General features: G+C 45.2%; 1 protein-coding gene across 1 annotated transcript; it reads left to right on the top strand.

Annotated features, from left to right (window-relative positions):
• The first annotated feature begins 23,405 nt into the window (after positions 1-23,405).
• LOC120937429 (vomeronasal type-2 receptor 26-like) lies at positions 23,406-71,390 on the top strand. Its single transcript, XM_040351043.1, has 5 exons — positions 23,406-23,527; positions 34,527-34,815; positions 41,011-41,793; positions 63,406-63,529; positions 70,429-71,390. The coding sequence occupies exons 1-5, from the start codon at positions 23,406-23,408 to the stop codon at positions 71,319-71,321; spliced, it is 2,211 nt and encodes a 736-aa protein (XP_040206977.1). The 3' UTR covers positions 71,322-71,390.
• The last annotated feature ends 699 nt before the right edge of the window (positions 71,391-72,089 follow it).

The following is a 72,089-nucleotide window of genomic DNA, read 5'->3' as shown; positions in this document are numbered from 1 at the left end:
CCTGGCAAACTGTGTCCCAACCCTAGGGTTGAAACAAGAGGGGGGGGGGTATGTGACAGGAAGTCAGGTAAATCTGTGGGTGTTGTCACTGATGGGACATACATTTCTGCCTTGTTTAGATGATACACAGATGGTTATCGGGCGTCGGCTACAAACGTAGCCAGAGAAAGGCTAAAGGCCGTTGAAAAACTTCAGCTGTTCATAATGAGGCAATTAAGCCCTCTATAAGTAGTCCAAAGGATTACCACTAATTGGCTGCATCACTCCTAAGGCTGTGTGAGTAGGAGAGCAGTGCCAGAAGGTCTTCTGTGGAGGTGAGGAGAGGATTGATTTTTCTGTGTGATAAAAATCAAAAGACTATTGTTTTGTGCTGTATGACCAGCACTGTCTACCCAGCAGTAGGCTGTGTTAGACTTCATAGAAAAATAAACCAGAAACTTTGTTTTCAACCGTCTTCGACTGCCAGTCTGTATAAATTCAGTGTGTGGTGCTAAATGGCATAAAAACAATTCATATATGTACACATGGGTCACATAAAAAAACTTGGCTTATTCTCAAGTATATATTGTACATGACAATAAATTGGGCACAGCCTGGAGATGCCACAATCACTCCTTCAATTTAAAATTCCCAGTACTTTGGGAGTTGTCCCCAAATCATTTCCATTACTTCTTTTTTTTGTTATTTAGGGACACTGGGCTTGGATGTGACAGACAAGATCTGCAAAAAGAAAGCAGGGATAAAACAAATTGTACATAGAGGAACAAAGAGGATACTAAGAAGTTATAAACCCCATGGAGGATGCCATTATTGTTAATATAGAAGTCCTGTTTGTTTTATTGGTTTACTGTATTGGATATGTGGGTAGTATAAGGCCTCGTACACACGATAGGATAGCCAGAGGACAATGGTCTGAAGGACCGTTTTCATCGGTCAAAACCGATCGTGTGTGGTTAAAAAAATAGGAACTTGCTTTAAAATTGAACCGATGGGGGGCGTGGCCTGCTGCGGACTCGGATGGAAGCTTGAGTCCTTAGCTCCGCTCCGCTGCTTGGATCCGTAGCAACTCGCGGCAACTAACCGACCCGCACTTCGCCCGCACAAGCAGAGAAACAGCTCAGGACCTCCCCGGGCATGCCCCAGAAGCGGTATAAACCGCCAGCTCCCCGCCGTCTGACGGATTATTTCTCGAGCGCGGCCATGCAAAAAAATCAAGATGGCGCCGAGGCCGGGAACAGGAGAAGCACTCCGCCCCGCTCCAGCAATGAGATGCATAGCATCTCCACGGTGGATCCCCGCGCTTTACCTCCCGGAGAGGATCTGAGGGAGGACATGGACACCATGCCTTTACCCAACAACCCTCCCTTACTGCACACCGCAGAAAGAGGTAAGAGACTGGCATCATCCCCTGCGCACTCCCCCATCAAGGAACCCCTGCCTAAGAGGCAGCTATGGGCTAATGCCCCTAATGCTGTGTCAGACACTGACATCGTTCCAGCTTTAGCGTCCATCCCTGTGTCAGACAATCCTGTATCGGAAGCTATGTTGAAATCAATGCTGTTAACCTTGCAAAAAGATCTACATAGGGATTTGCAATTATCTATGTCTCAGTTGCATGACAGGGTGGATTGCCTAGAAGAAAGAGCTGATGCATTGGAAGATACTATGCATGACCATGCTACAGCGCATAACGAACTGTTAGATGCACATGATCACCACACATCAGAAATTCGCCACATAAAATTGAAATTAGCAGACTTGGAGGACCGCTCAAGGCGCAATAACATCAAATTTAGAGGTGTGCCCGAGACGGTTAAGCCTAATGAGATTACCCAATATTTGCAGCAATTGTTCTCTACCTTACTTCCTCATTTAAACGATAGAGATCTAACAATTGATCGGGCCCATAGAATCTCAAAACCTGCACACCTCCCTCCAGACACCCCGAGAGATATTCTGGCAAGAATACACTATTTTCATGTGAAAGACCAAATTCTCCAAGCTGCCAGAACCACCAGACCTCTACCGGCACCGTACGCCAATGTTCTGATGTTCAGTGATCTATCGAAAGCAACTATGGAGATGCGCAAAGCATTCAATCCGATCACTTCCATTCTCCAGGAACGTAAAATTATCTACAAATGGGGCTTCCCCACCAAATTGCTGGTCACCTACAAGCAACAATCCATACCCATCCTTACGCCTAAGGAAGGGTATAAAATCCTGACCAATTGGGGGTTCCTTCCTCTTCCAAATGATGCTGCAGGGCACTTGAGATCCCAACCTCGTCCACCAACACCACGCAATAGGGCTCCGGATAAGGACTGAGTACACTTATTACTTTAACCGTCGGTTCCTTAAATACACTGGATCCGGCAAGGGCGTATATTCACCTTGATTCCACCCCTACAGGTTGTTGTGTGCTGTGCACATCTGTTACTGTTCTAGTTCTATATCTGTTATACTGTGTTACACCTTTTATTTAGTTACAGAAGTTTCTGGTTGAATTTTCCATGACTAACTGCTTATTTACCCCTACTATATAAATAGGCATTCAGATTTGATTCCAGTGTTAATCTATCTTGTCTGATATCTCCGGTGTGGTCTCGCTCCATCCGTACTCCTACCCAGGTAATATCTACTATTATGGCCATCACAATTGTCTCACTCAACGCCAAGGGATTGAACTCCCCTTTTAAGCGTAATATGTTGTGGAAGGAGGCCCTGGCACAAAAAGCTGATGTGTTTTGCGTGCAAGAGACGCACTTTTCCCAACATAATCCTCCTAAATGCTCACATAAGCGTTATCCACACTGTTTCTTTGCCAATGCACCCAAAAAGAAAAGAGGAGTCATGATTGCGATCAGCTCCTCGGTCACCTTCACGTTGCATCACTGTGAAGCAGATATGGATGGTAGATATCTGATTGTTTCTGCGACAATTGAAAATCGTCGCATCACATTAGTAAACTTATATGCGCCCAACACAGCGCAAAAATCCTTTTATACCAAATTGATTTCCAAACTGACCCCATACAGGTCTGATCCAGTGGTGTTATGTGGAGACTTCAATGATATTATTGACACAAATCTTGACACTTCCAACCCTCTTAAAAGAAGACCCTCCGCACTATCCTCTTTATTACATAATGAGGACCTATTTGATCCTTGGAGGTGCCTTCACGGTGAGGAGCGAGACTACTCCTTCTACTCCCATGCCCAGCAATCTTACTCTCGTATCGATTTGTTTCTTGTAGATAAATACCTACTCCAATCAGTTACAGAGGCAAACATAGGCGTAATCTCATGGTCTGATCACGCCCCTGTATCTATTAAATTATTCCCCCATTCCCACTCTCCAAGACATACTGTATGGAGATTGAATACGTCTCTTCTCACTAACCCCACCCATGCAGACGCAATTCGATCCGAGACTGAGAGCTACTTTGAGAGGAATGTGCAGTCAGGTGTTGATCAATCTATTCTTTGGCATGCGCACAAGGCTACTCTAAGAGGTTTATTCATAAAAATGGGTGCCCAGGATAAAAGAAAACACTCAGCCACTACAGAGTCCCTTTTGAAACGGATTTATGATCTTGATAAAATTAACAAACAATGTCCATCCCCCAAATTGTCCCTTGAGTTAAAGACCCTCAGATCCCAGCTTAGTGAACATCTTCACAACAAATTTGACTACTACATTAAACGTTTGAAACTCCAAATATATACCTCAGCCAATAAACCAGGAGCATTCATGGCCAAACAGGTTAAAAGACAACTAGCTCAGAAAAAAATACATTTCCTTACAAACCCCCAGGGTAAACGTTTAACCAACCCGTTGGATATAGCAAACGAATTTAGTGCCTTTTACACCAAATTATATAACCTTATAGACTCAGATACGGTAGTTCCACCCAAACAAGAGGATATTGAAGCCTTTCTCTCATCTATTCAACTTCCCTCCATCTCCTCTACCCAGCTAGAAGCCCTGTCGTCGCCTTTTACCCCCGCCGAGATTATAAGAGCCATTAAACAATTGCCCCTACATAAAGCCCCAGGTCCAGACGGGTTCTCTAATGAATACTACAAACATTTCCAAGACCTGATCGCTCCCCATCTTTGTAACACTTTCAATTATTACGCAACTTCCGGCAAGATTCCAAAAGAAGCCTTGGAGGCCCTAGTAGTTACTTTACCAAAACCGGGCAAAGCCCCTGATTCCCCGGCCAATTATCGCCCAATCTCACTCCTGAACACAGACACTAAGCTATATGCCAAACTATTAGCTCAGCGTCTCTCTCAGGTTATTCCCCAGATAGTCCACCCCGACCAGGTAGGTTTTGTGCCTGGCAGACAGGCCTCTGATGGCACTAGACGCCTCATTAATTTAATACAATGGGTGGAGCACTGTCGAGCGCCTTCTCTCTTCCTTTCATTGGATGCAGAGAAGGCGTTCGACAGGGTCCATTGGGCATACATGGAAGCAGTCCTTCGCAAATTTGGCTTAGCCGGAACGTTCCTAACGGCCATCATGAACCTTTATTCCTCTCCCAGTGCGAGAGTCTGGACCTCAGGCATTAAATCCGATCCCTTTATAATTACCAATGGCACAAGGCAGGGTTGTCCTCTCTCTCCCTTGATCTTTGCCCTGGTGATGGAACCTCTTGCACACTCCATCAGATCGGCTCCGTCAGTAACGGGCATCAAGATTGGGGAAATAGAACACAAACTGGGCTTATACGCCGATGATGTTATCATTACTTTAACCAATCCAGAATCTTCCCTCTTGGCTGTTCAACAAATCCTAGAACGCTTTAGCTCAATTTCTCTCTACAAGATCAATCATAGTAAATCCATCCTATTAGACCTAGGTATCGACCCACATGTCAAACGAAAAATTTCGGAAGAAACCTCCTTTATTTGGTCCTCTAGTTTCTCACTTCCATATTTAGGAATTCACCTAACCTTTCCAAGCAAATCTTTATTAAAAGTGAATTATGAAAACCTAAGAGAGAAGCTTCTGCACATATCCAAAGACTTGAGCCATTTTCCTGTCTCTTGGGCAGGCAGAATTGCTCAAACGAAAATGTATTTGCTCCCTCACATACTTTATATGTTTCGCACGATTCCTTTACCTATGTTGCCCCAACAGTTAAAAGATCTGCAAGGTATAATAAACACGTTCATTTGGCAACGTAAGAAACCCAGGCTGAGGTCACTACTTCTCCTCACTCCGGTACGCCATGGAGGTATGGGAGCACCAAATATACAAGCATACTACAGAGCAGTGATTCTAGACCAACTCAGGGAATGGTGGTTACCCATTTCCAATAAACTATGGACTCAGATTGAAACAGTAGCCCTCAACGTGGACACTAAACTACTTCTTGCAGCCACTTTACTGAACTTCAAACCCCCTCACCAGTATTTGGGCTCAACAACAGCTGCTCTACGGGTCTGGTCAGCAGCTACACAGCATTCAACAGGCCTTCCTAGGTCTATCCTTCATCGTTTGCCCATCAAATCGATTGAAATTCTTTCACCTGATTTATCCCTTACTGCCTGGTCCAGTAAAGGACTCAACAACCTTGGGCTGCTATTCTCTGCCTCCGGGCTACATACGTTCTCTCACCTGCAACAACAATATGGCATCTCCTCTAAGACTTTCTTCCTGTATCTTAGAATCAGATCAATATTGTCTAAAATCAACATACAGGATGAAGACTCTTTACCTGTTTCTCTTCTGAAATTCTATGAGACCCCCAACCCCTCAGTCAAGGGAATCTCTCTGGCATACAACTTGTTATCTACACCCACCACAGATCTACCCTCTTCCTCGATCACCTTCTGGTCATCACTCACGGATAATCCACCTATGCCCGATGCTTGGCATAGGGCCGTAAGTTTGCCCCTTCGCATTTCACATTGTACTTCCCACTGGGAATCGATTCAAAAACTGTTTCACAAATGGTATTTTACCCCAGCAAGACTAGCGACTATCTACCCTACAACCTCATCTCTATGCTGGAGAGGATGTAGCGAAGTGGGAACCTTACAACATATTTGGTGGGATTGCCCCCACATTAAAGTCTATTGGAAGGAAGTGTCCACTTTTATTCTGAAGGTATGCAATATGTCCTCTTCCCTTCTTCCACTGGATCTTCTACTAGGGCTCTCGATCCCTACCTGGCCTGGACATGTCAAACTACTGGCCTCTCACATATTAATAGCTGCACGTCTTGCTCTTGCAAAGAAGTGGAAATCACTGCATCCACCCACACTGTCGGACCTGATCATTCTGTTAAATAATCATTTCCGAATGGAATTCTTTTTCGCCAAAGCTAAAATGACCACCCCGTCTTTCTATAAAAACTGGGCACTATGGATCAAGGATCATAGAAGTTTAACACTTTAATCCACTGGAGCTTCTCAAGAACTACTCCTTTTATCCTTAGTCTGTTTCATATTCAGTTTAGAACCTGTTTAGGTAATAATGTCTATATCCTTCAAATAACATGTGCAGTAATGTCATTTTTCACTGTTCTATTGTTTCTCGTACTGCCACGCTTATCTATTCTGATGTGCAAATACTTATTTGTTCCCATCCCCTCTTCGCAAAAACCAAGAGATATATCTGGGATGGTGATTGGCCATGTTGCATATGAGCCCTTGACACAATTAGCTCCCAAATTGGGGTGTCGGGGTTAGTAAGCAATACCTCCATCACACAAACTGTTCGCTGTTTAAAGTACAGTATAACTCTGTCAGGCTACTGTAACTTATCTGACGATTTCTCTTTTTTTTCTTTTTGTTTAACATAACATATGTAAGTTTAATAACAAATATCATTGATGCTATTGTTTTCTATGTGAAAATCTTAATAAACATTATTGTTTAAAAAAAAAATTGAACCGATGGATGCCTAACCGATAGGTCAAAACTGATCGTTAGTATGCAACAATCCGCGCATGCTCAGAATCAAGTCGACGCATGCTTGGAAGCATTGAACTTTTTTTTTTTCAGCACGTCGTTGTGTTTTACGTCACCGCGTTCTGACACGATCGGTTATTTATCATATGGTTAACCTAAGGCCCCGTACACACGACCGAACATGTCTGCTGAAAGTTTCAGCAGACATGTTTGGTCGTGTGTAGGCCCGAGCGGACAGGATTCCAGCGTACATTTGCCTGCCGGGCCTTTTTCCAGCGGGCAAATATTTCTGAACATGTTTTAAAACATGCCCGCTGGAATCCTGCCCGTCGGACATGTTCGGTCGTCTGTACAGACCTACCGTACATGTCTGAGCGGCCGCCATCCCTCACATGCGTCGAATGACTTTGACGCATGCGTGGAAGCATTGAACTGGCAGGGCCGCGCATGTCGCCGCGTCATCATCGCGGTGACGGCGCAGCCTCGTCGCCGTGTATCGAGTACGCGCGGATTTCTTTATGATGGTGTGTACAGCCATCATACAGAAATCCCTGTGCAGACATGTACGCTGAAAATGGTCCGGCGGACCGTTTTCATTGTACATGTTTGCTCGTCTGTACGAGGCCTACGACAATGGTCCTTCAGACCGTTGTCCTCTGGCTATCCTATCGTGTGTACGAGGCCTAAGTCTTTTTTGATGTGCACCTTGGTCATCCATTAGGTGTCACCAAAAGCCTCCGAGCTTTGTAAGATGAAATGATCGTTTCTCCTCTACTGGGGGCAATTGCAGCATTTGTTAGATCTCTTCATAGTAGTTCCTAATTTTAATCTCTCCATTATGTGTCCATTATGTCAACTAAAGTTATTCAATATTTATATCCAATGTTTAAATGGAAGCTTTGGGACGGTATTATTTAACTTTAATTTGTGACTAATTTGCAAATACTCAAGATGCACAATTTGTGTCGCACTACGAGTTAGCATTTTTGCCGACCAGCCGCCGTCATTATACTGTGGCAGGTCGCAAAGATCCCGCGAACCGTCGTAGCTGTACGTCGGCTCCTTCAAGCAAGATAGCAGGCGCTGGCGTGCTGCCGGAGGGGCATGCACCCGCTGCACTACGGGGGTGCCAAAGCTTGTTCTGTGAGCTGAGGAGAGACAGATGGTGAGCTCCTAATAGCTAGGAACCACGACCTGTCATCTCCTATAGTCCGTCCCCTCCCCCCACAGTTATAACACAGTCAGGGAACACAGTTAACCCCCTGATTGCCCCCTAGTGTTAACCCCTTCCCTGCCAGTGACATTTATACAGTAATCAGTGCATTTGCTGTATAATTGTCAATTGTCCCAAAAATGTGTCAAAAGTGTCCGATATGTCTGCCATAATGGAAAAAATGCACTAGTTATTCACAAACAAACGTGAAAAACAAAACAAAAGCCCAAAAATGAATTAATATTTAAATATTAAATATATAAAGAATCTGTGAAAAAGTGTCTAAGAAGTCCAAAAGTGACTAAACACAACACTGGATCATATAAAGCACCCCCACAGTAGTCCTTATCACTGTGAACAATAGGTCATAAATGTAACAGTGGATGATGTTCCAAGGGTAGCACTATACAAAATGACGATCCTTTCTGCAAGTTGGTTATCGGTGACTTCAAACAGATTAGCACCAAATAAGAAGTGTCAAGAAGTTAAAGAAAGGGATCCTCCAGCTCTTCTATCAAATCTACTTACCGACTTCAATGGATCTCTTGTCAGGAGATCACAACAGCCTGTGGCTATTTGCCCCCGCCCAGGGTCTCTCAGTGGTGAACAGAACAGCAAAGAGTCTCCTATCTCCTCCACGTTAGGGCTCCTCAGTATGTCTCCCGAGTGGAAAATCCCCATAGAAATATAAAAACTGCCATAGTGTAGTACTTTCAAGTATTTATTCAAAAGAAACACAGATGTACACACGATCGGTTCGTCTGATAAAAACGGTCCGATGGACCGTTTTCATCGGACAAACCGATCGTGTGTGCCCCATCATTTTTTTTCCCACCGGTGCAATTTTTTTTAACCTGTTTTAAAATGTTATGATGGTTAAAAGACCGATAGAAAAAAACGATCGTCTGTGTTGAAATCCATCGGTCAAAAATCCATGCATGCTCAGAATCAAGTCGACGCATGCTTGGAAGCATTGAACTTCATTTTTCTCTGCACAACGTAGTGTTTGGCCCCGTACACACGGCCAGTTTCCTCGGCAGAATTCAGCTTCCGACCGAGTTTCTGGCTGAATTCTGCCGAGAAACCCGGCCGTGTGTACACTTTCGGCCGAGGAAGCCGACGAGGACCTCGGCGAGGAAATAGAGAACATGTTCTCTATTTCCTCGTTGTTCTATGGGAGCTCTCGGCCCGCCGAGCTCCTCGGCGGCTTCAGGGCTGAACTGGCCGAGGAACTCGATGTGTTTGGCACGTCGAGTTCCTCGGCCGTGTGTACGGGGCCTTTTACGTCACCGCGTTTTACACGATCGGATTTTTAACTGATGGTGTGTAGGCAAGACTGATGAAAGTCAGCTTCATCGGATATCTGATGAAAAAATCCATCAGACCGTTTTCATCGGATGAACCAATCGCGTGTACAGGGCATAACTCTTTGAAACATGCACTAGTCAGCCCCATAGTTAAAAATCCCTCACTGGACCCATCCAATCTTGACAACCTACGCCCCATATCCTGGCTCCCCTTTTTATCCAAACTCCTTGAACGTCTAGTCTACAACTGACTGAGCGTCCACCTTGCCGATAATAACCTTCTTGATCCCCTTCAGTCTGAATTTCGTCCTCAACATTACACAAAAACTGCTCTCCTAAAACTAATAAACGATATACTAATGAGCAAAACTAAGGGACACTATTCTGTACTCATACTCCTGGTCCTCTCTGATGCCTTCGATACGGTTGACCACCCACTCCTCAATCTCCGCACCTTTGGTCTCCATGACTGTACTCTTCGCTGGTTCTCTACCTACTTATCCAACCGCACCTTCAGCGTTACTTACAACTCTACTTCCTCCTCTCCTCTTCCATTCACTGTTAGGGTCCCCCAAGGTTCTGTTCTTGGACCTCTCCTATTTTCAATATACACCTCCTTCCTGGGTCAGCTGATAGCCTCCCTTGGCTTCCAATACCATCTCTTTACACTGACGACACTCAAATCTTTTTCTCTGCCCCTCAGCTCACTCCTTCATTCTCCTCACGTATCACTAATCTACTATCAGATATATCAGTTTGGATGTCGCACCACTTCCTCAAACTCAATCTATCCAAAACTGAACTTATCATTTTTCCTCCCCCACTTGCCTCTTCCCCTGATTCTCTGTCAAAATTGATGGCACAACTATCAGCCCATCCCCACATGCCAAGGTCCTAGGAGTAGTCCTGGACTCTGAACTCTCCTTTAAGCCTCACGTTCAATCACTGTCCAAATCTTGCCGCCTCAACCTCCGCAACATCTCCAAAATAGACCCCTTTCTAACCAATGACACCACAAAACTCTTAATTCACTCCCTGGTCATCTCTCGCCTCAATTACTGCAACTCCCTCCTCATTGGCTTACCTTTACATAGGATATCCCCCTTCAGTCCATCATGAATGATGCGGCCAGACTCATCCACCTTACCAACCGCTCTGTCTCTGCTACTCCTCTCTGTCATTCCCTCCACTGGCTTCCACTCACCCAACAAATTAAATTCAAAATACTAACAATTACCTACAAAGCCGTCCACAACTCTGCCCCCAGCTACATAACTGACCTATAGGTAGATTCAGGTAGAATGCCGCAACTTTGTGGCGGCGTAGCTTAAGGAATTTAAGCTATGCCGCCGTAAGTTAGTGAGGCAAGTACATGATTCACAATGTACTTGCCTGCTAAGTTACGTCGGCATAGCCTGAATCGGCGGGCGTAAGGGCGCCTAATTCAAATGTGTTGGGGGGGCGTGTTTAACCACTTCCCACCCGGCCTATAGCCAATTTACGTCCGGGAAGTGGTTTTGAAATCCTGACTGGACGTTCCAGAACGTCCTGCAGGATTTCATGCCGCGTGCTAAAAAAAAGGCTAAGAAAAAAAAAAAGTCTTAAAAAAAAAAGCATTTAAAAAAAAAAAAAAGATGCCAATCAGTGCCCACAAATGGGCACTGACTGGCAACATGAGAATCAGTGCTGCCCCACAGTGTCCATCAGTGCCACCCCAGTGTCCATCAGTGCCACTCCACAGTGTCCATCAGTGCCACCCCACAGTGTCCATCAGTGCCCAGTGCCCACCTATCAGTGCCCATCTGTGCCACCCATAAGTATCCATCAGTGCCACCCATAAGTGCCGCCCATGAGTGCCCAGTGCCGCCCATGAGTGCCCATCAGTGCCGCCTATGTGTGCCCATCAGTGCCGCCTATGTGTGCCCATCAGTGCCGCCTATGAGTGCCCATCAGTGCCGCATACCAGCGCCGCCAATCAGTGCCACCTCATCTGTGCCCATCAGTACTACCTCATCGATGTCCATCAGTGCCATCTCATCGGTGCCCATCAGTGCTGCCATATCAGTGCCCGTAATTGAAAGAGAAAACTTACTTATTTACAAAATAATTAACAGAAAAAAATAAAAACTTAATTTTTTTTTCAACATTTTCAGTCTTTTTTTTGTTGTTGCGCAAAAAAAAATCGCAGAGGTGATCAAATACCACCAAAAGAAAGCTCTATTTGTGGGGAAAAAAGGACGCCAATTTTGTTTGGGTACAGTGTAGCATGACCGCGCAATTGCCATTCAAAGTGCAACAGTGCTGAAAGCTGAAAATTGGCTTGGGCGGGAAGGTGCGTAAGTGCCTGGTATGGAAGTGGTTAATGTTAATGAGGCTTGACCTCACGTTTTTTATGTTTTTTTCAAACTGCGCATGCGCCGGGCGCCTACGTTTCCCAGTGTGCATTGCGGCTAAGCATTGCGGACGACTTCTCGACTGATCTTAGATATGTTTAAGCGTATCTCTGTTTGAGCATACGCTTAAACATAAGTCGGCGTAGATTCTGAGTTAGGTCGACTTATCTACTGATAAGTCGGCCTAACTCTTTCTAAATCTACCTACTAGTCTCTAAATACCAACCTAATTGTTCTCTTCGTTCTTCTCAAGACCTCCTGCTCTCTAGCTCTCTCATAACCTGCTTCCATGCTCGTCTCCAGGACTTTTCCAGAGCCTCTCCAAGCCTATGGAACTCCTTACCCCAATCTGTCCGTCTATCTCCTTCTCTATTGGCTTTTAGAGGATCCCTGAAAACCCTCCTCTTTAGAGAAGCCTATCCTACACACACTTAATAACTGTATCTTCATTTTTGTCCATCTGATCATCCCCCACAGCTACTACCCTTTGTTCCACTTGACCCTCCCTTCTAGACTGTAAGCTCTAACGAGCAGGGCCCTCTAATCTCTCCTGTATTGAATTGTATTCTGACTGTACTGTCTTCCCTGATGTAAAGCGCTGTGCAAACTGTTGGTGCTATATAAATCCTGTAAAATAATAATAATAATAATAATAATAATAGTGGGTTATTTCCTCTGTCGTTTGTGAGTACATACTTGTGAGCACATACTTACATACCCGAACACACACATTTCTATTTAGGTTATGTTTAGCAGTATACTAACAAATAAATATTTTTTTTGTTATTGCCATGATTTCTATTTATCACGATCACTAATATCACAATTATTGTTAATATATTAATATATTGGGCCAGATCCACATACATTTGGATCGGCGCAGCGTATCAGAGATACACTACGCCGCCGTACCTTACCTGGCGTATATTCGAATCCTCAGCGAGTTTGCGCCGTAAGTTACGGCGGCGTAGTGTATTTCTGGTGGCGGATTTGAAATTGGGCGTGTTGGGGGCGGGTTTCATTTAAATGAAGCGCGTCCCCGCGCCGAATGAACTGCGCATGCGTCGTCCAGAAATTTTTTGCTTTGCGTGAAATGACGTTGCAACAACGTAATTTTTTTTAACTTAGACGTGAGTTACGTCCATCCCTATTCACAGACGACTTACGCCAAAAAAAAATCAAATTTTGACGCGGGAACGACGGCCATACTTAACATGGCAAGTCTATCTATACGCCGCAAAATACCAGCTTTAACTATACGCCGGAAAAAGCCGACTACAGACGACGTTAGAAAATGCGCCGGCCGCGCGTACGTTCGTGGATCGTCGTAAATCGCTAATTTGCATACCCGACGCGGAAAACTATGTGAACGCCACCCAGCGGACGCCGAAGTATTGCATCTTAGATCCGAAAGCGTACGAAGACGTACACCTGTCGGATCTAACCCAGAAGCCGTCGTATCTTGTTTTGAGGATTCAAAACAACGATATGACGCTGGAAATTTAAAAGTACGCCGGCGTATCAGTAGATACGCCGGCGTACTTCGTCTGTGGATCTGGCCCATTGACTCTAGATTATTACTTTAATTAATATACACATTGTACTCACTCATATATGGAGCGAGTGCCCTTTATGTTCATGTAGAAGGTAAAACTATTTTATATATGTGGATACATATATATGTTTATTTTTTTATACATGTTTACACATAGATCCTTTTCACATATAATCACATGTATATATATATATATATATATATATATATATATATATATATATATATATATATATATATATATATATATATATATATATATATATATATAGATTGGTTAGGAGAACCAATAAGGTCCACCCACCCATTTAGATAAATAAATATTTTCACACATATTTATTTCAATTTATGAATTCATTTATGTATTCACTATTTATTCATACAGTAATTTTATTTATTAATACATTTTTGGGTTTATATCTATATAATTATTTATTTTACACATATTTTTGCACACAGATTTATTCATGAGCACTTGTTTACAATAACATATGTTGGTTGGTGTCTTGATTGTGTCAGGTGTTTAATTGAATTCAATTGATTAACCAATTAATTTGGTATTTTTCTGGTCACATGGTCAACAAAAATAAGTATTTCTTCGTAATTCATTCTTGTGATTGCTAGCTATGATTAAGCACTGTTTGATAATGTGAAATGCGTCAGATCTTTTGTCCGTTCTGCTGTGGCATGTATTTTTGATCCTATTTTTTGAATAAAAAGCAAAATAGTTTGGAGTGCGACTGTCCAGAACTTCTTTCTATTTCATTGCTATATGCATTGCCAGCACCTGTGGCTTCTAAACTGGAGGAGAGGTTCTATCTTTGTTTGACCTGCCTGGAGCGGTGATATTCCTTTCCCAAGCAAGTCTTTAACAGAAAAGCAGGAGATAGTCTCTGTGATGTTGACCAAGGTGAAGGCAGAGATCATCTGAGCTGGACGGCAGGACTGAAGAGCTGGAAATCATCAACAGGTGAGTCACTGTCAGGGAAGGCATGGCAATAGGAATCACATGGCAGACACGCACATTCTTGGCGCATCGGCCTGTCACCAACATTGGCGCCAGAGGAGCTATTTAAACTGAGTGCACCAAAGACTCCTTGCTGTTTGGTCTGCAGCTTCTGTGTGTCCTGAAACATATTATCTGTGCTGACTTCTGATCCTTGACCCGGCTTGCTCTCACTAACCTTGTCTGCTTGATACCCTGACTTTGGCTTGTTTTGGACTTCTCCTCTGCCTGCTGCTCTGCCTGATCCACCAGTATGTCTCTGACCCGGCCTGCCTGACTCTGCACCTGTTCCTTCAGCCTGCTGAAGTTCTGCTCTGCAAATTGCACCAGTCCCTGCTTTCATCTGCGATCTTGTCTGCCACCATTCTGGTCTACCCAGCCTACCGGTTTGCCTGTTGCATCTCCAGCTACGAGCTTCCAGCCACACCGACACTGGACTGACCCTAGGCACTCCTGCGTCACCGTGTTTCTGTGGCTGCTGTCTCAACCTCAGGGGCCCGCAAGCCGGTGCGGCAAGAGAGGCTCTCCTCTACACGTCAGGCTCATGATCCAGGTACGTGACAGTCACTGTGAGGAGATAGGAGCTGCCAATTAGTCGACAGCTCAGAGAAGGAAGGGCTGAGCCCAGCCCCGACACTGTACTGGCATTCCAAGATGACAATTTCCAACTTAGGCCAAATGGCTGTATCAACCAGGCAGTAAAACTCTGGAAATATATTATATTAAACCATGTTATCTTCCAACAACTGTCTTAATAATAATGCTGACTGGTTGATTAAAATAATGGTACGTGCACCTAAGGGGACAGACAGCAATGAAAACCCATGTGTACAGTATAGACAATAGTTCAATGTTATAGTGCCTTGTCCTTGTTAGAGAGTTGCTCCCCAACAAGTAAATTATTATTTTTTTTGTTTGTTTGTTTTTGTTCTGTTTTTGTTTTTTGTTGTGCCGGTTTGATAAATAGGAAGGACGATGAAGATTATCTATACCGTCAGTATATCTAGAAAAGGAAAAAATTTGGAACTGAAATGCTCTGTAAATTCCTTCTATTGCAGAATCGATTTGAGATATGTTATATATGTGATACGTATGCAATTGAAGTGTGTTTGTTTGTATAAAGTCGATTAAGAAACAATAAAATATAGAATAAAAAAAAAAAAAGTAAATTGGTGGTGAAATTTTTAAACAACTGCAAAGACTACAGCAATGATCTACCAATCCTGTACAATGGGGTGCTAAGGGGTTCAGTAAATCGGTATAGATACAGATGCTTAATTAGTATGCCCCCCAAAACTCGTGCAGCATCATAGGAACTCATTTTACTGATTTACCCATTTTTATTGGGTAAATATTAAGTGAGTTTGGGGTTCAAAAACCCAACAAATCAGAGTGAATATATAATAATGGGTGTCTCATTCATCCCTGTTGGACATTCACTTTCCATCCTCTGATGTCCAAATGTCTTAAAAATTAATCCTTTTAATTCTGAATTACTGAAAATGTACTGAATATGAATAAAAATAATAGAAAAACTTTATTAGATCAGTTACATTATCTGATATGGATTTCATATTTTCAGACTGATGTTACTATTCTTCTCTTAGTTCTGTAGTGTAAATCGGTGTCAGGCGATGTGTATAAAGCTCCGGTGATTGTGTCTCCTCCTGAGCAGATCTGCCGGTGACTGAGAGGTTCTGCCGTGTGCCATGAATTGTTCTCCTCTCTTCTGTGTCTGTTACCTGCTGATCTTCGTCCTTTTCATCACATACTATGGAGTACTATGGACCCGGAGCTCAGGACCTCTTTGTAGACTTTCTATGGTAATGCCAATATTTGAGTATGAATATTACCTGGAGGGAGATGTCATTATCGGAGGATTGATCTCTGCTCACCTTTTCACTCGAAGTCGGGCTAATATTGAATATGGAAGTATTAGTGGGCCTGGTTTTCCTGTTAGCTTTTATTTGTGTGAATTGTAAGTTTCTTTTTATCACCTTTGCTCTTTCAGTATAACTCAACAAAAGAGAAAATATGATGATTTGTCTTAATTTTCATCGTAATATTGTATGAACATTTACAAGTTTATATTTTTTATGTTTAAAGATTTTTATTGACAATTTCTATGATAACAGCAGGACATCAGCCAATGACATATGAAAGTACAGAGCCAAGACAGTCCAGATCAACAAAAATTGTGAAACATTTTCAAATATGCCATGCGAACATGGCTAAATAACTCAGCCAAACTATGGCACAAATATTACCAAACTAGGCTGTGTGAACGCCATAGGAGTACCCAGACTTAAAGAAGAGAGGAAAAAAAAAAGGACTACCGCGCAGGCCCCATGACCCTCGGCCCCCCAGGCGCCCCTAAAGGGGTCACGCTGCGACCCGGGAGCCAGGGCCACGGGGTCCGGCGCAGCCGTGTTTGTCCGCGCTCAACCTACACGGTAAAGAAGTCTGCCTACTGCTGAGCAAACAGCAAATATTAGAGCCTGGTGCAAAACCGCTATAATAAGCCTAACAGAACCTCCTAACACCAAGAGAGGTGTGAGAGGAGAAGGAGAGAGAGAAACGTGGGACGGGGGAAAGGAGAAGAAGGTCAGAGAGAGTTAGTCAGGGAAGGATTGGAGTGATCCCGCCTCCAGGCTGGACCCCAGGTAGTAGAGACACATTGCAGTAGGTAGCCCAGGGTTCCCATGTGGATCTAAATATTTCAGAATGGTCTGCACATTTAGTGACGATTTGTTCTTGTGACATAATCCAGGAGACTTTCCTCCGAAATGCCAGGAAGGGAACTGAAGGTTTCTTCCATGACTTGGCTATGGTCATTTTGGCCCCCAATAAAATGAAAAATGATAAGTTCTGAGATTGTTTAGAAAGGCCCGGGATACAATGGTTTAGAAGCGCCACATTAGGCTGAGGAGGCACTACTGTCCCCAGCAAGGACCCGATGGTGCGAAAAACCTTCTTCCAGAAGGATCTAATGCGGGGACAGGACCACCACGTGTGGAACATGGAACCCTCCAGCTCGCATCCCCTAAAACATTGTGGAGAAGCCCCCGGAAACATTCTTGCCAGCCTGGAAGGAACATAATGCCACCTAATCATAAGTTTAAGACTTGCTTCTATGAGACTGATATTAAGAATACCTTTGTAAGCCTGATTTGATGCGCGGTACCATACCGCCGTGCTCCATGAGGCGTTCAAGTCCTCCTCCCAGGCCCGTGCATAAGATGGCTTATCCATCCTAGATGACAGGGCTACATATATCAAGGAGATTCCACCCCTCTGATCCATCGTGTTCGAACACCAGTGTTCGTAGGGAGTTATAGTTGGGGGCACCAACTTATCCTTCCAAACCAAGTGGAGAAAGTGGGAAATTTGGGAAAACCTAAAGAGTTCTTCGTTGGGCATGTCTAGTGTTTTCCTGCAGTGTGAAAGGAAAAGCGGGCCCGCTGGGGAAAGAAAGTGCCCTATCCTGTACAGGCCTTTATCCGTCCACCACCAAAATGCCCTGATATCCATCCCTGGAGGGAAGTCGGGATTATGAAAGAAATGTGTTAGGGGTTTCAGAGGGGAAATCAGGGTGCTAAGGGAATACAGTTTGGAGCAGAGGGCAACAGAGTGAGAGAGTGTGGGAGACAAAATGGCTGGTCTGCATTTTGGGTCACACCCCAAAAGGTAATCGATGGTGTTTAACGGGATAGCTTGTCGCTCCATTGCGAGCCAATCAGGTTTAGGCCCCTTAGAGAAAACCGTCGACAGTTGTGTCAGTTGAGCCGCTTGATAGTACCCCCATAGGTTAGGAAGCCCCAGACCCCCCTGCGTTTTCAGGCGAAAGAGTGTACCCGAGGGACATCTGTACCCCTTTTTCCCCACACAAAACGGACAATCTCCGATTGGAATTTGCTGAGGAATTGTTTCTTCAACGGGATTGGGAGCGCGCGGAATAAATACAGTAGACGCGGGAGAAGGGTCATTTTTACTGCATGTATTCTGCCCAACCAGGATAAACCACATTTCGCCCACCGCTCAATGTCCCCTTTACATCTAAGGATCATAGGAGGGTAGTTTGCTTTGAAAATATTGTTTATTCCAGGCGTTTCCCAGGTACGAAATTTGCGAGGGAGCCCACTTGAAGTTAAAATTACTGGAGAGCTGTTTAAATAGATCAGGGGGGACGGAGATATTCATAGCTAAAGATTTGTTCAAATTGACTCGCAATCCAGAAATGTCACTGAAAACCCTTAGTGTCTTAAGAATGATTGGGGTGGAGAGAAGGGGAGATGTGACAAAGAGCAGGAGGTCATCAGCGTATAGTGCGCATTTGTGTTCCTGTGGCCCACAAGTCACCCCTTTAATGTCAGGATTCGTTCTCAGAGCTATTGCCAACGTCTCTATGGCCACCGCGAAGAGAAGAGGGGAGAGTGGACACCCCTGTCTGGTTCCCCGGCCTATTGAGAAGGAATCCGAGTATCTGCCCATTAGGCGAACTTGTGCAGAGGGGCTTGAGTAAAGTGACCTAATAAGGCTAAGGAAGTTAGGACCGAATCCCCACCTCCCCAGAACACCCGACAAGTATTTCCAATCTATGGAGTCAAAGGCCTTGTGTAGGTCTATAGATAGCAACAAACCCTTCTGTGGCGATCCCCCATCCCATCGTGATTTAAGTAGGGAGATAACATCGATGGCTCTTCTGATCTGATCCGTTCCCTGTCTCCCAGGGATGAAGCCCACCTGATCTTTGTGAACATATGAGGAGATAAAACTCGATAATCTGTTCGCCTAGATTTTTGTCATAATCTTAACATCGTTGTTAATCAGGGAAATGGGGCGATAATTACATACCTCGCTAGGGTCCTTATCCAGTTTTGGGATGACCGAGATATAGGCAGAATTTAGGTCTGCCCCCAGAAGGGCTCCATCCCTGAGAGAGTTGAACAGTCGCGTCAAGTGAGGGGCCAGACATGCGCCAAATTTCTTATAGTAACCGGTGGAGAAGCCGTCCGGTCCTGGGGAGGAACCTAGCTAAAGGACCTTAATGGTTGCCAATACTTCCTCCTGAGTGAAGGGGCTCTCCAGGAGATCCCTATGGTCCTCAGACAGGGACGGTAACGGGAGATCGTCCAAAAAACTCTCCTGTGTTGGGCTGGAGGGAGAACGGGCAGGTCTGTATAGGTCCGAGTAGAACCGTAAAAAAGCGTCCATAATTTTAGCCGGATTCTGTGTTAGTTCCCCTGTGGCCGCCCGGATTTTAGGGAAGGCTAGTGAGCGCTGTCTGGGGGTCAGCTTGGTGGCCAGACGTGAGCCTATCTTGTCAGTTTGGGAGTAAAATTTAGCCCCGGTCCACCTAAGATGTTGTTCTGCCGCAGTTGTCAGGGATAGGTTAAGAAGGGCACAAGCTTTGTCTAGCTGAGCGAGGGAATCGGTCGTGGGCTGGCGTTTATGCTTCTTCGCCAATGTACGAAATTCCTCCGTGAGTTTATGTGTGTCTGCCCTATGTTCCGCCCTAAGTTTTGCAGCTAACTGAATCAGTTTCCCCCTGATGACCGTCTTGTGTGCCGCCCAGACTGTGGCTGGGGACACCTCGCTCGTCGCGTTGATAAGGAAATATTCCTTAATGGCCTCCTCTAGTAAGGAACATTGTATCGGGTCACTCAACAGTGACTCTCTCAGGCGCCAGCGAGGCGGGTTCCTAGATCCTGTGGGCCTCTGAGTCGTCAAGGTGACCATGGCGTGGTCAGAAAGGGGGGAATTTACGATCCTGGCATTACAAATCAGAGGTATTGTGGTGGCGTGGGCGAAGATGTGGTCTATCCTGGAATAGGAGTTGTGGGGGGCAGAAAAGTGTGTGAAGTCCTTCGTACGTGGGTTGGCTTCTCGCCAGACATCTATTAATCCTACAGTGTGAAGGGGTGGGCTATTTTGGAACTCTGTTTGGAAGGGCGCTTAGGTCTAGGTTTACCGTCCGCCGATTTATCAAGTGAGAAGTCGAAAGCTGTGTTAGAGTCCCCACCAATGAAGACCGTACCGTACCCGTACACACCATAGAATCCATCCGCAGATAAATCCCAGCAAATGGGTTTCAGCGGATAGATCCTATGGTGTGTACACGCCAGCGGATCTTTTTCCGCGGATATATCTCCCCTGGGATGGATTCCAGCAGATCGGATATTTGCTGACATGCAGAACATATCCATCTGCTGGAGTCCATCCCAACAGATGGATCCGCTGGTCTGTACAGACTCACCGGATCCATCCGTCCGAAGGGATCCCCCGCATGCGTCGTAATGATTCGACGCATGCGTGGAATTCCTTATATGACAGCGTCGCGAGCGCCGCGTGACACGTCATCGCCAGAGGATTTCGGCGCGGATTTCAATGCGATGGTGAGTACACTCCATCGCAGAGAAATCTGCTGAAATCCTCGAGAGGATTTATCCGCGGAAACGGTCCGCTGGACCATATCCGCGGATAAATCCTCCCGTGTGTATGGGGCCTGAAAGTGAGGTTGCAGCTTGCGTAGTAGGGATTCAAAGAAAGCTCTTTGTCCCTTGTTAGGAGTATAATAGGAAACAAAAGTGTATAGTTCCCCGTCTATGTGTCCAGAGACCAGGATATAGCGTCCCTGCGGGTCAACTATCGAGTCCACCAGAGAGAGGTTGATATGTCTAGCAAAACAGATGGCCACCCCCTTCGTTTTGTTATCTGCCGATGAGAGATAAAATTGGGGATACCGCTGATGGAGGAATGTGGGTCTGTAGGTGGATGGGAAGTGCGTCTCCTGTATCAAGAGAACATCCGCGTGCATAGAGTGGTAGAGTTGGAGCAGTTTCCTGCGTTTGACGGGAGAATTAAGGCCCTGGGTGTTATGGGAAATGATCTTGAGGGTAGGTGGAGGCGAATGTGTGTCAGTCATGGATCAGAGGGGAGAAATCTATACCCGGCAAATGCAGCCTACCTTGGCATCGCTGAGAGTATTCCCTGTCAGAGTCAAGCAACCGGAGCGGTCTGGACCCGGGACCTGGGGCGAAAGACCGGAAGCCGCCATGGAACCTATGATCACTCCAAGGGATATGAGAAGAAAGCAGAAAGAAAGAAATGAAAAAGAGAGAGAGAGGAGAGAAGAAACAACATTAAGATTAAACAACTGTGGCAAAGCAAATACAAGCATACAAATAAGAAATAGTGTATACCCTGTACCTGGGGGTCCCCCGACCCCTCCCCCCCCTTGAGGTGAAGTGGACAAGCCTACCCCCACCCCAAAATCGTTAGAGAGCCGGAAATTCCCTAAAACCGGGAGACCGGAAACGGATCTGGCTGCACCAAAGGTGCTCCTGATCCAGTGGAGGTGCACTGGGTCCACCACGGCCCCGTCACAAAACTATAACTCAAGGCTATCCAAGAGCCTATGATGCTCAGAAAATGAACGCCCCAACTGAGTGGGGAAAACCCCCAAAGAGCGACTAAAAAGTAAAAATAAAGTTAACTCACTAGGAATCCCAAAAAGGGCCTGCCCCCCCCCCCCCCCCAGACTACAAGGGCAGATGGGCTAGGGGGACAAGCAGATCCCTCCCCGGGAATTAACCGTGAATAGCGATATAGAACCGGGGATGGCACCCCCCATCACGCAGCCTCAGGCCACGTCAAGATGATTACTAAATCTGCTATGTCAAGGAGAAAAATTGACCTCCCGGTGGAGCCTAACATCCAACCCCCGGACTAGGCAGGGGCTGCATAACAGTGAGAGTAATTCAAATCAGGCATATCGCATGACAATAAGGTTCCCCCATGAGCGCAGGGGCTCCGGATACCCTCCCCCCCAGCAGTTCAAGTCAATTGCCCTACTTCAAAATGGAAAAAGCACATCAACCAGAGAGAGAGAAGAAAAAAAAAAAGGGGAAACAACAAAAAAAAAGCAGTACAAAAGACTTTGAGGCTGAAAAAAAGGGTGCATGAACTGTAAACTGTTCCCTCATGGGCAATCGTTGTGAAAGAGGGAGAGGGTGGTCCCCCATGTCACTCAGGGAAGGGAATCTCCTCCAGAGCCAGGACCCTGGCACGATAAGAAGGACTTCAGAGCTCGATCCTCAGGTCTGAAAATTTTCTTTGGAACGCTTGTGGTTCTGTTTCAGCCAGGTTTTTTGAAGCGGGCTTGCAGGTGGAGGCCTCTTTGCGGAAGCGGGAGTCCCCCTGTTGGTCTGTGAGGCTGGAGGGTCCAGGGCGATCAGTCCTAGTTCTATCAGCAGGCGTTCCCCCTCAGCAAAAGAGGAGAATCCAAAGCTTTTATTTCTGTAAGAAAAGTTCAAACGGAGCGGGAAAGACCACCTGTAAGTAATTTCTTTTTCCATGAGGACCTGCAGCAATGGTTTGAGGGTGCGCCGCTTTTGCACCGTATATGGTGATAGATCAGCAAAAATTTGAATTCTGTGGCCGTTCAAAGTGAGATTGTCAGAGCGCCTAGCCCTTTTCATCACCTCCTCTTTGACCGCATAGTAGTGCGGTTTTACAATGATGTCTCTGGGCAGTCCATCCGATCGGGGAGCTTGCAAGGCCCTGTGTGCCCTGTCTAGCTCAAGACGGTGCTCGGCAATATCCGGAATAAGGCTTTTTATGAGTGATTTCTCAGCCACATGAACCTCCTTGTCGGATTCCGGGAGCCCCCGAACCCTAAAATTATAGCGTCTCGATCGGTTCTCGAGGTCGTCGATCTTGGCAAAGGCTGTTTCCAATTGATCCTGTACCTCTTGCAACCTAGCAGAATTCTGATTAATCCGAACCACCGCTTGATCAGCCTTCTGTTCCATAGTGTCCATCCTCATCCCTAAATGCAGTAAATCTGCATGGATGGATGATGTAATTTGTGCTGCGTTCAGTGCCAGGCTCTTGGACAGCATTTGAGAGAAAGCAGCCATCATAGTGGGAAAGTCTGTGGGGATGGGGCCTCCTCCTGCACCTCACTGACAGAAAGCAGCAGGCCTGTATGTGGATCTAGCATGGGGGTAGTGGGGAATCCAGCCCCCATCCTGCCCAGCAGTGATTCGGTGGAGAAAGGAGAGGCTGCTGCAGCTAAGGGGGGGAATCCAGTACCTGGAGATTGCGGGGAGGAAAGGTCCTGGTCAGCTATGGAGTCCTCCGTCTGCTCCGTTTCAAGCAGGCCTCGTGGAGCCGCCATCTTGGCATAGCTGAGGGGGCCGGGAGACGCCGCCATCTGGCCTGTTAAGTCCCTCCTGACTGGCGGTAATGACATCCGCGGGTTCGGGGGTGCCTCCCCTACCCGATGGTCCCGGTGAGAGAGCTGTGGGGGCGTTCAATCAGCTCTGGTGAGCAGCGTTAGGCCGTGGTGGAGCGGAGCTTCAGACGCCGGTGGCCATCTTGGAAGCTGCCGCGCATGCGCCTCCACAAGTTTATATTTTTATATAACCCTTTTCATATATTAACATGTATCATTTTATATTAACTCTTCTCTAAAACATGCATGCTATTGGTACAGGCAAAATTCTAATTGCTGGGGGGGGGGGCATGACACATTTGCATCATTACCGTAGCTTAGGCAGTACAGTGGCTCAGTGGTTAGTACTCCTGCCTTGCAGCACTCAATTTCACAGGGTTACACAGTTCTAAGTCTTGACATGTTTGCAGAATATTTAGTAGGTGCAACATTATCTTTTTATATTTGATCGAAATTTGGTATTGTTTGTATATTTTGTTTGCATTTGACATTTGAAATTTGCATTTGATAAATGGTTGCTCAAAGATCTTGGGACATAAAAAAATTGCAACAACCACCATTTTATTTTCCAGGGTCTCTGCTTTTAGAAAATATATAACTTTTGGGGTTTTCAGAGTGCTTTTATAGTAAGAAGAAAAGCTGATTCAAACATGTATGTGAGAAATGTGAAAACGATCCCGGAAGGACAAGGGGTTAAGCTGTCTCTATTATACTTGGATAAAGTATTCACCCATTCTGCAAAAAGAGGATAGAAAGGACATTGCTCTTAGTTGTAAGTTACTCATGTAGCACTACACCCGGAGGAGCTGCTGGTTAATTTTTGGTGGCATTTTACCTCTATTTCCTCGCCATCTAGGGTATCAGATGAGAGTTGGGAAAAAGTACAATGTCCACACTTTAGACTTCTTTTTCTTTGATTTATTTGCTGAACTTGGTAAAAGAATAAAATAAGTAGTTGAAGAGGTGGAAGGGTAAAAGGTAATAGGTTCAGGTGTATAACTTCTGTCTGGAAACACTCCTGCTTCCAGCAACACTGCTTTTGTCTCCACTCTAGCCAGAGCGGGTATTGTGCACCCAGATAGGCCTCTCTCACTAGCCTAGCAACCGGGATGGAGCATGGAAATTGGTAAAGTCTCTGCCACAGACCTTCCCACAGATGGAGGTATGTTTAGTCCAAAATCCTCTCAACACAGGATTCAGCACCCAGATCTCTCACAATTAACTTCTTGCAAACTTAGTACTGACAGGCGACCATCATTCAGTAATGGTGCGTCCTTCAATGAAGTTCAAGGCCCCTCCTGAGATACCAGCCTTGTGCTCGGTGCTCTCCAAGATAGGTTCTTCATCGAGTGGCTTCCTCCCTCAGGGCGGACAGCACAGGAAAACTCTGAAAACGTAGACCCAGTCTGACTACCGGGCCTACTCAATAGATCACAACCCCGGAACAACGTGGTCCCAGAGCCAGGAACACATGAACACACACCCCCAGCCAGGAGGGCCACTCACGGTGGGTGGTGGGACGACAGACCAGTGATCGACGACCCCAGTCCAATGGCATCTGTCCCTTAAGTACTCCTCCCTGGCATGCACAGCGGGACGATTAACCCCCACTGATTGACTGCCGAAGGGGGACACCCAAAACACCTTGACCTAACTGCTGCCACCCTTGGCCTGGGGTGGTAACGGCACCCCAGACAACAATAGTGGTCACTCACAGTACAGCCATGGCTGGAGCAGAGGCCCAAAATTTGGAAAAAATCATACAGTCTGAGTCAACTAACTCTCAGTCTACCGTCTAAATGAAAAGCAGCGCCGGCTACAAAGTAGCAGGCTGCTACACTCACATTCCTCATAGTACCCATATAACCATCAACAGACCTAGTCTCACTTACTGCTAGAATGGTGTAGGTTGAGCCTTCTCCTTACATGTCTCACACTTTGCACAATGTGACCAATCCCCACCATGATGCCCCAACACGGTTCAATGTTATGAGGTCACATGCAAGGTGTGCACACCTAATGACATCAGACTAATAGGATGGAGAAATGCACCTGACCACTCGTCAAGTGCAAGGCTTTGTCCACTCAGGGCACAGCGCACTGTCGAGGCCTGATTGGACAAAGTCATGATGACTTTGCCCAATTATGGCTCAATTCTCATAGTCCTACCCCACACTCTAAAAGGTTCCTTCCCACAGAAAGCTTTCACAGTGGGGGTTATTTACCAAAGGTAAATTCACTTTGCACTACAAGTGCAAACTACAAGTGCAAAGTGCACTTGAAATTGCACTGAAAGTGCACTTGGGAGTGCAGTCGCTATAAATCTGAGGGGAAGATCTGAAATGAGTGCAAACACTGTTGGTTTTATTATCTAATCATGTGCAAGCTAAAATGCTGTTTTTTATTTTCTTTGCATTTTCTTACGTCCTCGGATCTCTGCTGGCATTGTTATAGAGCTAAGGGTATGTACTTGCATATCTGGTGGGACTGTGAGTTAATCAGACCATTTTGGTCAATGATATTTCAAGTGCATAATTAGATGATGAGTATGATGAGTCTATCTCTCCATCCCCACCAGGGCCGGACTTACCATTGGGCTTGACTGGGCTCAAGCCCAGGGGCCCCGCCCAAAAGGGGGCCCCCTTTAAAAAAAAAAAAAAAGGGCCCCGGACGGCAACCCCCCTTTTTTAAATTTATTTTTTGTAAAAAAAAAAATTATATATATATATATTTATTATTATTAAAGGGCCCAGGGGTCTCCAGGGCCCCTGGATGGCAACCCACCTTTTTTATTTTTTTATAAAAAAAAATATATTTTTTATATATATATATATATATATATATATTTTTTTTTTATTATTAAAGGGCTCAGAGGTCCCCAGGGCCCCATGTGGCAACCCCCCCTTTTTTTATTTTTTTTATAAATGTTTATTTTTTTATTTTTTTATTTTTTATTAAAAGGCCCAGAGGTCCCCAGGGCCCCGGATGACAACCTCCCTTTTTTTTTATGTATTTTTTATAAATGTTTATTTTTTTATTAAAGGGCCCAGAGGTTTATTTTTTCTTTTTATTAAAAGGCCCAGAGGTCCCCAGGGCCCCGGATGGCAACCTCCCTTTTTTTATGTATTTTTTATAAATGTTTATTTTTTTATTAAAGGGCCCAGAGGTTTATGTTTTATTTTTATTAAAAGGCCCAGAGGTCCCCAGGGCCCCGGATGGCTACCCCCCTTTATTTATATATATTTGTTTTCTTCATTATTTCTTCTTTTTTTTGTAAAGGCCCCCCCCCCCCCCCCGCTTCTCAATTTGCGGGAGCCCCCCCGCTTCTCAATTTCAGGTGGCAGCACCCCCCCCTAGGTTCTCTGCTTCAGGGGGCCCATGCCTTAAGCTGTGCAAGGGGCCCCAAAATTCCTGATGGCGGCCCTGCGTATACCTCCCAACACGCACGGATCAATTCGCTCAACAACTTCGATCCCCCCCAATTCTCGGCTCCAGGGGGCCCCTTCAACACTCAAGCCCAGGGGCCCCCACCACCCTAAGTCCTGCCCTGATCCCCACCATTGCATTATTGTTCATTTTACCAGGTTTTGTTAAGTCTCGAAAGACAAGTACATTTTTTTCTTGCTCTCTGCTGCTAGACAGCTCATCTCTAGATTTTGGAAGTCCACATCCGTACACCCCCTATTCTACTGAATGACACCATGCAGATGGAGGAAATGGAGGCCAGAGAGTCTAAGGCCTTGTACACACGATCAGACAAAACTGATGAAAACGGACTGAAGTTCAGTTTCATCAGTCCAAACCGACCGTGTGTGGGCCCCATCGATCAGTTGTCCTTCGGTCCAAAAAAAGAGAACTTGCTTTAAAATTGAACCGATGGACGCCTAACCGATAGGTCAAAACTGGTCGTTAGTACGCACGACCATCATTTCAAAATCCACGCATGCTCAGATTAAATGAGGGGACGGGAGCACTCGTTCTTGTAAAACTAGCGTTCGTTTTGGAGATAGCACATTCATCATGGCTCCCAGTTGATGGTGGCTTCACATGTGGACTCTCTGATCAGAAGTGCATTCTTTGATCAAAAGTGCGAGTTAAAAACCAGGAGTTTGAAACAGGAGGTAAGACAGGAGTCTTCATTATTTTTTTCAATCACTGATCCAGAACAAGCTTGCAGCTAATAAAGTTGGAACTCTTGCTATATAGATTCAGCAGTGCAGCAGACGCTCTCATCTTAGTCTGCTCACCCCAGGGATAGTGAGAGCAGGACGCTCTCAAATGAGTCGGCTCTCCCCAGGGATAGTGCAGCCAGGCAGGGTCCACCACACCCCCCTAGCCAATTCATCCAGGGTTGCACCGATCGCCATTAAGGGGTCAGGAAGGATTTTTTTCCCCCGATCTCTGCAGATTGGCACAGCACGCCTGGGGTTTTTCGCCTTCCTCTGGACCAATCGGGGAGAGAAGACTCAACGAGTGACGGCTCACTTGGACAGTCTTCCACCCATCACGTCCGGCGTCTCGCGGCTCTTCCCGCATCCGCGCCAGACCAGGCCGCCGCAATTAGGAAAGACTGACGACAATGTGACTGGCGACAATGGCTAATCTGCGATACTCTGCGCACTCTATTCGGGGTCTGAGACAATTCGCAACAGCATTACCAGCCGTCACCAAAAAGGCCTTAAAAATAGAGCAACTTTTGAGATTCGATCGACGATCGACCATCAAAAATTTTAACTATTTAACCCAGCTCGAGCACATATCATGTGCTTTGATCAACACAAGATCGGCAGTAAAACACTGATTAGAAATCCACGATTTCTTACTACAAAACGATCTAGACTGCCTCTTTATTACAGAAAGCTGGCTCTCAGACGACTGCAACACCATTCTCGGAGAATTGGTGCCAGAAAACTATCGCATTATAACGGAAAACAGAATAGGGCAAAGAGGAGGAGGCCTGGCGGTGATCCACAAGAATCGCATTACAATCACTAAGCCAGCCCTTCAAAATCCTCTTCCATTCATGGAAACCCTTACTCTTCAACTTCAAACTTCCCCCCAGGAGACTGTTCACATTCTCCTCTGCTATAGGCCACCTGGGCCAAAATCGCAGTTTTTGCCATCATTAACGGAGTTTATATCCACTTATACCCTTAACAGCAAACACCTTTTGCTGCTCGGGGACTTTAATCTGTGGGCCAACTCCGCACAGGATCCCATTGCGGACGCCTGCATTGATCACCTGGAGGGATTAGGGCTACAGCAACTTATATGCGGGCCAACACATGCTTCAGGTCACACACTCGACCTAATTTTCAGACAAAATCTGAAAATAAGCATTTTAGAAAATGAACCATTGCCATGGACAGACCACCATGCAATTAATTTCATAATCTCCAAAATTCCCCCAGTGATAAAAGCACCCAAGCCGGTGACAATACACTGGGCTAGATCTCAGAAGAAGCTCCATTCGGAACTCTTCAAATCTACCTTGGGAAACAGAATCAAAACAATCCATCCACATCAAACAGCCGCAGATACACTGGATGCCATAAACGCAGCCCTGCTACAGTCAGCCGATTTAGTAGCACCGAAACGCAAAGCCTGCATCCGAAAAAGAAAGTCCGGCTGGTTCAACAACCAGCTGTCGCTTCTGAAGCAAGAGCGCAGAAGGGCGGAAGCCGCCTGGAAAAGAAGTCCTGTAGAGGATAACCTCATCATCTACAAGGCAATAACAACACGATATCATAAAGAAATCTTCAAAGCCAAGAAACATAATTTTTCTATGGCGATTAACAGCGCCCTAAACCGCCCCCGCGAACTCTTCAAGATGGTCACCCAGACCATGAACCCAGGATGTCTTGAAGTCCCCAACTCAGACACCCAAGAGTTCTGCAATGAACTATCGGATTTCTTCATCAACAAAATTGAAAGAATCCGGGAAAGCATCATGCAAAACAATACCCCCCTCAACCCCACCGTCAATCAACCACAAAACACCCACAGAAACGCTCTACAATCAACAAAGTTCACTCTGGAACCGATCTCCATCGATACCACAAAAAATATCATTGGTGCTTTGCGGAACAGCACATCGCCCAATGATATCATCCCCACCAAACTGCTGAAGGAATGTGCCGACATCCTGGCACCACCCATCACACAGCTTATAAACCAGTCATTTAAGGAAGGCACAGTGCCATCCCTGTTGAAAGAGGGCACAATCCAGCCCATCTTGAAAAAACCTAACCTGGATCCCAAGGACCCAACTCACCGCCGTCCCATAACAGGCCTAAATGTTCTCTCCAAGATAATGGAGAAAGTAGTGGTACAACAGCTGCAACAGCATCTAGATACCCACAATCTACTGGATCCATTACAATCAGGCTTCCGTCCCGGACACGGGACAGAAACGGCCTTACTCAAAATATGGAACGATGCCCTCGAGGCCGCAGACGAAGGAGAATCTTGTCTCCTGGTTCTGCTGGACCTAAGCGCAGCCTTTGACACGGTAGACCACAAACTGTTACTGATGCGACTAGCCAAGGTAGCAGAAGTCGCAGAAGGTGATTTACCATGGTTTTCTTCCTTTCTTGAAAACCGATCACAAACAGTTAAATTGGGTTGTTTCACGTCGGAAAAGCGCACGGTGTCATGTGGAGTCCCCCAAGGATCCCCCCTGTCACCGGTGCTTTTCAACATCTATCTTCGCCCTCTCTTTGATATTATCAGTAGCCAAGAACTACTCTATCACTCTTATGCAGACGATACGCAACTGTATTTTCGCATCTGCAACAAAAAGGATCATCATCTCAGTTTAGAGAAATGTCTCTCTTTGATAGAAAACTGGATGACTAAGAGTTATCTTAAACTCAACAGTTCAAAAACAGAACTCCTTATGTTTCACGCCAGCCGAAAGAGTCAACTGGCAACAACCTGGACACCCCCGCCCATTCTGGGCCAAATCATCACCCCTAGCTCCAAAGTCAAAAGTCTCGGGGTCATCTTCGACACCTTCATGACAATGGACGCACAAATAGGGTCAGTAGTCAGCGGAGCGCACCATCTGTTGCGCCTACTACGCAGACTTATTCCATTTATCCCCAAAGAAGACGTAGCAGTCGTGGTGGGAACAATCGTGAATTCCAGACTGGACTATGCTAACGCCCTTTACCTCGGACTCCCAAAGTACCAAATCTCCCGTCTGCAAGTCGTTCAGAATACGGCCGCCAGACTGGTGACTGGGAAAAAAAAATGGGAATCAATCTCACCTTCGTTGAGAACCCTTCACTGGCTGCCAGTAAAAGACAGAATTGCATTTAAAGCACTCTGCCTGACACATAAGTGCATCCATGGGAAGGCTCCGCAATATCTTTGCGACAAGATAGAACCTCACAATTTGAATCGCGTTCTGCGATCCACCGACCAAAATCTGGTCAGGGTACCAAAAACCAAATACAAGTCCAAAGGAGAAAGAAGGTTTGCTTTTCAGGGTCCTAGACTATGGAACGCTTTACCAACCAGCATTCGGTTGGAGGAAAACCACCTGACTTTCAGAAGACGAATCAAAACTCTGCTCTTTTGATGTCATGAGACACGAACAACTAGCGCCCAGAAGCGATTCAGTTCGCATGCGCCGCGCTTTATAAGTTTTTCATTCATCATGCTGTAACAGACAGAAAAGCGCAAATCGTCTTTTACTAACACAAAATCAGCTAAAGCAGCCCCAAGGGTGGCGCCATTGGATTTGAACTTCCCCTTTATAGTGCCGTCGTATGTGGTTTAGGTGTCCGCGTTCTGACACGATTAGTTCTTAAACTGATGGTGTGTAGGCACATCAGACCATCAGTCAGCTTCATCGGTTAACCGGACCGTTCTCGTCGGATGGAATGATCGTGTGTACGCGGCCGAAGGCTGGGTTCACACTAGTGCGAATAGGATGCAGGATTCCCCACATCCAATTCGCAGGTCAGGAGACTGTGAGCGGCTCTCAATGAAACAGGTTCACACAGCTCCAGGGGGGCTGTGGAATGGTTTGCAGAAGAGTTCTGTGCGTCTACTGGGCCATTTCTGGACCGAATCCAGCCAAAAATGTGGGCCTGATTCGTCCCTGAAACAGAGAACAGGAACAAACTGGACCCCTTTTGTGATCCAATCTTCAAAGCAGTGTGAACCCAGCCTAACCTTTGGGATACGTTTACCACATTGTGGTATATTTGGAGGCATCATTCTGCTGCTGACAAATTGCAGAATAGACTTGATCTGCTTCCCATTTGTTTTTTCCTGGGTTTGTTCAGCTAAACATTCTTATCCCATAAACTTCAGATACCATAGTTCTTTGATGTTAGTTTATTAGAACAAGCCAGGTGAAACTACAAAATGACAGAAATAGACATCAATAAGTACACTATTGCATACAATACAGCATACATAGCAGAAACAACGATATACAATAACGTATTACCTGTTACCTTTCCACCTCTTCAATGTGATAGTAAAAACATATTTTTTAAGTTCTCTTAAGGGGTGATGGCGATAGATTGAGAAATACATGTCCTGCTCCCTGCGGTGTCCTCTCAGAGCATGGTGGCTGTTTTTTCACTTCCTGTGAAGATTCTACCCAGAATTCCCTGCTTACTAACAACGCCCTAACTAAACACAGTGGCCCAGATTCAAGAAGCACTTGCGCCCGCGCAACCATAGTTGTGCGGCGCAAGTGTTTACTTGCTCCGGTGTAACGAGTGCTCCTGATTCAGGAACCTCGTTACACCGAATGCAGCCTAGGATGTGACAAACATAAGCCTCCTTATGCCTTCACATCCCAGGCTGCATTCTTGCGTTGGCCGCTAGGGGGCGCGGCCTTTGTGATCGGCGTGTAGTATGCAAATTGCATACTACCACCGATTCACAAAAGTTGCGCGGGCCCTGCGTACGCAAGGTACGGAGTTTCCGTACGGCGCCTTTAGCATAAGGTTGCTCCTGCTAATAGCAGGCGCAGCCAATGCTAAAGTATAGCTGCGCCTCCCGCTCGCGACGTTTAAATTTCACGTCGTTTACGTAAGTGAACCGTGAATGGCGCTGGACGCCATTCACGTTCACTTACAAGCAAATGACGTCCTTGCGACGTCATTTGCCGCAATGCACGTCGGGAAAGTTTCCCGACGGAGCATGCGTTGTTCGCTCGGCGCGGGAGCGCGCCTAATTTAAATGATTCCCGCCCCCGGCGGGATCATTTACATTAGGCAGCCTTGCGCCCGGCTGCTTAGCATATTGCCCGCGCAATTTACGGAGCAACTGCTCCGTGAATCGCGGGCAAAGCGCAATATTTGCGTGGGCGCAGAGAAAAAAATTTGCTCTTTGCCCACGCAAATATTGCGCGATTCTACTTGAATCTGGGCCAGTGAATTAAATAACAGAACTGAAGCAATACCAAAAAAAAACACTAGATGGAGCCTGCACTCCACAAATGATTGTCTTATGTAAATTACAACACTTTACATGTTATTTTTTACAACACAGATACAGATAATCAGAATAGAAGTCTGGTGGACAGAACAGGTTTCCCTCCCTCAGGACTGCCCTGGAGGGGGCTACTGCTATTCACCTTATGGACACTACCGGGGATATCTCCTGCAGTTTAGGACACCCTGTTTTTCCTCTATTTTTTTATATCATTCCTTGTTTTGTATTTTTTCTGTTCAAATGACAAAGAACCCCGAAAAACTGCATCTCCCCCTTAAGTACCCCCTTCCAGAATGCACAGGGGGGCACCACTCCCACTGGGCTGCTGCCGAGAAGGGTCACCTAACACACTATGGTCTGCTAGAGTTCCAACATGGGCCTGAAGTGGTAACGCAACCTACAGGCAACAAGGAAACGTCTACCCAGCACAACCATAACCAGAGGCTAATTTAAATAGAATTAACAGAGTCTGAGCCCAGCTACGGGCTCAGTCACCCCTAAATTTACAATAGCGCCCGACTCGTTGGGAGACCAACGCTACAGTGGTATTTGATCACCTCTGCGTTTTTTATTTTTTGCGCTATAAACAAAGATAAAGCGACAATTTTGAAAAATAACTATATTTTTTACTTTTTGCTATAATAAATGTCCCCAAAAAATATTTATTTTTTTTTCCTCGGTTTAGGCCGATATGTATTCTTCTACATATTTTTGGTAAAAAATACGCGTTTATTGATTGGTTTGCGCAAAAGTTATAGCATTCACAAAATAGGGGATAGTTTTATTGCATTTTTATTAATATTGTTTTACTAGTAATGGCGGCGATCAGCGAACTTTATCGTGGCTGCGATATTGCGGCAGATACATCGGACACTTTTGATACTATTTTGGGACCATTCACATTTGTACAGCGATTAGTGCTATAAAAATGCACTGATTACTGTATAAATGTGACTGGCAGTGAATGGGCTAACCACTAGGGGGCTAGGAAGGGATTAAGTGTGTCCTACGGAGTTATTCTAACTGTTAGGGGGCATGGCTACGAGTGACACATCACCGATCACTGCTCCCGATGAGAGGGAGCAGACGATCAGTGTCATTGTCACTAGGCAGAACAGGGAGATGCCTTGTTTACACAGGCATCCCGCCATTCTGCAGGTCTGTGACACGATCGGGGGTCACAGGCAGACATCGAGTCATGGAGCTTGCGGCAGGGGCACGCGCCCACACGGCACAAAATCCAAAGTGACGTAAATATACATCACTTTTCCCAGCCATCCAATTCTGCCGATGTATATTGGCGTGACACGGCCCTTAAGTGGTTAAAATAAAATTTGAATAATAATTAAAAAAAAATCAACCAAAACTGTAATCTCAGAATGAATAATTTTGTGTAGTTTTAAAACCTCTCATTATCCTGCAGTGTTGACTTTGAAGAGTACAGATGCATCATGGCGATGATGTTTGCTGTCAATGAGATTAATCTGGACCCCGATCTTCTGCCCAATATTACCCTGGGCTATCATATATTTAGTACTTGTAATGATCCAAAGAAAACGTTGGGATATGCCGCAAAGATATTGTCTGGAATAAATGAAGCTCCCAACTATTACTGTAAGAGACATGGAGAAGTGGCCGGTTTTATTGGTGACACTACTTTTCTTTCAAATCAAGCGCTGGCCCAGTTACTTAGTCTGTATCGGTATACACAGGTAAGTGATCACTTCAATATATATAATCTATGTAATATGGCGTGTACAATAGATGGCTCAGTACAGTCTAGGATTTTTTTTAGCCTTATGTACACGGAACGTTTTTACAACCTCTCCTGAAACGTCAGTTTTGCCGCCTTTACATGCCACGTTTAGCGGTCTTTAGTCGTGTTTGGCCGCGTTTAGAAGCGTTTGGCACTTGAAATGCTTCTAAGCTCAGCATCTAAACTCATTTTAATGTTTTCCAAAAAAAGGCTCTAAACTCAACTGCCTATAAACGTCTATAAACGGCCATGTGTACATGTATTGATAAGATAACATAGAGGAGAGATCGGGGATCCTGTGTACATGTACTGATGCGGCCCCCCCTCTCCTGAACCGCACCAGGCCACATGCCCTCAACATGGGGAGGATGTCCCCATGTTGATGGGGACAAGGGCCTCATCCCCACAACCCTTGCCCGGTGGTTGTGGGGGTCTGCGGGCGGGGGGCTTATCAGAATCTGGAAGACCCCTTTAACAAGATCTATTCGTCCAGAGCACAGCAGGCGAGCTCCTCTCTCCGCTGGACACAGCCCAGCGGAATGACGCACTGGAGCTGTGACATTACTTATATAGGGGAAGCAGCCACCCGTCACATGACCCCGCCCCCTATGACACACCCTCGTACGTCACTGGGAAAGCCCGGACAGGATCTGGGGGTCCCCTTTGTTAAAGGGGTCTTCCAGATTCTGATAAGCCCCCCGCCCGCAGACCCCCACAACCACCGGGCAAGGGTTGTGGGGATGAGGCCCTTGTCCCCATCAACATGGGGACATCCTCCCCATGTTGAGGGCATGTGGCCTGGTGCGGTTAAGGAGAGGGGGGCCGCACTCTGTCCCCCCCTCTTTTCTGCGGCCGACCAGGTTAACGTGCTCGGATAAGGGTCTGGTGTGGATTTTTGGGGGAACTCCACGCCATTTTTTTTTAAATTTGGGGTGGAGTTCCCCTTAAAATCCACACCAGACCTGAAGGGTCTGGTATGGATATTTGGGTGGAACCCCACGTCATTTTTTTTTTTAAATTGACGGCGGGGTTCCCCTTAATATCCATATCAGACCTGAAGGGCCTGTTAATGGAATTTGGGGGGACCCCCACCTGTTTTATTTTTATTTTTTATGAATGAATCATCTCTGAATTGCCAGAGCCGACAATTCATTAGAGCCGCAAAGCCGGTTTTAAATGCCTTTTTTTCTTTCAGAAATGACACTTTGTGCAGGGACAGTTCTATGTACGGGAAACATGCGCTTTTTCACATGCTGACTTTACACCCCCCCTAGGTACGAAATTTAAAGTAATATTACACTTTTATTGTTTGACTTTTAGCATTATTAAATTCACTGCTCCTGAAACAACGGCCGTTTTTAAAACTTTTTTTTGCATTGATACATGTTTCCTGGGACAGGACCCAGGTCCCCAAACACTTTTTAGGACAATAACTTGCATATTAGCCTTTAAAATGAACACTTTAGATTTCAAATGTTCGAGTCCCATAGACTTTAACGGGGTTCTAAAGTTCACACGAACATTTGGTGTGTTCGCAAGTTCTGAAGCAAACCAAACAGGGGGGTGTTCAGCTCATCCTTAGTACTGATAAGATAACATAGAGGAGAGATCGGGGATCCTGTGTACATGTACTGATAAGATAACATAGAGGAGAGATCGGGGATCCTGTACATAAGGCCTAACATTTCTAGAATGAGTGCAGATCAGAATAAACTTGAATAAATTTTAATCATTTAGGTACACAAAACATTGTAACTTTGGGAAATTATTCAGTGATCATTATCTATACAGTCCACTCAGTCCCACCACTATACTTAAGAGTTTTAATTGCTTGAATGAAAGAGCCATCCAGATAGCTCAATCCCACCATGTCTCTTTGGTAGGTTCTAATGCCCCATACAAACGGTCAAAATTTCCAACAAGAAAAGTCCGATGTGAGCTTTTGGTTGGAAATTCCGACCGTGTGTAGGCTCCATCTGACTTTTCCTGTCGGATTTCCTCCAACAAAAATTTGAGAGCTGGTTCTCAAAGTTTCCAACGGAAAAAATTCCAATTGGAAATTCCAATCGTCTGTAGCAATTTCGCCGCACAAAATTCCGATGCATGCTCGGAAACAATTTGACACATGCTCGGAAACATTGAACTTAATTTTCTCAGCTCGTCGTAGTGTTGTACGTCACCGTGTTCTTGGTGGTCAAAAGTTCAGAGAACTTTTGTGTGACCGTGTGTATGCAAGCCAAGCTTGAGCGGAATTCCGTCGGAAAAACCATCCAAGTTTTTTTCGACAGAAAATCCGATCGTGTGTACACGGAATTAAAGGGTCACTAAAGGAATTTTTTTTTTTAGCTAAATAGCTTCCTTTACCTTGCTGCAGTCCTGGTTTCATGTCCTTATTGTTCGTTTTTGCTTTCATGTTGCTGTAAATCCTCTCTGTTTTGGACACTTCCTGGTTGCCTGTTTCCTGATAACCACAGTACTGGGAGATTTCTCACGGTGGTCACTAATCAAGGAGCTGTGTGTAAAACGAAACTGGATTGGTGCTGAGGAGTTTTAGACAAAGTATCACTGCTCTCTATTGGCTGACTGCCCTCTAGTGGCTCTCAGTACATCAGAGAACCAGCAAACAACAGCAAAAACGAAACTACACTGCAGGTACATTATATGATTGTTTTTTTATCAATTTTTAATCATTTTTAAAAGGAATCAGTTAACTATTATGTCTCTATGCCCTGTAAACAGTCATTTCAGGTAAAAAAAAAAATTCCTTTAGTGACCCTTTAAGCTGGGAGAGCTTTTTGCCAAGAAAATTGTGCGCGTGTATGGTTTCTCGTCGGGAAAACTGCCGGGAATCTCGATGAGAAAAATAGAGAACCTGCTCTCTATTTTTCTTGTTGGGATTCTCGGCAGTGTTATCCTGCCGAGAAACCCGAGCGTGTGTATACTTACCTGTCTTCAGGTAAACCCACGCATGCTCAAAATGACTTTGACGCATTTGCGGTAGCATACAAGGGCAGTGTAGGGTGTAGCAAGATAGTGGCAACTGCATCGAATGTGACGAGCGCGTGCTCGTCGTAGTCGATGACGTCACCGCGACCTTGCCATTCAATGGTGGTTCTTTTGAATGTTCGTGTGTACACAGGGCTTGGCAAGAAAACCTTGCCAGGAATCCCGTCGAGAAAACCAATGTTTTTTTTCCAACGGGATTCTCGCCCCTGTGTACTTCAGAGCTGTCTTCTGGTGTTCTGGATTGAGTGCCTGGAATATTAGCTCAGCAATCAGGAGCTGTAGGAAAACGCATTGTGCCATGTGTTCAACCACTTAAGACCCGGACCAATATGGTGGTTAAGGACCTTGCTTCTTTTTGCAATTCGGCACTGCGTCGCTTTAACTGACAATTGCGCAGTCGTGCGATGTGGCTCCCAAACAAAATTGGCGTCCTTTTTTTTCCACAAATAGAGCTTTCTTTTGGTGGTATTTGATCAGCGTTTACAGGATAGTTTTATTGCATTTTTATAAAAAAATGTTTTACTACTAATGGCGGTGATCAGCGTTTTTTTTTTTCATGACTGCGACATTATGGCGGACACATGGGACAATTTTGACACATTTTTGGGACCATTGTCATTTTCACAGCAAAAAGTGCTATAAAAATGCACTGTTTACTGTGAAAATGACATGGCAGTTTAGGAGTTAACCACTAGGGGGCACTGTAGGGGTTAAGTGTGACCTCATATGTGTTTCTAACTGTAGGGGTCGGGGCTGGACGTGTGACGTCAGGGATCATCTTTCCCTATATCAGGGAACAGACTATCACTGAAACTGCCACAATCAAGAACGGGGAAGGTGTGTTTACACACACCTCTCCCCATTCTTCAGCTCCAGCTTCAGCTCCAGCTCCGGCGGCGATCATGTTTGCGGGTCCCGCGGGTGCAGTCACAGAGCTTCGGACCGGGTCGTGAGTGTGCCGCTGGTGCCGTGGTCGCGACCCCACGGCTTTGCTTAAAGAGACACCTACAGGTAGGTGATTGTGCCCAGCCGTGCCATTCTGCCGACGTATATCGGCGTGAATGGGTCCTTAAGTGGTTAAAGTGTTTGTAACCCCTTACATACATCCAGTGAACAGACTATCCTCAGGTGATAAACAGAGATGAAACAAATCCCCCTACATACGGAGAGCTGAAGTTACACTCTGCAGAGCTTGGTGAGGAGAGCTCTGAGAGCTAATTGGAGGGAAGGGATACCCTCCTCACACAGCACACAGCAACAGAGCTAAGGCTGTCAATCTTCTGGAGCTCCCTCCCCGTCATCATTTCTCTCTTGCGGTTAGCAACACTTAGCAGAAGTGACTTGCCTGCACATAGCAGAGGAAGGAAGCCGCAGACAGAAATTACACTTATGGCATTTTTAGACTAAGGCGCAGGGGCTTTGGTGGTAAAGCGCAGCTAGTTTTAGCAGAGCTTTACCGCAATTTTATAGGCACATTTTGGCCGCTAGCACTTTTAACCCCCGCTAGCGTCTGAATAAAGGGTTAAAAGTGCCGGCAAAATTTCTGCAGTGCTGTCCTTTGAGTTCAATAGAGAGGGGGCTTTAAGAGCGGTGTAGATTTTTTTTAACATCCCGCCAGCGCACCGCTCCAGTGTGAAAGCACTCAGGCTTTCACACTGGAGTAACAGAAGAGGCACTTTGCAGGTGCTCTTTTTAGCGCTATGTCACCTGTAAAGCAGCTTAGTGTGAAAGTAGCTATAGGGCTTTTAATTGAGACAAGTACACATTATAGAGGAATATGCTTTGTTCATATTTCATGTCTGAGGTTTACAGCTGATGAGCATATAGTGAAAATTAGCCTCCGGGTTCTCCTCAAGCCGACCCCCCATCGAACGACATCCTGCCTGGGATCTCCTCAAAAGAATTGGGAACCCAGTAAGTCACTGGGGTCCCTATTAGGAACGTGGAGCTCCGCGTAGCGTGTGACCCTGGCCTGGTAGGCCATCACCAGGGTCCGTTGGATGCGCACACCCTGAAGGTGGGTGCCGCACCTGGAACCTGGAACCCGCAAAGGACCAAGAAAAATGGCGTCTGACACAGATATACTCCTCCCCAGCATGCTCCGCGAGGGAAAACTCCTCCAATTGGCTGCTGGGGAAAAGTGGCTCTGCCAGAACCCCTCTAGCGCCACATGTCGCCCAGGGGTGGAAACGACACCCCTGGAGCGCAGACTGACCTACAGGACAGTTCAGGAAGGACAGCAGCCCAAATTTAACAAATTGACAATGGGAGCAATATAATTCTCCCATTCCCCACTAACTTTAGTGTAGTGCCCATACTGAAAGTAAGAGGGCGCTACATATATAATATAACTGGGTACTAACATTTATAGGTAAAGTTGATACAGGAAATATCCGGTTGCCTCTTGGCAATAATTGTTTCCCCAGCTGGAGAAAATTGGATCTTTACTCTGGGAGGGGGGGGGTGCTTTCCTCTGGATCAACTGTGGGTATAGAATTGTGTATATAAGAATGTATTTGTTTTCCCTTTTATTGGTTGATCTAGATCAGGGATCCTCAAACTACGGCCCTCCAGCTGTTGCGAAACTACACATCCCATGAGGCATTGTAAAACTCTGACATTCACAGACATGATGGGAATTGTAGCTCCTGAACAACTGGGGGGCCATAGTTTGAAGACCCATGATTTAGATGGACATTTTTTTAACCAGACTAACTATTGAAACTATATAATAACAGGAAGGTGAAGCTTCAATCAATCAAGATGTATTATCCCTCCCCCATTGTGCTTCACTGATTAGTGGGCATGGAGGATGAGGGAGGGGGCTGTCACTTAGCACTATGTATAAATCTACATGTGTGACTCTATAGTCATGGGATGCTCAGATGTGATAGAGAGGAACTGCTCAGGGTAGAAAATACACTGAAAACTGAGCATGTGCAGAGCTGACAGCACTGCTCTGAGAATTCCCCGCCTGCAATGGGGACAGAAGAGGGAGACACACAACAGCAGGATCAACCCTTTTTTTTTGCAGAGTACAAAAAAATTTGTGAATATGAACAGCGTGTAATGCAGGATGTACTGTACAGTTTTTAATGATGTGGGTTTAGTGATACTTTAAATTATTTCCCAACATATCATCCAGATCAATTATCAAGTCACCGACCCTTTCCTGAGTGATGGGAAAATATATCCAACTTTATTCCGTATGACTCCAGACGATCGGGTCCGTTTTGCAGCTATTATAAAGCTTTTGCAGCATTTTGGATGGAACTGGGTTGGAATAATGACATCAAGGGACAGCGGCGGTGATGAGGAGGCCCAAGAACTGAGTAAGATGATGAGAGAACACGGGATCTGCACAGAATATATCATTCAGACCTGTTTAGGTGTTGAACATAATGTTCACAAAGTGAGGATTATTAGAGAATCAGCAGCTAAGGTCGTCATAGTGTGTGGAACGTTTTCAAAAGACTTACTTAGTTTTTCTCGTCGTATACCGTCTGTTATCAACAAGATCACATTTATTCTCCCACAATCATGGGTTAAACTCTCTTCGCATTTCTTTGACAATACACCAATTAACTGCAGCTTCTTATTTCTATGGCCAGAAAAAGGAAACATAAACATCAATATGCATGGCGATGGTGTCAACTTCTCCAGCTGCTTAGATGACCCCTTACTGGAAGATTTTTGGATTTATGGATTTCGCTGCCTTTCTCCAAACCTACGCAAAAATGACTATTTCCAAACACACTTTAAAGATTCCGCAAAACCTTGTACCCATGTGAAAGATTTATCATTATTATTTCATGGATATACAGCTCTGCCCTCATTTGTGTACACGGCTGTATATATTCTGGCCAATGCTCTACATTTTATGTACATGAAGAAAAATACATCAGAACAAAATGGATTCCAGCACAGGGTAAGTTGGACACTAAGGGCTCATGCACACTTGGCTATGGTATTAACTATGGCTACTGCTATTAAACACTGACCCCATCCCTTCCCCTAATAACCACACAAGACTTGAATGGGGTAAATTGGCCAAAACAGCCATTTTCATTAACCAAAATATATATAACCCAATATATATATATATATATATATATATATATATATATATATATATATACAACTCTCAAAAATTAACATAAAAACACATTAACCTTTTATTTATAACTTCCAGTATTTTATACCACCCTGGGGCACAAGGTCCAATCGGCATAACCCCTCACTGTACCGCCTAGTTACTTCTAGGTCTCCAGCCGCTAAAACCTCCGACTCAGAGACAACTAGCAGGTACCCATATACCAACTGGGAGCCGTACCTCAGTCGGGTCCCTAACCATGCCTTCTAGGTGCCCATCTGACCTAGCAAGGACCTTGCATGCCGTCACCACGCCCGCCACTCGCAGCCATCAAAAAACCTGCTTACCTGTAAAAAAAAGAAAAACAATTATCCCTTAAAAAAGAGGGCGGGAAGGTGGGAAGCTTCTTACCCCCTGCCCTCCTTGTGGCCACTAGCCCCTCCCCTTCCTTTTCATTTCCCTGGGCTGAACTTCCTCCTCCCCTCTGCTTGGACACCATGCGCTGCCCCCTACATCCTAGAGGCTCCGCCCCGTAAACCCATGTCATGCTGGCCCTCCATCTACACCTTTGTTGCTGCTCCGTGCCTCTCTGCAGCTCAAAGGAACTCAAAGGAACGGCTCCTACAGGCCTTTGAGGGTTTTTTTGCCTGAAAACTTCCCTCCATGTCAGTCACAGTCATAAAGTCCAGAAGATCAGGCACAAAAAGGTGACTCGAATATAAGCCGAGGGTGCCAAGTTCCAGGTCCAGGGGACCTACAACCGGCTAGTACAATGTCCCGAAAGTCACCAGAGAAATTACCGTTTAACATGGGAGTCTATGGAAGGGGTGCCCGGCTTTGAAAAATCGGTGCTCCCCGGCCGTAGGTCCCCTGGACAGCAAACGTTGCACACTTGTAGAGAAAGAGTGGGGCTACATGTGTGCCAAGACCCGGTTCCCCAAAGTCCAGAAGATCAGGCGCAAAAAGGTGACTCGTATATAAGCTGAGGAGGCATTTTCAACACAAAAAAAATTGCTGAAAAACTCGGCTTATACTGGAGTATATACGGTATATATATATATATATAGATATATGTTACAAGCTGTGTATTATGAAAATAAGTTTCCAGTACTCTTGAATCACCAAATATTAATAACTTGTTTAATGGTTTTGTCCACTTCTTCAGGACAGGGCCCAAAGTACACAATGGAATATATAGAATATCAATTCTTGATCAGAGTAATCTAAAAATAACAATATACAGTAACAATTCTATATAGTAATAGCATTGTGTCTTTTCATAGTGTGAAAAGGATGTTGTGTCACCCTAGGTTCTCATCTGTGCAGGTTAAGGGACTCCAGAGGGCTAGTGTCAGTGGGCCTGATTTACTATGCTCTGTGCGCTGCGCTGGTTCATGCGTTAATTAGTACTCCGGGTGGAGGCTTAATTGGGCGCATGAACCAGCGTAGCAGCCGGCGCATTGAAACTAATATGTAAAGCCGCGCCGAACTCCCTATAGAAGTCTATGGGAGAAATCAAAAGTGTTCATTTTAAAGGCTAATCTGCAAGTTTTGTCCTAAAAAGTGTTTGGGGACCTCAGTCCTGCCCCAGGGAACATGTATCAATGCTTTTTTTATTTTTTAAAACGGCCGTTTTTTCGGGAGCAGTGAAATTAATAATTCTTAAAGTGAAACAATAAAAGTGAAATATTCCTTTAAATTTCGTACCTAGGGGGGGTGTAATGTCAGCATGTGAAATAGCGCATTTTTCCCGCACTTAGAACTCCCCCTGCACAAAGTGACATTCAGAAGGAAAAAAGTCATTTAAAAATTCACACGCGGCTATAATGAATTGTCGGCTCTGACAATTCTAAAGGGATTCATTCATAAAACAAACAAAAAAATGTGTAGGGGTTCCCCCAAATTAAATTACCAGGCCCTTCAGGTCTGGAATGGATATTAAGGGGAACCCCGCCGTAAAAACCAAAAAAAAAAAAGACGTGCGGTTCCCGGCAAATATCCATTCCAGACCCTTCAGGTCTGGTGTGGATTTTAAGGGGAACTCCACCCCAAATTGAAAAAAAAAATGGCGTGGAGTCCCCCTAAAAATCCACACCAGACCCTTATCCGAGCACGTTGACCTGGCCGGCCGCAGAAAAGAGGGGGGGACAGAGTGCGGCCCCCCCTCTCTCCTGAACCGCACCAGGCCACATGCCCTCAACATGGGGAGGATGTCCCCATGTTGATGGGGACAAGGGTCTCATCCCCACAACCCTTGCCCGGTGGTTGTGGGGGTATGCGGGCGGGAGGTTTATCAGAATCTGGAAGACCCCTTTAACAAAGGGGACCCCCAGATCCTGACCCCCCCCCTGTGTGAAATGGTAATGGGGTACATTGTACCTCTACCATTTCACCCCCAAAAAAATGTCAAAGTGTTAAAAATGACAGTAGCCGGTTTTTGACAAATCTTTTAATAAAATCTTCTTTTCTTCTTTCCTTCGGGTTTCTTCCGCTGCTTCTTTCTTCTCGTCCACATCTTGCCCGACGTGTTCTTCTATCTTCTCCGTCCGTCCTTCAGCCTTCTGGTCCCGCATCTTGCCCGTTGTCTTGTCCTGTCTTCTTCTCCGTCCGCCTCCTCGTCCGCATCTTGGGTCTTCTGCGGTGTTCTTCTCGGTCCGCCAGCCTTCTCGTCCCCGGACCCAGCGTTTGAATTTGATTTGGCCGCCGTTTTCCCGCTCCTGGGACCCGCCCCCCTCTGACGCCACAAGTAAACTCCTTAGAAGGTCATGTGCGTCAGAGGGGGGCGGGGTCGCAGAGCGTCACACAGCGGGGGAATTCAATTTCAATCGCGCCGCCCGGAGAAGAAGTTCCCGCCGTGTCACACTCATGTGACCCCGCCCCCCTCTGACGCCACAAGTAAACTCCTTAGAAGGTCATGTGCGTCAGAGGGGGGCGGGGTCGCAGAGCGTCACACAGCAGGGGAATTCAATTTCAATTGCGCCGCCCGGAGAAGAAGTTCCCGCCGTGTCACACTCATGTGACCCCGCCCCCCTCTGACGCACATGACCTTCTAAGGAGTTTACTTGTGGCGTCAGAGGGGGGCGGGTCCCAGGAGCGGGAAAACGGCGGCCAAATCAAATTCATTCATTTTTGGGGTGAAATGGTAGAGGTACAATGTACCCCATTACCATTTCACATAGGGGGGGGGGCAGGATCTGGGGGTCCCCTTTGTTAAAGGGGTCTTCCAGATTCTGATAAGCCCCCCGCCCGCATACCCCCACAACCACCGGGCAAGGGTTGTGGGGATGAGACCCTTGTCCCCATCAACATGGGGACATCCTCCCCATGTTGAGGGCATGTGGCCTGGTGCGGTTCAGGAGAGGGGGGGGGGCCGCACTCTGTCCCCCCCTCTTTTCTGCGGCCGGCCAGGTCAACGTGCTCGGATAAGGGTCTGGTGTGGATTTTTAGGGGGACTCCACGCCATTTTTTTTTTCAATTTGGGGTGGAGTTCCCCTTAAAATCCACACCAGACCTGAAGGGTCTGGTATGGATATTTGGGGGGACCCCACGCCATTTTTTGGGGGTTTTTTTACGGCGGGGTTCCCCTTAATATCCATTCCAGACCTGAAGGGCCTGGTAATTTAATTTGGAGGGACCCCCTTTTTTTTTTTTTTTTTTTAATGAGCAATGACTCTATTCTTTATAGCCATGAGTACTTTAACCACTTGCCCACCGGGTTAATTCTGGCACTTCTCTCCTTCATGTGAAAATCACAATTTTTTGGCTAGAAAATTAATCAGAACCCCCAAACATTATATATTTTTTTTTAGCAGACATCCTAGGGAATAAAATGGCAGTCATTGCAATACTTTTTGTCACACCGTATTTGCGCAGCGGTCTTACAAGCGCACTTTTTTTGGATAAAAATCACTTTTTTGAATTAAAAAATAAGACAACAATACATTTTGCCCAATTTTTTTATATATTGTGAAAGATAATGTTACGCCGAGTAAAATGATACCCAACATGTCACGCTTAAAAATTGCGCCCGCTCGTGGCATGGCATCAAACTTTTACCCTTTAAAAATCTCGATAGGCGACGTTTAAAAAATTCTACAGGTTGCATTTTTTGAGTTGCAGAGTAGGTCTAGGGCTAGAATTATTGCTCTCACTCTAACGATCGCGGCGATACCTCACTTGTGTGGTTTGAATACCGTTTTCATATGCGGGCGCTACTCGCATATGCGTTTGCTTCTGTGCGCAAGCTCGTCGGGACGGGGCGCTTTAAAAATTTTTTTTGGGGTTTTCTTATTTATTTTTATTTAGTTTTATAATGTTTTACACTGAAATAAAAAAATGAAAAAAAAATGATCAGTTTTCTTCCTATTACAAGGAATGTAAACATCCCTTGTAATAGGACTAGTGTGTGACAGGTCCTCTTTATGGAGAGAGGCGGGGTCAATAAGGCTGGAAAGCATGGTATTGAAAAAAAAAAAAAAAGTTCTCATGCTTTCAGCTGCAATCATGTTCGTTCACCACAGTGGTGTAGTGTATAGCACTTTGACCTAGCAGCAAAAGAGTCGTTGGTTCGAATCCCGCCCGTGACAGCATCTGCATAGAGTTTGCATGTTCTCCCTGTGCCTGCGTGGGTTTCCTCCCACAATATAAAAACACGCTGTAAATCGGTTCCGGTCTAAATAAGCCCTAATATGCAGTAGTATATTTAGGTTTGGTTCTGCCCTAGGCCTGACTACATATCTGCACCTCCTAATAGAAAAATGACCCACCCCTTCCTGTCAAAGCCACACCCTGTTTTTGTATGACCCGCCCAGTAATTTTCAGGGGACCCACACACTAGTTCTGGGGGGCACTGGATTCCCTTAACCACTTCCATACCAGGCACTTACGCACCTTCCCGCCAAGCCAATTTTCAGCTTTCAACACTGTCGCACTTTGAATGGCAATTGCGCGGTCATACAACACTGTACCCAAACAAAATTGGCGTCCTTTTTTCCCCACAAATAGAGCTTTCTTTTGTTGTTATTTGATCACCTCTGCGGTTTTTTTTTTTGCGCAACAACTAAAAAAAGACTGCAAATTTTGAAACAAAAAAACTTTTTTATTTTTTTAGGTTAATTTTTTTGTAAATAAGTTTTTCTCTTTCAATTACGGGCACTGATATGGCGGCACTGATGGGCACCGATGAGATGGCACTGATGGACATCGATGAGGTAGTACTGACGGCACAGATGAGGTGGCATTGATTGGCGGCGCTGCTATGCGGCACTGATGGGCACTCATAGGCGGCACAGATGGGCGGCACTTATGGGTGGCACTGATGGATACTTATGGGTGGCACAGGTGGGCACTGATAGGTGGGCACTGTGCATGGATGGGCACTGTGGGGTGGCACTGATGGACACTGTGGGGTGGCACTGATTTTCCCAGTCAGTGCCCATTTGTGGGCACTGATTGGCATCTTTTTTCTTATTTTTTATTGCTTTTTGTTTTTTTGTTCTATATATTTTTTTGTTTTTGCACACCCTGGTGGTCCAGGGTGGGCATCCCTGGTGGTCCAGTGTGGTGATCCGAGGGGGGGCTGCGCTGATAAACAATCAGCGCGAACGCCCCCTGTCAGGAGAGCCGCCGATCGGCTCTCCTATACTCGCGTCTGTCAGACGCGAGTGAGGAAGAGCCATCGATGGCTCTTCCTGTTTACATCGTGATCAGCCGTGACTGGACACGGCTGATCACGTGGTAAAGAGTCTCCGTCTCCGTGAGAGACTCTTTACCGAGATCGGAGATGCAGGGTGTCAGACTGACACCCCGCATCACCGATCGCCGCGCTGCGTGCCCCCACAGGCGCGTGCGGCATGAAATCCTGCAGGACGTCCTGTCAGGATTGTGTAACCACTTCCCGGACGTAAATCGGCCATAGGCTGGGCGGGAAGTGGTTAATTTGCATAGTTTTTCTCTCACTTCCTGTTTGGCTATGGGGCAGGAAGTGAAGGCAAATCTCCCCAATTGGACACAGATAATACAAAATAAACTGACAGGGCCTATAACCCTCCCTCACTCTATCCAAAATTAAAGAAAATAAAACTTGTTGATTATAGTTCTTGTCAGGGGCGGACTGACCATTGAGTCACTCGGGCACTGCCCGAGGGCCCCATGCCACTAGGGGGCCCCATCCGGGTTGCCAGGCTCAGTAAAACCAGGGACAGTATGTAAAAATCTGTGTTTTTTTTAGATCTGTCCCTGATATGTCCGAAAATGACATGCTTTTAATGTGAATATCCCAAGATTTTAGCTGCCCGCCTCTGCACTACCTCCTGGCGTGGTGGTCATCTGTAAGCCAGAGGGGCCCCATAATCTTCTATTGCCCGGGGGCCACATGAGTTGTCAGTCCGCCCCTGGTTCTAGTTTAAGCACAAATTTCATAGAGTTTTATTGAGAGCCCCAAAAAATATAACCATGCCAATAGGCCAGGATAGAGCGTTGCTAATATGTAGGAATGTGTGCGTTAGAGCACCCCACCCAATGTTAACTAAAAAATTATTAATTTGCAAATAAGTATTATCTGCTCATTTTTTGGGGATGTCTGCACCCCTGATAGTGACAACATTTGTGAGGTGTCTTCACCCTTTCTAATTCATTCACTTCCTGTCACATAGCCAAACAGGAAGTGAGGGTAAAACCTTACTAATATCTTTTCTTGGGGACACAGAGATCAATCTAAATAGTTTCCCATTATGTAAATTGCACTCTAGCATTTTGCTGTGTACACCCCAAATTATTAGGGATCTTGGACTTTGGGGTCCATTGACTAAAGGCAAATCCACTTTGCACTACAAGTGCAAAGCAAGGAAGAAAGAAAACAAAACAACTTTGCTTCTACAGGATTGGATGTTAAAACCATCAGTGCTTCCTCTCTGATTTTCAGCAACTATGCTTGTACTGCAGAGTGGCTTTGCCTTTACTAAACCCCAAACTAAATAATCATTTGGGGCAGGGATCCTCAAACTACGGCCCTCCAGCTGTTTTAGAACTACACATCCCATGAGGCCTTGTAATGCACTGACATTCACAGACATGACTAGGCATGATGGGAATTGTAGTTCCTGAACTGGAGGGCCGTAGTTTGAAGACCCATGATTTGGGGTGTACACAGCAGTGCTGGAGTGCAATTTGCTTAATGGGGACACTAGTTAGATTGACCTGTGTCCCCAAGAAATGACACTGGTAGGGTTTTAACCTCACTTCCTGTTCAGCTGTGTGACAGGAAGTGAAGCCAATTTTAAGAAAAGGGACACAAAGCTCAACACAAAAATAAAAAAACACAAAGCAGGGGTTCTAACACTCACTTGGCTTCCCTCAAACACCCACAATTTGAATAGGATTGCCTTGCGCTAGATTTAAGCACAGTGCTGTAAATCAGCACGTCAAGCCTGTCCACCAATAGCAAACCCCCCCCCCCCAGGCCATGTTTGCAGGTTTTCCTTCATCTTGCACATGTGCTTTAAAATACAGTCTGGACAGCAATTCTTGATAAGAGAAATCCCCAAAACATGTCCTGTCGGGGGTACTTGAGGGCTGAGGACCACTGCAGAATAAATAAAATACTTACCAGTTTTTGTCTTTAAAGTCATGGAGAATAAACATGGCAAACATTTCATGATTACACACCAGGAAAGAAGCTTAGACAAAAATCACATAATTTGTTAGGCCCAAACCTAGTTCAGCTGCAGCTGTCAACATATGTAGCATGAAAAAGTAACAAAAGACAAACTTAACAATTTTAAAGTAATTTTTATTGGTCAACAAAACAAGGAAAGCAAAAAAAGACAAACAAACAAAAATACATTTCAAAATTCTAAATAACCATAGCTTTACACATTTTTCATAAAATAAGGCCACATAGACAAATACATCAAAGTGAACATCATTTAAAAATAAACCAAAACCATTGGCAAAACAAAACCCATGCAACAAACCACATTTGTGTTTAGCAACAGCATTTCTGCCAGCCTGCCCCTTCTGAGGGCAGCTGAGGACTGATCGATCCAAGCTTTTTATAACAGTGCTAGTAATGAAGCAATTGAAATCACATGAACAAATTGCAGTCTCTAGTTTGGGTGAGCTTGTAATTGGGCACACCTGCAATTAATCCAAACCACGCTCTATGAGCATCCAATGAGTGTTTTTCACCTTTTAAAAAGAAAGGATATTTTTTTTCTAAGTGTTTGAGCATGCTCAGTTCATCACACATGTAGGAACCAAGCTGCAATGGAATGAGAGCTTTTTTTTTTTGGTTTCCCCTGATCTGATGCTTTCCAGCCTGAAGGGGAGGTGTTAAAGACAGAAGTAAACACGCACATTTAATAATCTATTTGTGTGAAAAAAAAGGTTGCCAATTTTGTTTGGGAGCCACGTCGCACGACTGCGCAATTGTCAGTTAAAGCGACGCCGTGCCGAATCACAAAAACTTGCCCGGTCATTGACCAGAAATATGGTCCGGGCTCAAGTGGTTAAAAATTAACAAAACACAAAAGTGAGCCCAATTTTTGGGGATAATGTGAAAGATGATGTTACACTGAGTAAATAGATACCTTACATGTCACGCTTTACTATTGGAAACACTCCTGCAATGGGGCCAAAATGAATTCCGTGAATATCCCCATAGGCAACCTTTTTCTTTTTTTTCCAGGTTACCAGTTTATAGTTACAAAGAAGGTCTAGTGGTAAAAGTATTGCTCTCGCTCTAACGCACGCGTCAATACCTCACATGTGTGGTTTGAACGATGTTTATATATGTGGGCGGGACTTGCGTAAGTCCCGCCCACATATGTAAAAATTAGTTTTACTTTTTGCTATAATAAATATCCCCAAAAATATATATTCAAAAAACTAAAAAACCCCTCAGTTTAGGCCGATACGTATTCTACATCTTTTTGGTTCCAAAAAATCGCAAATAGCGTTTAGTGTTTGGTTTTTGCAAAAGTTATAGCGTCTACAAATTTTTTTTTTTTGTTGTTTTAACTAGTTATTGGGGCGATCAGCGATTTTTATCGGTACTGCGACATTATGGCGGACACATCGAACACTTTTTTGGAACCATTGGCATTTTTCTAGCGATCAGTGCTGTAAAAAATGCATTGCTTACTCAAAAAATGCCACTGGCAGGGAAGGGGTTAACACTAGGTGCGAGGGAGGGGTTAAATATGTTCCCTGGGTGTGTTCTAACTGTAGGGGGGGGGACTGACATGTGTAAATGACAGATCGCTGTTCATGAAGGGGAACTCCAGACCCCCCAAAAAAAAAATAAGGTGGGTTCCCTCCAGGTGCATACCAGGCTCTTAGGCTTGGTCTGGAACATAAGGGGTTAAACCCGCGCAAAAAAAAATAGCGTGGGGGTCCCCCCCAAGATCCAAACCAAGCACTTATCCCAGGCACGCAGTCTGGTCAGACAGGAATGGGGGTGGGGACGAGCGAGCGTCCCCCTCCCTCCTGAGACATACCAGACCACATGCCCTCAACATGGGGGAGTGTGTGCTGTGGGGGAGGGGGGCACTGCCCCCCCACCCCAAAGCACTCTTGCCCCCATGTCGATAGGGACAAGAGCCTCTTCCCGACAACCCTGGCCGTTGGTTGTCGGGGTATGCGGGCGGAGAGCTTATCAGAATCTGAGAGACCCCTTTAATAAAGGGGTCCCCAGATTCCGGCCCCCCACCCTATGTGAATGAGTATGGGGTACATCGTACCTCTACCCATTCACATGGGGGAAATGTAAAGTAAAAAAAACACCACACAGAATAAAATATTTTATTAATCTGCTCCGGAGCCCCCCCTTTCTTCTTTAGCTCTCTTAGAAGGGGGGGTTTCTTCTCTCCCGATCTTCCGCCGGGACCCTGGGCTTCGGTGATTTCTGCCGGGGGAGGGCGCCATCCCTCGGTCCTCTCCGGAGCCTTCCGCCGGATGCCCCCACCCCATTTAAGCTCTTTTTCATTAGGGAGGGGCATCCGGACTTCGGGGTCTTCTGCCGGGGGATGGCGCCTATCCCCCGGTCTTTCCGGTGCCTTCCGCCAGGGTTCCGGTCTTCCTGGTCTTCTGCCGGGGGTGCGCCAACTCCCCGGTCTTTTCTCTTCTGTCTTCTCTGCTCCCTCTTCTGCCTGGCTCCCCCGCGGAGCCAGGGCTTTCTTCCGTCTTCTTTCTTCTCTCTTCCTTCTTCTGCCTGTCTCCTCCGGGAGCCCAGGGCTTGTCTCCGCTGTCTTCTTCCTTCTCTTCCATTCGATGTTGACACAACGAGGTTCCGCGCTGACATGCCGTGTCAGCGGCGGGCATGGACTTATATAGGGTAATGCCACCATGTGACCTCAACCCATGTGACATCACATTCCCTGGGCATGATGGGAATGTGATGTCACATGGGTTGAGGTCACATGGTGGCATTGCCCTATATAAGTCCATGCCCACTGCTCAGACGGCATTCCAGCGCCGGACCTCGTCGTGTCAACATCCAATGGAAGAGAAGGAAGAAGACAGCGGAGACAAGCCCTGGGCTCCCGGAGGAGACAGGCAGAAGAAGGAAGAGAGAAGAAAGAAGACGGAAGAAAGCCCTGGCTCCGCGGGGGAGCCAGGCAGAAGAGGGAGCAGAGAAGACAGAAGAGAAAAGACCTGGGAGTTGGCGCACCCCCGGCAGAAGACCAGGAAGACCGGAACCCTGGCGGAAGGCACCGGAAAGACCGGGGGATAGGCGCCATCCCCCGGCAGAAGACCCCGAAGTCCGGATGCCCCTCCCTAATGAAAAAGAGCTTAAATGGGGTGGGGGCATCCGGCGGAAGGCTCCGGAGAGGACCGAGGGATGGCGCCCTCCCCCGTCAGAAATCACCGAAGCCCAGGGTCCCGGCGGAAGATCGGGAGAGAAGAAACCCCCCCTTCTAAGAGAGCTAAAGAAGAAAGGGGGGGCTCCGGAGCAGATTAATAAAATATTTTATTCTGTGTGGTGTTTTATTTTACTTTACATTTCCCCCATGTGAATGGGTAGAGGTACGATGTACCCCATACTCATTCACATAGGGTGGGGGGCCGGCATCTGGGGGCCCCCTTATTAAAGGGAGCTCTCAGATTCTGATAAGCTCTCCGCCCGCATACCCCGACAACCAATGGCAAGGGTTGTCGGGAAGAGGCTCTTGTCCCTATCGACATGGGGGCAAGAGTGCTGTGGGGTGGGGGGGGCAGTGCCCCCCTCCCCCACAGCACACACTCCCCCATGTTGAGGGCATGCGGTCTGGTACGGCTCAGGAGGGGGGGGGGCGCTCCCTCGTCCCCTCCCCCATTCCTGTCCGGGCCAGACTGCATGCTTGGGATGAGGGCTTGGTTTGGATCTGGGGGGGACCCCCGCGCCGAATCGGCGCGGGTTTAACCCCTCACGTTCCGGACCAAGCCTAAGAGCCTAATGTAGCCCTGAAGGGGGACCCGCGCCGATTTCAAGTTTGAAATTTGGCGCCGAGTTCCCCTTCAGGGCTGAAAACAGCTCGGAGATTCCCGTGCGCCGCGTCACGCAGCGCAATCACGGGTACGCCGCTTGGTATTTACCAAGATTTTCACGGCGTACTGACAAGGCGCACGGGAATCCCTGACTTTTCTCTCTGCGCATGCCCAGTATGCAAATGAACCTCCCGAGGTTCAGGCGCACTGTGCAAGCGTACGGGGATCTGTTTTCAAAAAACACTTTCCCTTTCAATTCGGCCCGCCAAACACTTTAAAACACATGTCACTTCACTTCCCCTGCATCCCCCCACCTCCCCCCCTAATAAACTCCCGCCCGAACCCCCGCAATTTACAGTTTAATGTGCCGTGCGCCAGGTCTGTACTGGTGCACAATGCACCCTCTCCTGGGCGCACGGAGCACATTAGTAACTAGGGAAATACACTGCACTAGCAGCGTATTTCTTTAGTAAATGGCCAAACGGCTGCTACTCCTGCTTTTACTCCATGAGTCATGGAGTAAAGGCTTGGTAAATCAGGCCCAATGTGTCATACAGAAGAACAGTTTGATTTTCCTCAAGGATTAGTACAACCCAGTTTCGGCCCTGGAACCCATGAGACTTTTTGGAGACTTAGGAGGGATGACGTTTCCTGTCCTGGGTCCAGGTTTGTCAGACAATCAGCATTCTGATTGTAGAGGCGAGCACAGCCCTTTTAGAATAGGGACTGACTATGGCTCAGGGTTCCACCTTCCAGAGGAGACCTCTGGGCTGCAGGTTGACCAGCAGATACATGAACACATGAAAGACAATTGTCTGCCTGCACTGAATAGGACAACATCGGGAGTTCCAGTTGCCGCAGGAGCAGCATGTGAACATCATTGTGTTCTGTATTGAGAGTCTGAGATCTAGGCTGAGATCTGTGTAGTCCAAGGTCAGCTCCCTTATAGCCAGCAGGCTGTGTTTTTTTTTTAATGCTGTGCAGAGGCGGAACCCCAGTGTGGGAATTCTGATGTGAGGAACCTTTACTTTTATACTAAACCTGCGGCAGCCAAAAAATAATTAAAATTATATATGTACTGTCAAATAAAAATTACATTTATTATAGACATAGTTAAAAGCCAATTGAGTTTCATTGTACATCTCCATTAGGTGGTCATTTGTGGATTTCCGGTTGTACAAGGGTTATATGTTCGTATAAAAATCCTAGGCTTTATCAGGGGTTTAACAAACCAACCAAAAGACACAAAGGACCTCAGAAGACCCACAGAGGGTCACCACTGAATTCAGGACCACCAATGAGAGGGGACACCATGCGGCCACAGAGAACACACAGTGAACTGGTTAAAAGAAGGCACCAGACAGGGCAATTATATAAAGTTTGTGAGGATGTGGAAACCTTGGCTAGACGAAACAGGATGTCCTATATAAGAAGATGGTAGTGGGCCCTCAAATTTAGCACATCTCTTAACACATTATCGAGTATAGTTTCTATTTATCGAGTATAGTTTCCCACTATACCCCAAAACGATCTTTACTGTCGGCGAATCGCAACCATCTTATGCCAAAACCATATCATTTTGCGGCAGCTGGTGGAATAACTCTCCAAGTCTTTGGAGTATTCCTATGGAATAATCTTCCTGAGAGTATGCGGAAAATTAACTCGCTAACTCATTTTCGCAAGGTACTGAAGACTCACTTACTTTCCAATGTATATGAATAATGAACATGTGCTATTTACTACTAACCAGCTCATCAGCCTGCCCTGACTTGTTGCTGCCTATTTAAATGTGGACTGGTATTCTGCTTCTTCAACTTTTCTTTTTTTATTTCATTTTTTTCCCTCTGTTTAGATGATCCTCCTTATGTTATTTCAGTTGTTATTTATTACTAATCTATTCTGTATGTGATATCTGCTATGCTTATTTTTTTATTATCAGTATATGTATTTGGTCTGTCTAGCGCTTAGGCGCAGTTCTTGAACTGTATTTGGCGCTTAACAAATAATAAAATAAAATAAAATCAATTATCGCTTCCTAGGGAAGAGATAATAAACAAAGTACATTCACCCCAAAAACTGGTTTATGGTGAGCGGGAAGGGAGGGGGGTGGGCGGATGAGGGGTTGAGGGGTGGGCAAGGGGGCGGGTAAGGGGGTGGGAGGAAATGAGGGAAGACAAATTTGGAACTGAGTGGTTTTTCACTTTTCACAATGTTATAAAGAAAAGAAAGGGGAAGAAATTAAAAGGGGGAAAAAGAGGGGAAAAAAACAATGGTTGTGTATTTAATATGTCAAGCCATGCACATTGGTGTACTGTTTTTCTTTTTCTTTTGTACCCTTGATATGCAAACAATAATAAAAACATTAAATGCTAAAAAAAGAAAGAAAAAGAAGGCATTTGGAATGAATACAGGGGGGCGCTTGCAGATAAAGCAACTTATGTACAAATTGGATTGATGGATTGTTGCTTGCAAACAGCAGAATCCCGTGTAACAGGTCACCCTCAATCCCCTCAGGTTGCCCTCAATCCCCTGTGGTGACCCTCTGGGGTTCTTCTGGTGTCTTTTGTTTCTTCCGGTTGGTTCGTTACTACCCTGATGAAGCCTAAAGGTGATGTTGGGATATCATACAAACATATAACCCTTGTATAACTCAAAATCCACTTGTATGACCGCCACAATGAAACTCAATGATCTGATCTGATTGGTTTTGAACTATATCTATAATAAATTTCATTTTTAAGTACCATTGGTTTCTATTATTATCTGTTGGCACCGCTATATAATCCCACCCCAATTCTCTCTCTATATTTGACTTTTCGGGATGAGGTGCCGAATGAGGTGTGTTTGCTTAATAGACATGTGCACAACAAAAATTTTCGTATTTTTTTGTTCCGTTTCGTCTCGTTCCGTAGATTCGTAAAGATTCGTAATTTCGTAAGACTCAAGTTTTCCTTTTCGGACCCGTTCGTATTTCGTAAGACTCAAGTTTTCCTATTCTGACCCGTTCGTATTTTCGTAACAGTTTTATTTTCGTTTATACTGAATGATTCATAATTCTGTCTAATTTATTTTCGTTGATTCGAAATTCGTAATTTTTCGCTTAAGCCCCGTACACACGGTCAGACTTTTTGCCAACAAACGTCAAAATGAAAGTTTTCCAAAAAATCTGACCGTGTGTACCCTCCCTCGGACAAACTTTTTCGGTTTCAAAAGTCTGGCCAACTCCCTTCAGACAAAAATCCACGGAAAAGTTTGTTTGAAGTCCGATCGTGTGTACGAGGCTTTACACTGTACAATGTGACTCAGCACAAAAGAGATAGTAGATAAGCCGACCTAACTCTGAATCTACGCCGGCGTTTGTTTAAGTGTATTCTCAAACATAGATACACTTAAACAAAGCTAAGATAGGCCGGCTTGCGCCGTTCTATCTTAGCTTGCAATGTTTCTGATGGCCGCTAGATGGCGCTTCCATTGCGGCCGGCGTAGATTATGTAAATGAGGGGATACGCCGATTCACGAACGTACGCCAGGCCTACACCGTTGCATTACGTCGTTTCCGTAAGGCCTTAGGCGGCCTAAAGTTATTTCACCTATGAGGTGGAATAACAATGTTAAAGTATGGCTGCGGTTCCCGCCGCGAGGTTCGAAATTTTTGCGCCGTTTGCGTAAGTCGTCCGCGAATCGGGAGTTACGTCGTTTACATCCACGTCGAAATCAATAGGCCCGTACGGCGTACTTAGCCGCAATGCGCACTGGGAAATGTAGTCGCCCGGCGCATGCGCAGTGTCAAAAAACTTCAAAAAACGTGAGGTCAAGCCTCATTTCCATACAACACGCCCCCCTCCAAGTCATTTGAATTAGGCACCCTTACGCCCGCTCGTTTTAGGCTACACCGCCGTAGATTAGCAGGGAAGTCGATTGTGAATCACTACTAGCCTAACTAATTTACAGCGGTGTAGTCTAAAAAGGCTAGGCTAGGCCGCCCTAAAGTTAGGCAAATGTGTGTGAATCTACCTATTTGTGTTTCCTAAGCAGACCTTAATTCCAGAACTCGTATATCTGTATATAGTAATGTGTGTTCTTCTGCCTTCTATGAAAAGCTGCACAAATATGTGAGTAATCTTCATTACACGGATGCAGGCGAAGTCAAGACCTACTTTACCGAAAGAAGAGAAGTTCCCTCCGACCTTTTTTTACAAATCTGGGTTGTGAATGAAAATTCTCTGTTTTCTAGTGGCATGGTTTCCATTATGGAAGGCCCAGACTATGTGCCGGAATCATTTGCAAATATGAGTAGTCCCAACTTGTGGAAAACAGGCAGAGTAAGAAATCACTTGATTGTTTTTTGTTTATACTGTTGGCTGGGAAAGGTTCATAATTACTAGGATTTATGGGTAATTTAGCTTTCACACCGAGCGTACGCATATTTGCGTCCTCGGCCTTCGGGGGTTATACCGGGATGATGCCTGCAGCTGCAGGCATCATCCCGGTACCGTTGTTTAGAGCCAGCGATTGCCTATCCAGACATAACAACCGATGCGGCTAAAAGCAATCCCTCCTCCCGCCGCCTCTCGTCGCTCTGACCTCTCGCCGCTTGGTTGTTATGCCGGAGGAGCGGGAGGGGAAATCCCCCCTCCTGCCGCCTCTGGCCGCTCTGACCTCTCGCCGCTTGGTTGTTATGCCGGAGGAGCGGGAGGGGACATCCCCCCTCCCGTCGCCTCTCGCCGCTCATCCCCCATCCCACCGGGAGACCCGATCCTTGATCTGGTGCCTCCAGTGTCCAGGCGCAGACTAAATCTAAGCCGTAAATGGCTTTGATTCAATCTCCACAATGTAAACATGGAAGCCGCTCAGACTCATGACGCCACTTCCGGGTTTCTCAGCTGCCAATGGCGCCATATTTAAAAAAGTACACAGTATTCAGAATCGCCGTTTTCGGTGATCTGAATACTTTGAAGTGCAAAGGAGGGATCCGGGGGTCTTTTAGACCCCCGATCCCTCCATAAAGAGTACCTGTCACCAGCTATTACTGTCACAAGGAATGTTTACATGTTAATGCGTCCTCGGCTGTCCTCGGTTAATGTTTACATTCCTTGTGACAGCAATAAAAGTGATCAAAATGTAAAAAAAAAAAAAAAAAAACATACGGAAGTCGCGCCCGCATATAAAAAAAGGTGCTCAAATCACACATGTGAGGTATCGCCACGATCGTCAGAGCAAGAGCAATAATTAGCACTAGACCTCCTCTGTAACTCTAACCCGGTAACCGTAAAAAAAAGTTTAAAGTGTCGCCTATGGAGATTTTTAGGTACCGTAGTTTGTCGCCATTCCACAAGTTCGTGCAATTATAAAGCGTGACATGCTTCGTATCTATTTACTCGGCGTAACATCATCTTTCACATTATGCAAAAAAAAATCTGCTAACTTTACTTTTTCATTTTTTTTAAATTCATGAAAGTAAATTTTTCCCAAAAAGTTGCATTTGAAACACCGCCGCACAAATACCGTGTGACATAAATATTGCAAAAATCGCCATTTTATTCTCTAGATTCTCTTCTAAAAAAAATATATATATAATGTTTGGGGGTTCTAAGTAATTTTTTAGCAAAAAATACGGATTTTAACTTGTAAACGCCAAATGTCATAAATAGGCTTAGGCATGAAAGGGTTAAGATATACAGTACTAGAAAATGTGTCTGTCCATGAATGGGGCAATTTTTGGAGCCAATGAAGGTTGTTGATTGCAGTAAGTTTGTGCATGAGTCAGTGTGACAGTTGTGAGATATATTATTAGGTGGGGCAGTGACACCAGTCAGTATGACAGCTGATGGGAGATTCTGAACAAAGACTGATGTCATTATGGGATACATTAACCCCTTCCCGACCGCCGCATGTATATATACGTCGGCAGAATGGCACGTACAGGCACATTGGCGTACCTGTACGTCCCTGCCTTTCCGCGGGTCGGGGGTCCGATCGGGACCCCCCCCCCCCGCTACATGCGGTGGTCGGATTCCCTCGGGGAGCGATCCGGGACGAGGGAGCGGCTATTCGTTTATAGCCGCTCCGTCGCGATCGCTCCCCGGAGCTGAAGAACGGGGAGAGCCGTATGTAAACACGGCTTCCCCGTGCTTCACTGTGGCGCTGCATCGATCGAGTGATCCCTTTTATAAGGAGACTCGACCGATGACATCATTCCTACAGCCACACCCCCCTACAATTGTAAACACACACTAGGTGAACCCTAACCCCTACAGCGCCCCCTGTGGTTAACTCCCAAACTGCAACTGTCATTTTCACAATAAACAATGCAATTTAAATGCATTTTTTTGCTGTGAAAATGACAATGGTCCCAAAAATGTGTCAAAATTGGAGAATAAATAACATAGAGAAAATAGAGGAACTCATAAGCATTTCCCAGGAGAAAATAATGAAATTCTCAGAAACATGGCGTGATTGGATGATTTTCAAGGACTCACAGTCAACTAGCACAAATATTCATTGAGACTCAAAAGTATCAGCAACAAAACTATAAAAAATGCACACTGAAGTGGAAGGATTATATTTGATAAACACCCTAAGTCAAGCAGATTTATGTTAAACCCTCTACCCCCCCCCTTTTTTTTTTTTTCTCTCTCTTTCTCTCTCTCTCTCTCTCTTCTCCTCTTCTTCTTTCACCCCTCTTCCTTCCCTTTCCCTTCCCCAACCACCCTCCCCACCCCTCTTGACCATTAAAGAATTACTACTACTAAAAACCCTATATACTGGTCAAGATGGACACAACAAAAATGTTCTAGGATGAACCCTATGGTTCATAATGCATAATGAAAATTGTACAATCTTCTATGTCTTACTTGTATGCCTTTTATATGCCCTCTTCAGATGAGGATGGAATTGCAACACATGATTGTATGCTGAAGTTTTAAAAAAAAAAAAAATGTTTGCAGTAATTTCTGTTCATAGCCAAAATAAGCTATATTCTCGCTACTTTTTTTTTTTGGATGTATCATTGTACTTTACTGTATGTTCTCATGTTCACCCAATAAAAACGTATGAAACCAAAAAAAAATTGTCCGAAGCGTCCGCCATAATGTCGCAGTCACGAAAAAAATCGCTGATTGCCGCCATTAGTAGTAAAAAAATAATAATTAATAAAAATGCAATAAAACTATCCCCTATTTTGTAAACGCTATAAATTTTGCGCAAACCAATCGATAAACGCTTATTGCGATTTTTTTTACCAAAAATAGGTAGAAGAATACGTATCGGCCTAAACTGAGAAAAAAAATAATTTTATATGTTTTTGGAGGAAATTTATTACAGCAAAAAGTAAAAAATATTTTTTTCAAAATTGTCGCTCTATTTTTGTTTATAGCGCAAAAAATAAAAACCGCAGAGGTGATCAAATACCACCAAAAGAAAGCTCTATTTGTGGGGAAAAAAGGACGCCAATTTTGTTTGGAAGCCACGTCGCACGACCGCGCAATTGTCTGTTAAAGCAACGCAGTGCCGAATTGTAAAAACCCCTTGGGTCATGTAGCAGCATATTGGTCCGGTCCTTAAGTCGTTAAGATGCAGTGATACAGATACTGGTGAGAGTCAACCTGTTGTGACCCTATATCATGAACTGATGCCGTGTACACACGATCATTTTTCGGGTTGTAAAAAAATTTTTTAATGCCATTATAACGATGGTGTGTGGGCTTCAAAGCATTTTTCGGGTTCTGAAAAACGGGCAACAAAAAAAAATTCGAACATACTCTATTTTTTAACGACGTTTTTAACGTTGTCGTTTTTCGGGTTGTAAAAAATGGTCGTGTGTAGGCTTTAACGACGTGAAAAATCCGTGCATGCTCAGAAGCAAGTTATGAGATGTTAGCGCTCGTTCTGGTAAAACTACCGTTCGGAAGGGAGTAAGCACATTCATCACGCTGTAACAGACAGAAATGCGAGAATCGTCTTTTACTAACACGGAATCGGCTAAAGCAGCCCAAAGGGTGGCGTCATCCGCATGGAACTTCCCCTTTATAGTGCCGTCGTACGTGTTGTACGTCACCGCGCTTTGCTAGAGCATTTTTTTTTTCATGATCGTGTGTAGGCAAGGCCGTTTTAATGATCGGGTTGAAAAAAAACGTTTTTTCTAGAGCCTGAAAAACGTCATTTTTTAAAACCTGAAAAATGATCGTGTGTACGCGGCATTAGTTCCACCAGCAATAGAAGATATCAACACATGAGCAAAACATGTACCACCCCACCCCACCCCCTCGTTTAGATTGCAAGTTCCACAAGGTGTTTTTTTTTTAAATAACAAACATGTTATGATAAACTGAATTTCAACCTATAAACCAAACTGTGAAAATAGAACAAAAATGTAGCGTTCATGAGATCAGTACCCAAGTACCAATCACTAAACAACTGTAAACAAATCACTAGTGATAAAACTAATATATATACCGTATTTATCGGCGTATAAAGCGCACTTTTTCCCCCTTAAAATCAGGGGGAAATCGTGGGTGCGCGATATACGCCGATCCCCGCTGTCTCTGACAAAGACCAAGCTGAGCCGAGTGTACTGCACACTCGACTAGGCTCGGCTAGGATTGGCCATGCTCGGCTCTGCCCGCAGCCACACGAGAGGAGCCGAGAGAAGCCGAGAGGAGCCAAACACACCGGAAATCCGGCTTTGCACAGCTCCACTGAGGCGCCAAACTCAAACACACGCTGCAACCCCTGGCAGACGGACGCGACGGACACTGACAAGGCTGGACAGACCGGCAGATGGATGCAAAGGACACCGACAAGGCTGGATGAACCCCGGGCAAGACAGCAGACGGACACCGACAAGGCTGGACGGACCCTCAGCCATTCTACGTATTGTACGTCACCGCGTTTGAGAACGAGGAGATTTTGTCTTGACCGTGTGTACGCAAAGCAAGCTTGTCGAGTTCCTCGACAAGCCTAAGGCCCCATACACACGAGAGGATTTATCCGCGAATACGGTCCAGCGGACCGTTTCCACGGATAAATCCTCTCGTGGATTTCGGCGGATTTTCATGCGATGGAGTGTACACACCATCGCATTGAAATCCGTGCCAAAATCCTCTGGCGATGACGCTTCGCGCCGTCGCCGCGATTATGACGCGGCGACGTGCGCGACGCTGTCATATAAGAAATTCCACGCATGCGTCGAATCATTACGACGCATGCGGGGGATCCCTTCGGACGAATGGATCCGGTGAGTCTATACAGACCAGCGGATCCATCCGTTGGGATGGATTCCAGCGGATAGATTTGTTTGGCATGTCAGCAAATATTCGATCTGCTGGAATCCATCCCAGGGGAGAAATATCCGCGGAAACAGATCCGCTGGCGTGTACACACCATAGGATCTATCCGCTGAAACCCATTCGCTGGGATTTTTCAGCGGATGGATTCTATCGTGTGTATGGGGCCTAACAAGGAACTTGTCGAGGAAAACCATGTGTCTTTTCCGACGAGTTCCTCGGTCGTGTGTACGAGGCCTTAGTTTGTGGACTCTATAACTTTTCTACAGGCTAATATACACTGATTTGGGTTATTTTCATCAATGAAAGGTAGCAGAATACACTTTGGGCTACATTTTTGAAGAATTATTTATTTAAAAATGTCAAACAATTTTCAAAAAAAGAAGAAAACGTTTTTTTTGCCAAATTTTCAGTCTTTTTCCGTTTATTTAGCAAAAAAAAAAAAAAAAGTGTGGTGATTAAATACTACCAAAAGAACGCTTAACCTTTGTGAAAAAATGATAAAAGTTTCATATGGTGTACAGTGTTGCACGACAACGCGATTGTCACACAAAGTGCGACATCGTTGAAAGCTGAAAATTGGCCTAGGCAGAAAGGGGGTAAAAGTGCCCGGTATTGAAGTGTTTTTTTTTTGTGTATAGCCTAATGAGGTATGATGCACTTTTATAAAATAATTAATATTAATATCTGATTTCAGATCCCGGTATCTCGATGTTCAGATCCCTGTTTACCCGGCAACAGAAAAAAGTTTGGATCTTCAATTCATATATGTTGCTATGAGTGCGTCTCGTGTCCAGAAGGAGAGATCTCCAACATTTCCGGTAGAGTTTGTATTTGTTAGTAAATAGTAAGTTATTGTTGGACTGTATAGAAGGTATCGCTGTGGGTAATGTGTGTGTCAGGGAGTAAGACATATGAAGTACATCTCTACAATGTGTGCACATTTTCCAAGACCCTGCCAGTACAGAAATATACCTGAAAGACAAGGAAGATTCAGACCACTGCACTCCAACAATCCCTTTTATTTGTTATAAACATGAATCACTTCATTACCGGCCCATTGTAAAATGACGTCCACAGATGGGATCTCCCATCCCGGGTGGACGTCATATGACGTCCTGGGCTTTGTGCGGTGATATCTGAATGATGGGTGCAGCTAGAGGCATCATTCAGATATCATTATTTTATGCCAACGATTCTGTGCACTATCCATTAGAATGCACGTGCCTCCACTGTGGGGACGCTCATTGTTTAGTGTTAGGACCACAGATTACAGGGTGCCTTGGCACACGCATGTGTTTGCAAATGTGTGCGGACAAAACCCCTGTTTTTAACGCCTACTGTTACATACAGGTTAATTGGTTGTTCTGCAGGCTGGTCGGTAAGGAGGCTTGGTTTTTCCCTGGGCATTCCCCAGGTTTTGTTGTCATCTGTGCACTATTATGCCTCGTACACACGGGCAAACATGTACGATGAAAACGGTCCGCCGGACCGTTTTCAGCGGACATGCCCGCCTGGAGATTTCTGTATGATGGCTGTACACACCATCATACAGAAATGAGAGACAATCCGCGCGGACAGACAGCGCGGTGACGCGTTCGCGCCGTCGCCGCGATGATGACGCGGCGACGTGCGCGACGCTGAAAGGTCAATGCTTCCACGCATTCGTCAAAGTCATTCGACGCATGCGAGGGATGACGGCCGCTTGGACATGTACGGTAAGTCTGTACAGACGACCGAACATGTCCGACAGACAGGATTCCAGCGGGCATGTTTCTAAGCAAGTTTCGAAACATTTCCCCGCTCGAAAACGGTCTGGCGGGCAAATGTACGCTGGAATCCTGTCCGATCGGCCGTACACACGACCGAACATGTCTGCTGAAACTGGTCCGCGGACCAGTTTCAGCAGACATGTTTGGTCGTGTGTACGGGGCCTTAAGGCGTCATGCACACTGGACATTTTTTGACGTTTTTACAGCAGCTGTTTTTGGCAGTAGACGTTTTTTTTTCTACAGTCATTAAACTCTCCATCATGTTATCCTATGTATCCATGCACACATAGGCTGTTATCAGCAGTTTTGGGCAGTAAAAAAAAAAAAAAAAAACGAGTGGGTTCTGAGAGACGTTTTTCAGCTGTAAAAACGCTCTAAAGCTGATAAACGTCGATAAACGCTCAAAAACTTCACTCACCAGCGTCTTTTAACATTTTTGATCAATTGAAAAAAATATAGGTTTTCTTTAAAAAAAAACGCAAAAAAACGCTAACGCAGAAAAACGCTAACAAACGTTATTGAAAAACGCTAAAAAACGCTATTGAAAAACTTTGAAAAATGAAAAAAGTTGAAAAACTCACTGCAAAGCTACTGGCGTTTTTATAATGTTATTTTACACGTGCAAGTGCTGTATTCTCAAAGCACTTGCTCCTTAAGTTGCGACGGCGTAGCGTAAATCGGCCGGCGTAAGCCCGCCTAATTCAAATGTGGAAGGGGGGGTGTGTTTTATGTTAAACTACTGTGACCTGACGTGATTGAAGTTTTTGCGGAACGGCGCATGCACCGTCCGTGGAATTTCCCAGTGTGCATTGCTCCAAAGTACGCCGCAAGGACGTCATTGGTTTTGACGTGAACGTAAATGACGTCCAGCCCCATTCATGGACGACTTACGCAAACGACGTAACTTTTTAAAATTTCAACGCGGGAACGACGGCCATACTTAACATTGGCTACGCCTCATATAGCAGGGGCAACTATACGCCGGGAAAAGCCTAACGTAAACGTTGTAACTTTACTGCCTAGGCCACGCGTACGTTCTGGAATTCGCGTATCTAGCTAATTTGCATACTCGACGCGGAATTCGATGGAAGCGCCACCTAGCGGTAAAAAAAAAATGCAGTTAAGATCCGACAGCATAAGAGACTTACGCCTGTCGAATCTAATGGATATCTATGCGTAACTGATTCTAAGAATCTGACGCATTGATACGACGGGTCGGATTAGGACTTACGGCGGCGTACATGGCGCTGCGCAGTCGTAAGTCCTTTAAGAATCTGGGCCATAGAGAACATCTCTGCACTACATGAACACTTCTCAGGCCCCGTACTCACGACCAAACATGTCTGCTGAAACTGGTCCGCAGACCAGTTTCAGCAGACATGTTTGGCCGTGTGTTGGCCCGAGCGGACCATTTTGGGACGGATCGGACAGGTTTCCAGCGGACAACTGTTTCCCGGACTTGTTTTAAAACAGTCCGCTGGAAACCTGTCCGCCCGGACATGTACGGTCGTCTGTACAGACCTACCGTACATGTCCTGCCGCCCGCATCCCTCGCATGCGTCGAATGACTTCGACGCATGCGTGGAAGCATTTTTAAGGCGGCCCGCCCACGTCGCCGCGTCATTGTCGCGGCGACACCACGTCATCGACGCGGCGACACCGCGGACACGCCCCGCGTAATGTTTACGCGCGGGCTTCTGTTCGATGGTGTGTATAGCCATCGAACAGAAGTCCCCGGGCAGTCCCCGGCCAGACATGTCCGATGGAAACGGTCTGCAGACCGTTTTCATCGGACATGTCCTGCCGTGAGTACAAGGCCTCAGTGTTTTACCCCTTTAACTCCTTGGCACCGAGCAACCGCATATTCGCACGCAATATGTTTTTTTTTTTTTTTCATATTTATATGCATGTGATAAAATCCTTTATATTCATATGTATACGTTCAATATATATTTCTACATATATGTACATATATATTTATATTCACATGCACTTTATACAAAACTCTTCTTGTTTGCTTTTTGGGCTCACATGTACACTTTTATTCTTTCACTTAGATCTATTCATGAGCACCTCACTCAATCACATATGTTAGTCATGTCTTTGATTGAGTCCACAGAATTTGTTGATTGGATTCAATCAATCACTCACTTGGTCACATGGTCAATATAGATAAGTATTTATATGAAACAACGTTTTGTGATTGTTAGCTATGATTAGCTCTTATTTATAATCCATTTATATTTCCAGGATAGATCTAGGGGTGACTACTTTCAACCTCTAATATCTAGTTCTTATTTAGTGAGGGCTAGAAATCGTTTTATATCTCCCTCCCTCTACCCCAGTTACTTAACTTTGTGATAAATAGTGATTTTATCTAGATAATATATAGATATTGTGGGCCAGATTCACAGAAACAGTATCTGCTGATACTCCGGCGTACTTTCAAATTTGCCGCGTCGTATCTTTATTTGTAATTCACAAACAAAGATGCAACGGCATTTGGCTAAGATCCGACAGGCGTACGGCTTCGTACGCCTTCGGATCTTAGGATGCAATACTTTGGCGGCCGCTGGGTGGAGATCGCGTCGTTTTCCCGCGTCAGGTATGCTAATTAGCTGTTTACGGCGATCCACGAAGGTACGCGCGTTCGTCGCATTCTCTTACGTCGTCGCTAGTCGGCAAAGTTACGGCTGCTATTTAGGTGGTGTAACAATAGACAGCCCATGTTAAAGTATGGCCGTCGTTCCAGCGTAAAAAATTTTTTTTTGCGTAAGACGTCCGGGAATTCGAAAGGACGTAACGCACGTCGCCGTTCAAAAAACACGTTTGGGGCGCCGTAATTTCACGCAAAGCACGGCAGGAAATTTCCTAACGGAGCATGCGCAGAACGTTCGGTGCGGGAACGCGCCTAATTTAAATGGTACACGCCCCATTTGAATTAGGCAGGCTTGCGCCGGACGACTTTACGCTACGCCGCCGCAAGTGCTTTGTGAATCAAGCACTTACGACGAAAACTTGAAGCAGAGTAACGTAAAGGGGATACGTTACGCCTGTATCTGTGTCAAAGAATCGTACAATTAAAACACTCAAAAAAAAATACACTCGATATATTCGAAAATATATAAAAAAAAGAGGGAATAACCCTCTTATTCCATTTTTACAGTTCATATATGTGTCTTATACTATGTTGTTCAGTGATTTAATCTATAAGATCTCTTCTCCCTTTGTGTTTTTGTGCCTTCCATGGGGTTCTAACGAGGGCACAGAGATCATAAGCACGCTAATACAAAAAATGAGGGGGGGGTATACCAGGGAAAGGAGAAAAAAAAAAAAAAAGGGAACAGAAAACGAGGGGGGGAAAGGTAAAGAGAACAGGGGGGGTAGGCCCATAGAGCCAATAGCCTGGGGGGAGGGGTCAACAGTCAGTTCCCAATGGGGGGGGAGAGAAAACAAAAAAGCATATGGACCCTGTAACGGAACGTCCCACACTCCGCTTGAGTGTTTCCGTCATATACCGCATTCTATCAGTCAAAAGAACTGTTTGATGGTGTGAAACGCGTCAGTCCTTCTGTCCGTTCTGCTGTGGCATGTATTTTTGATCCTATTTTTTACGAATAAAGGCACATTTTTGTAGTGCGGCTGTCCAAAATGTTCTCTCATCCTAATAACAAAATGTTAATAATGGTATATTTTCCAAACCAAAAGATAAAAAAAAAGGAGAAATACATTTTAAGGGTTTTCAGACAATTTAAATGGAAACTCCCCATTATCATCTTTTCTGCCTATAACACGTTTCTTGTGCTCATTAGACATGTGCACACTGAAATATTTTGTTTCGGAATTTCGTTTTCGTCCGAAAAATAAATTTATTTAGTTAATCCCGAAATTCGTTTTTTATTTATTTCGTTTTCCGTAAAAAAAATGCATTTGTCCGAAAATCCAAATTAAGGTCGAATCTGTCATTGAAGGCTTATGGTGTCTGTCGCATGTTCTAAGAAGAAGGAGAAAAAAAAAGATTTGACAGAATCTTTAAAACAATAAAAATATTTTAGACTCTTCATGTCTCTCTATGTCGAATCTTTTCTCTCTATGTCGAATCTTTTCTCTCTATGTCGAATCTTTTCTCTCTATGTCGAATCTTTTCTCTCTATGTCGAATCTTTTCTCTCTATGTCGAATCTTTTCTATTTATGTAGAATAATATTGGACTAATAGAGTTAAGGTTAGGCACAATTAAGGTCGAATCTGTCATTGAAGGCTTATGGTGTCTGTCGAATGTTCTAAGAAGAAAAAAAAAAGAAGAAGATTCAACTGAATCTTAAAAAAAAAATGTTGACTCTTCATGTCTCTCTATGTCGAATCGTTTCTCTCTATGTCGAATCTTTTCCCTCTATGTCGAATCTTTTCTCTCTGTGTCGACTCTTCTTCATGTCTCTATAATGTCAAATCTTTTTTCTCTATGTCGAATCTTTTCTATTTATGTAGAATAATATTGGACTAATAGAGTTAAGGTTAGGCACAATTAAGGTCAAATCTGTCATTGAAGGCTTATGGGGCCAGATTCCAATTGAAATGCGTTACGCTGTGGCGTAACGTATCCCATTTACGTTACACCGCCGCAAGTTTACAGCGTAAGTGCTTGATTCACAAAGCACTTACCTGTAAACTTGCGGCGGCGTAACGTAAATCCGCCCGGCGCAAGGACATCATTGGTTTTCGACGTTAACGTAAATGGCGTCCAGCGCCATTCACGGACAACTTACGCAAACGTGAAATTTAAAATTTTTACGCGGGAACGACGGACATACTTAACATTGGTTAGACCACCTAGAGGGCATGCTTAGTTTTACGCATCTCTACGGAAACAACGTCAATTTAGATCGACGGGCAAAGCGGACCTTCGTGAATCGCTGTAACTAGTCATTTGCATATTCTACGCCGACCGCAATGGAATCGCCACCTAGCGGCCGGCCTAGAATTGCAGCCTAAGATCCGACGGTGTAACACAGTTACACCTGTCGGATCTTAGGGCTATCTATGCATAACCTGATTCTATGAATCAGGTGCATAGATACGACAATCGTATCTCAGAGATACAACGGCATAACAGGAGATATGTCTTTTGTGAATCTGGCCCACGGTGTCTGTCGAATGTTCTAAGAAGAAAAAAAAAAGAAGAAGATTCAACTGAATCTTAAAAAAAAAAATGTTACTCTTCATGTCTCTCTATGTCGAATCTTTTCTCTCTATGTCGAATCTTTTCTCTTTATGTAGAATAATATTTGACTGATAGAGTTAAAGTGGAGGTTCACCCAAAAATTCTATTTTTAACATTAGATTGAGGCTAATTAAGGGGAGCAGAAACGGGTATTTTTTTTTAAAATCAATGCCGTACTTACCGTTTTAGAGATAGATGTTCTCCCGCCGCTTCCGGGTATGGGCTGCGGGACTGGGCATTCCTATTTGATTGACATCCTTCCGACCATTGCATACATCGCATCACGAGTTTCCGAAAGTAGCTGTATAGAGCCGCACCGACGTTCGGCTTCTTTTGGCAACTGGTGACGCGATGTATGCGACCGTCGGAAGCCTGTCAATCAAATAGGAACGCCCAGTCCCGAAGATCATACCCGGAAGCGGCGGGAGAACATTTATCTCTAAAACGGTAAGTACGGCATTGATTTTAAAAAAAAATACCCGTTTCTGCTCCCCTTAATTAGCCTAAATCTAATGTTAATTTTTTTTTTTTTTCGGGTGAACTCCCGCTTTAAGGTTAGGCACATTCGACCACAACGAAAACAAAGCATTTGTTTATGTCGGATCTTTCAGCTTTCGTTTTATGTGCTTTCGTTAACGAAAATACCTGAAATTCGGATGAAAATGCATTCGGACGAAAACGAATGCACATGTCTAGTGCTCATTGTGTTTGTATTGTTCTTCCTGCAGACAGTGAAAACTGCATGAAATGTCCTGATGAAGAATGGCCAAATGAGAAGAAGGATCGGTGTGTTCCAAGAGTGATGGAATTTCTCTCCTACACTGATGATCCCATTGTTGGAGTATTTTCAGCTGTCTCCATCCTCTGTTGTCTTCTGACTGGTTTAATATTGGGGATATTTATACATTACCGGGACACCCCCATTGTTAAAGCCAATAACCGGGACCTGAGCTATCTTCTCCTGGTCTCCATCATGCTGAGCTTCCTCTGTGTCTTCTTGTTCCTCGGCCATCTAGTAGATGTGACCTGCATGCTGCGTGTCACCTCTTTTGGTGTCATCTTCTCAGTTGCCGTCTCTTCTCTACTTGCCAAAAGTATCATGGTGTGTATTGCTTTTAAAGCCACCAAACCTGGGAGTCCCTGGAGGAAATGGATGGGAGCCAAACTGCCCAATTTTATCATTTGTGTCTTTTCACTGGTCCAAGTCATAATCTGTGTCACTTGGTTGTCTATTTCTCCCCCCTTTCAGGATCGGGACACTCACTCTTATCAGGGGAAGATCATCATTCAGTGTAATGAGGGTTCAGTTATCGGCTTCTACTCTGTCCTGGGATATATGGGGCTTCTGGCAACTGTGAGTTTCATTATCGCTTTTTTAGCCAGGACATTACCGGACAGTTTTAATGAGGCCAAGTACATCACCTTCAGCATGCTGGTGTTCTGCAGTGTTTGGATTGCCATGATCCCGGCCTATATGAGCACCAGAGGGAAATACATGGTGGCTGTGGAGGTTTTTGCTATAATGGCCTCAAGTTCTGGACTTCTTGGCTGTATATTTTTCCCAAAATGTTACATAATTCTGTTCAGACCTGACCTGAATACAAAAGCAGCTATCCACTAATATGTATGGAGGAACACTGGGTTACTAGTAGTCATAGCATTATCTCTATTACTGGTAGGGATGAGCCGAACACCCCCCAGTTTGGTTCGCAGCAGAACATGTGAGCAGGCTAAAAATTAGTTTGAACACGCAAACACTGTTAAAGTCTATGGGACACGAACATGAAAAATCAAAAATGATAATTTTAAAGGTTAATATGCAAGTTATTGTCATAAAAAAGTGTTTGGGGACCTGGGTCCTGCCCCAGGGCACATGTATCAATGCAATTTTTTTTTAAAACAGCATTTTTTTGGGAGCAATGATTTTAATAAAGCTTAAAGTGAAAAAATAAAAGTGAAATATTCCTTCAAATTTCGTACCTGGGGGGTTTCTATAGTATGCCTGTAAAGTGGTGCATTTTTTCCTGTGTTTATAACAGTCCCTGCACAAAATGACATTTCTAAAAGGAAAAAAAGTAATTTCAAACTACTCGTGGCTATAATGAATTGTCGGGTCCCGGAAATTACAGATACAAGCTATTGAAAAAAACCACATGGGTTCCCCCCCCAGTCCATTACCAGGCCCTTTGGGCAGGGCCATCTTAATAGCATCATGGGCCCCTGGGAAAATTAATGCTATGGATCCCCTACAAGCTTTCCCCAATTTACGCACCTACTCTCAAGAATGAAAGTACAATATTTCTACTTTACAGCGTGTCACTTGCTACTGTCCCCTGCCACCAGATTTAGCTTGTCACTTGCCACCGGTTCCCTGTCACCAGATTCAGCG

This window comes from Rana temporaria, chromosome 1, assembly GCF_905171775.1.
Source record: "Rana temporaria chromosome 1, aRanTem1.1, whole genome shotgun sequence".
Taxonomy (NCBI): Eukaryota; Metazoa; Chordata; class Amphibia; order Anura; family Ranidae; genus Rana; species Rana temporaria.
This window is presented reverse-complemented; position numbering and strand designations above follow the sequence as displayed.

What these genes read in the sequence shown, in the direction of transcription:
- LOC120937429 (XM_040351043.1), top strand. Translation starts at nt 23,406, where the DNA reads ATGGGGGTAGTGGGGAATCCAGCCCCCATCCTGCCCAGCAGTGATTCG. An exon ending in AAAATGGATTCCAGCACAGG is followed by an intron (nt 41,794 to 63,405) that starts GTAAGTTGGACA and finishes ATCTGATTTCAG; the next exon opens with ATCCCGGTATCTCGATGTTC. An exon ending in AGAGATCTCCAACATTTCCG is followed by an intron (nt 63,530 to 70,428) that starts GTAGAGTTTGTA and finishes TTCTTCCTGCAG; the next exon opens with ACAGTGAAAACTGCATGAAA.